Source organism: Lygodium microphyllum, chromosome 5 (assembly GCF_053477565.2).
Source record: "Lygodium microphyllum isolate KBCC chromosome 5, Lygodium_microphyllum_v1.1.10, whole genome shotgun sequence".
Taxonomy (NCBI): domain Eukaryota; kingdom Viridiplantae; phylum Streptophyta; class Polypodiopsida; order Schizaeales; family Lygodiaceae; genus Lygodium; species Lygodium microphyllum.
Genome location: NC_141139.1, coordinates 159,637,896 through 159,709,984, shown reverse-complemented (window position 1 = coordinate 159,709,984; position 72,089 = coordinate 159,637,896). Strand labels below are relative to the sequence as shown.

Here is a 72,089-nt window from a genome sequence, read left to right as displayed (position 1 = left end):
CTCCCCCTCCATTTGAACTCAAGCACTTAACTTTTAAGTATGTTTGTGTTTCAACAATAGCCTTGAAAATTTTGAAGTGCTCAAATACAACTCTCTTCCTTTATAAAATATACCCATAGTTTTCTTGGACAATTATCAATAAAAAAACAAAGTATTTGCTGCCACCAAGAGATATGTGTGTATAGACTCCCAAACATTTGTATGCACAACAGCAATTATGTTTATGCTGACATCTCTATCATGCGAAAAAGGTTTTCTTGCTTGTATGCTTATCAAATTGACATGCTTCACACACTTTATGAAGTTTTACAACTCTAAAAGCAGGCAGCCCTATAACCACTCCTTTGGATTGTATTAATGTTAGTCTTTGCACATTTTCTTGTACAATATGTTTATGCCATATTTTAATGTCTATAACCACTCCTTTTTCTTTAGAATACATAATAGTATTCATAGCAAAAATTCTAGCATCTAAAGTGAACATATAGCCAACTCTACTTCATTTTGCGACTAACCTGCACTTATAATTAAACTCTTCCACAAAATAACCTCTCGCATTAAATTAAACTTGCAACCCTTGCTCTAACATTTAGCCAATAGACTAAATTCTTTCTAATTGATGACACATGTAATACATTTGATAGACTCTTTATTTGGTGGCCATCATGCAAGAACAAGGGAACCTTTTCAATGTGTAAAATTGGGTGGCATGAATCATCACCCGTCTACACATAACATAGGTTTTATAAATCTTACATCTGTCCAAACCATTCAACATGATTGGTCATATAATTAGATGCACCCGAATCAACATGCCATACATCATCATGTGTCCAATTTCTTATAACAACATTTATCATATGCACCATAACAAACAATTGCTCATTTTTGTCTTCATTCTATCATGAAGACAATGCATAGTTTTCTTTTGTAATTTACCACTGCGGATATCATCCTTCTTAGCATAACAATGGGTTGCAATACAACCTATTTTGCTATAATAATGACCAGTAATACTAGAATTGCAAGAACCTCTCTTTTGCCATCCACCTCTTTCTCTAGAGGTCTCCTACCTCTAAAGTTTCCACAACGTCTTAAAACATGCATTTCATTGAATTGCTGATTTAACCTATTTTTCCAGTTATTACCAGCATATCCTATACCACGGCCTCACGAAGAGGATTTGTCATGTTTCCTTTTTGAACTTGAGTAAAATGCTTGGACCTATTCACCACTTCTTTCATATGATTCACCTTGCATATTGATCTCTTTGGTGATAATAAGAGAGACCAACTCATTAAAATCTAGAAATGGCTTCCGTACATATACAGAAGTGATAAATGATTTCCAAGCCTTCTCACTATTAAGGCCACCCAAAGTAGATGAAACCAAATTATCATCATTAGACATTGCATTAATTGCTACCAAAGCATCTGTAATGCTTCTCACCTTCAAAACGTACTCATTGATAGACATTTTTCCTTTCTTCAAAGTATTCAACTCTTGAGTTGAATATTTCGTACCTTTACATTTATTGAAAACACGTTCTCAAAAATTGTCCAAGCTACATGTGAAGTTTTTGCTTTCTAATATGCCCCATCATAGTATTATCAATGACTGCAGATAGCTAATACATAATCTTTTTGTCCTTTGTATTTCATTCTTTCTATGCCTTTAATTCATCTGCAGTTGCAGGATTACTTAGCTCTAGCTCATTTTCTTCACTTGAAAAGACCTCATAAAAACCTTTTTCAATAAGGAAGTTTGTCTCATGAATCTTCCATAATGAGTAGTTATTTTTGTCTAGCTTCTCAATGATGGGGTTTCCATTGTTCTCTACCATTATCACAAAAATGATACGAAACAACAAGCAAGTCTTTTACAACCTTTCATAACCAGTACAAAGCAATATACAAAGCAACATTTTTCAGTGACTGCTCAATAGTACATGTAATCTACACCAACTTGTTTTCAAATAAAACTTATGTTTACTTTTTGAAAAATACCTCAGAACTTACAGATTTGAAATTTGTAACTTGGGCATCCACTTTTAGTAAACACAATCGAAATTGTAGTATGCCTTGAAACTATTGCCCACAACCTTAGTGTCTAAAACGGAATGTAAAACGTATTAGATGGCCAAAAAAGTAGCGGCAAGCCCTATAGGGCTATCTATAGAACATACAATGCTCTATTCATATACCAAATCTCACAACAATCTGAGATGTTTACTCTACCCTACTTCCGGTGCCTCCACAGACATTATTCAAGAGAAAGAGTGGAAGAATAGGAGAGCTTCTTAGCTATTGCTTATTTGCTCGAATCCTTGCTTCTTTGCCTTTACTTTGACCTTCAAAACTAATCTCTCTCAGCGAAACTGCTCTGATACCATGTGAAGAATGGCATGATGGGGGGACTTGCTTGAGTTGCTGCATCAAATACACACTATATACATAAGAGGAAGCTCATTCAAGAGCACAAGAAGAGCAATGGAGGCCAAAACATTTTCTTATTGGTTAAATTTTTGTTCTTTTTTCTCACACAATACAATGTATACAAAGTATAGATAAGATAAAACATTAAAGAAAGTGGTCTACTAAGTCAAACAGTGCATAATTGACTATACTAATCAACTAGCACTATAACTATACTAAATGTAAGTAGATGCAACAAACTAAATATAATAAGTGATAAGTTAGTAGTCATGTGAGGATCATAATAGCCACTGACATGCTAAGTGTAGATCTAGGGACCCATCTAACTAGGTGGTCCATCATTAGTATTTGCATGTGTTGAGCTTGCTATCTCAACACTTTTCTGCATGGGGACTTATATGAGGATATCTATACACAATAACCTAAGGGATTTACGAAAAAGGGTAAGGAACACCTGATGTACAAGTTAAGAAAGAGCATTTATGGCCTTAATCAGGCACCTAGAGAATGGTACTATAAGTTTGATACTTTTATGCATTCGCAGGGATATACTCATAGTGATATGGATCTATGTCTTTACACAAAGAAGGCCGATGATGTGTCATGAATTGTGTGGTGGGGGGATTTTCTTGAGCTACTATGCAAAAAAACACACACACAACATATACACAAGAGGAAGTTTACTCAAGAATATAAGAAGAGAGATGGAGGTTAAACTTGTTTCTTGCTTGTTCCTTCTTCTTTAACACACAATACAATATGCACAAAGTATATATAAGATACAACATAAATGAAAGTGGCCTACTAAGTCAAACAATACATAATTGACTATAATGCTATAACCATGCTAGTTGTAGGTAGGTGCAATAAACTAAAAACAATAAGTGATAAGTTAGTAGCCATGTGAGGATCATAATGACCACCGACATGCTAACATGTAAATGTGCAGACCCATCTAACTAGGTGGTCCATCATTAATATCAGCATGTGTTGAGATTGCCATCTCAAGACTTCCCCTCAAGCTCAACTATATCTTTGCAACTCTAAGTAAGCTTCAAAATTTTTGAAGCTTCTCTACACCAATGCCCTTGTGAAAATGTTAGCTATGTGATCTTGTGTGCTGACATATACCAAGTCAATCTTTCTCACAACATGGTATTGCACCTCAATGTGTTTTATCTTAGCATGGACCACTGAATTCCTAGCTAACTGTATGCTGCTCATGTTGTCATAGTGAATGACAATTGAATAATCTCCTTGCACATTTAGATCACCCAATAACTTTTGTAGCCATACTACTTCACATGTTGCCATAGTAGCACCCCTGGTATTGAGCCTCTATACTCGATAAAGTAATTGTACGTTACTTTTTGCTACTCCATGTAACTATTGCACTACCAAGGAAAAGCACGAATTCATTGGTAGAACATCCTACCAGCCCAATTTGCATCTATGTATCCAAATACTTGTTTATGCTTACTTGCCACATAAAAAATTCCATAATGCAAATTGGACTTCACATATCTCAATATGCATCTAATGCATCCAAATGAGGCTATCTAGGCATATGAATAAACTCACTGACAACACAAAAAACATAATGCAAGTCTGACCTTGTGATAGCCATGTAAATTAGACTTCCTACTATCCTTGTGAACATAGTAGGGTCTTCTAAGTCATTCCCAACATCAGCACTCAACTTTGCATTTTGCTCTAATGGCACTGAAAGAGGCTTATACATTCTCATACCATACTTGGACTATGTATCCAAGCCATACTGCCTTTAGGATAGCCATATACCATCATCACATCTAATCACCTCAATACCAAGAAAGTACCTTAGCTCACCCTAATCCTTCTTCTGAAACTTCTTCTTCAAAAGGTCCTTGACTTCAACAATCCCATTGTCACTATCACATGTAATAATCAAGTCATTCATATAGATGAATATGATGACCAAATATGCATCTCTCTTTCTCACATAAAGTAAGTGATTATAATCAAAATGATAAAAGTCAATGCTGATAAGATACTCTCCGATCTTGTAAGACTCTGCTCTCTAGGTGCTTGCTTTAGCCCATAAAGCACATTCTTTAACCTGCATACATAAGTGGGATGCTCTAAATCCTCATAACCTACTAGTTGTTCCATATACACCTCTTCTTACAAATCATTATATGCAAGAAGGCATTCCTTACATCCATTTGCTGCAAACTCCAACCTTTGTTGCTATCAAAGCAAATATATATCTAACAATAGCATCCTAGCTAGACTGAACCTTCATAATCTATGCCATATATTTGAGCACGGACTTTTACAGTTAGCCTAGCCTTATACCTTCTAATAGAACCATTTGCATTATTCTTAATTTTGTAGACTCACTCAGCCAATGACTTTCTTGCCCTTAGGCAATGGTATTAGATCCCAAGTCTTATTTGCATTCATATTGCTGCATTCCAATGAACATGACCAATAGCATCCTCAAAACAAGTGGACTCAACATCCTCAACCACATTTGCCATATAAACATAATGGTGAGTTGCATAATTTTCAAAACCAAATATTTAAATAGGATATCTCACCTTGCTAGACTTGCATACCATTGGATCACTAACTGGAGCCTTTACATTATCATACATGTGCTCTTTGTACACCCAGTGTCTTGATTGAAGGAATAACAAGCTCATCTTCTAAACTCTTTGAACCATTGGAGTCTCCATCAAATGCTTATGACTAGTAGATGCACCATTACCACCTAAAACTTTCTTCTTTCCTTTATCTTTACTTGTAACCCTTGTAGATGCACTTGAAGATGTGGGATTGCTCATTAGTCTCCCAAACCAAGAGCTAACTTTAGATGTAGTATCGGATGATGTTTTTGGTCTAACAAGGCTTTGTGATTCATGATTTTTTTTTTTGCACATAATTATCATGATCATCATCACCATCCAATGCACTACTAGATGCATACTAGCTACTCATCTCATAAAAAATAACATCTCTCCTCAATTTGAACTCACATATGAGGATATTATAATAGTGATACCCTTTTTTCTCTAAAGAGTATCCAATGAAAATGCATTTTTCAACCTTTGAATCAAGTTTCCTTTGTAGCTCATCTGACACATGAACATATGCAATACAACTAAACACTTTCAAGTGTGACACATCAGGCTTCTTGCATGTAAAGCATTCTTTGAGGGTCATTTTGTGAACTGAAGTTGTGGGAGTTTTGTTCATAATATATACAATAAAATAAACAGCTTCAAACTAAAAATGTTTTGGTGAATTCTTTTCAGCCCCATTAGTGCTTGTGCAACTTATGTAATATGTCTATTTTTTCTTTATGAAACCCCATTTTGCTATATGCAATATACCTGCAAGTAAATTGTCTCTTCATCCCATGAGACCTCAAAGTCACTAAACTTATTGGAGAGCTACTTTTCCCCTTCATCTAACCTTAAGTAAACTTTCAAGCATATTTTTGTTTGAACTATAGCCTTGAAAGTTTTGAAATGCTCAAACGTATCACTCTTTTCCTTCATGAAAAACATCCATAGGTCTCTTGAACAATCATCAATAAACATGACAGAATATTTGTTGCCACCAAGAGATATATTTTGTGTAGATCCCAAACATCCATATACACAACATCAAGTATATTTCTACTCACATCTCTATCATACAAAAGAGATTGTCTTTCATGCTTACCAAATTGATATGCTTCATACACTTTATGAAATTTTGCAACCCTAAAAGTAGGAAATCGTGTAACCAATGCTTTGGATTGCATTAATTTCAGCCTTTGCACATTGGTATATCCAATATATTTGTCCCATATTTCAATGTCCGCAACCACTCCTTTGCCCTTGGTATAGATAACAATATATACATCAAGAAATCACAATATATCATGAAATTCTTGTCTACAACCTTATGGGTCCAAAATGGGGCTGAAATGGCCTCAGATGGCCAAAAAAGCAGTAGATATACCTAGATGGACTCTTACACATAATATACAATGCTTTGCTCAGACACCAAATCTCATAGCAACTTGAGATTTCTAATTTTCTTTGCTTCATGTGCCTTCACATGCACTATCTAAGAGAAAGAGTGGAAGAATGGGAGAGCTTCTTACTGAAAAGTGAGAAGGATCGAAGCTTGCTTGGAAAAGCTATGGCAGGAGAGCAAGAGCAAGAAAGAGAGAGAGACCAAATGGGAACTCCAACAGTCACAATGTGTGATTGACCGGGCCTTTCTTTATTCGAATTGTCACTAAAAGAATAAAGAATAAAATGATGGTGACGGGCGCCTGCCACCTATAGTGTGTAGTGGCGGGTACTGTCAATGTAGTAATACACTCGCGGCTAGGCAGAGGCACCTTTACCCCCAACAATCTCCCACTTCAAGGCGAATTTGCCCCAATGAGAAGTGAAAAGAAAAAGAAAAGATAATACAATGTACACATGTACAATAGGATCAGGAAAAACATCATCTCATCCAACACCCATCAATCTCTTGAGGAAGGCAAAGCGCTCAGTATTGAGGCTTTTCGTGAGCAGATATGCAAGATTTTCACTAGTGGAGATCTTGACAAGGTCAACAGACTTGTCCTCCACGACCCCACGTATGAAGTGATACCTCACATCAATGTGTTTCATCTTCACATGGAATACCAGATTCTTGGCTAGCTGAATAGCACTCATAGAATCCGAATGTAGCGTAGGTATAGAATCAATCCCAAGGTCATGAACTTATGCAAGGAGTCCATCTTAGAGTGCATAGCCCTCTTCCAGGAGTCACTGTCACCCCTGCACATAGCCTCATAATAGGTAAGAGGCTCTCCTACATTTGTAACCAAGGCATAATGCATCGAGGCCTCAAATCGATCAAGTGGATGTCTAGCTCTAGTGTACCATCTCACTGTAGGCTTTGCTGCATGTCTAGCATCCTGTCCAACTTCCTAGCCATGTGTACCAACTGTTGCCACAGGCTGTGCAAAAGCACGTGGCTCCCCTTGGAATATAACCCTGCGTATCTCTACCACCTTCTCAAGTTGCCTATGCGTCTTGTCTTCATGAAAGACGACATCATAGTTGTAGATGACTTTCCACGCTTGCGGATCCCAAAGGCGGCAACCCATCTCACATGCTTCTTTATAGCCAAGGAAAATACATTTGATACTCTTAGGATCCAACTTACTACACTTGTCCTTGGGCACATGGCAGAATGCCTCACATCCAAAGACACGTTGATGCACATAAGATGGAGGTCCATACCTCCTTTGCAACTTGGAAATCCAAACCATTGGAAGGTGATCTATTGATGACATGCACAGTTGTACTGAGTGCCTCAGCCCAAAAGCTCTATAGTAGGCCTGCATGGCTAAGCATACTGCGTACATGCTCTTGGATGGTTCGATTCATCCGCTCAGCCAAACCATTCTAGGATGGGGTATAGGGGGTGGTTAACTGACGCTTAATACCCCTCTGGTCACATAGCTGCTCACAAGCACGTGATACATATTCTCCCCCATTGTTAGTCCTAAGGCATTTCAGCCTATGCCCTATCTGGTTCTTAACCAATGCAAGCCATCTCTGAAACACAACCAAGACATTTTACTTAAGCTTAATGGGGTAAGCCCATAATTTATGCAAAAAATTATCAATGAACGTCACAAAATACTTTGCACCACCCATAGACTGATAGGGCATAGGCCCACAGACATCCGAATGTACCAATGCCAGGGGATCACTTCTTATGCATATTCCTAGTCTATCGGCCATAAAGACAATGCTCACATGAATCAAAACATGCAAGTACTGCAAAAACCAGAAAGCATTTTCATTCCCTTCAAGGACATATGGCCGAAATGGGCTTGCCAAAGAGATACATGTGGGATGAAATTGACTGACAAAACATGGTCAATAGAGGATCCATCAACTACGAGAGGATAGAGGCTACCAGCCTTGGCACCTCTAGCAAGCACAAGTCTGCCATGGGTGATCTTCCAGGAAGAATCCCCAAATGAAACATGAAATCCAACATCATCAAGTTGCCCTACAGACATAAGACTACATGTAAGTGTAGGTGCATGACGTACATCCTGTAATAGAAAAGTAGTGCCACTAGATAATTACAGCCGTACATCCCCAATGCCAATAATAGCAAGTGACCTGTCATCACCCAAGCGAATTGAACCAGAGATAGTGTGGTAGGAATGGAACCACTCACGACAGGGTGTAACATGAAATGAAGCATCAAAATTCAAAATCCAGCACTGTGCATACATAGAGTGAATCTCAATCAATGGCATAGCATCACAAGAACTAGCTGCAAGTATGCACTCCCCATTGGAGTCATCACTCTGCATTTATCTCCTCAATTTTTACACTGGATTTCGCAAGCATAATGTTGCGATCAGAGGGCTTTTCCTATACTTTGTTTTTCCCCTTCGCTTTGCGCTTCTCATTGCGAAAATCATGACACTGTGGGCATATGTGACCCTTCTTGCCACAATGATGATACACATTAGCATTTCTTCCACGAGACTTGTTGAACAACTTACCACACGACTTGGACCTAAACTTCAGCGAGTCTCTGCCATGGCCATTCCCACGGTCATTCTTTCCATTACCATCTCTGCCTCTCTAATAGTTAAAGCATTCGACACACGAGAGGCATCCAAGTTCTTACGGTTGATCTCTTCTTGCAGAAGAGCACTCTCTACATTAGTCAAGTTCAGAATAGTAGCAGGAGCACATAAGGCAATGCGGAATACATCCCATGACTCACTCAAAGTCCCAAGCAAAAAAACTAGAGTAACCTCATCATTGAAGGTAATGCCATGCGAATTCAAGTTCTTGCAAATAGCATGGAAATGGTTCAAATGAGCAGACATCGTTATATTCTCCTTTATGCGCATGTCCATAAGTTGCTTCAGCCAATACATCTGACTTGTTGGACTTTTCTTGTCATAGAGGTTCTTAATTTTATCCCAAAGTTGCCAAGCACTCTGTGCTTCCTCAATCACATTGTAATACATGTGTTCAGTGGAGAGACAAGATGAGGGTGGACTTGCATAACTCATCAAGCTCATCCCATTCATCATCAGCCAGTTTCAGGTTGCTCGCCATGCATCCTTAGTGGCTTGATATGATATTTTTGCACCAATACTACCAAACTTGGCTCTTCCAATAGGCATAATTCGTACCATCAAGCTTAGGGATGTTGAAGATAGCACTATCAGTGGAAGAAGATGCCATACTATAATCCAGAGCGGTGTAGATATTTCAAAACTACTTGCTGTTTTCTGTTGTAAACAACAAAAATACCACCAAAACCAAGGCAAAATGATCACGAGCTGATAACTAATGATACTGCCCACCAAGTACCATCAAAAGTACATAAAAGTAGGATGATTCAGCATGAAAATTCCATGTCAGTCCATGCATAACTGCTTGTTGTAATAAATTACAGCCAGGTACAATGAGAGCAAACTATAGGTAAAATGAATGCACCAAGTCAACCAACCACTGACCGTCAAAGCATAACCAGCATCAAGCGGGGATAAATCAACATGTGACAATCATACGGACATCAAGCAAACACCCAAGCATGTCAAATGAATCCATTAGTAAGCTGGCACACCCCTTGTGTAATAGGGCAAAGTGTACACAACACTGGCAATATGTGACACAAAGAGGTGTATGATCAGGGAGTGCAAAACCCAAATCAGCCCAAGTACATCTATGAGGACCACCACATATCAACCATGCAACATCCAAGTGAAGATCCCAGTCTTAAGTATTCGAATGCTCAAGTAGCATAAACCACTTGCTCAATGTCTGTCATGCATATCAAGAGGATCCCATTGGCACAAAAGCCATAAATATCAAGCAAAGAAGCTCAACAAGTGCATATGATAGCACCAGTGCCAGAAGATCCAAGATCAAGCATCAATAAGACCTCATGAGCATATAGGCCGTGTAGCATCCATACATAGCATCCGTAGACATCAAGTACATCCAAATTGTAACTCTGGCAAGTTGAGAAATAGCCAAAGTAAGCTCCGAGAAATCAAATGTCAAGCCAAAGCAAGGCTCAGTAGTATCCAACTCCAAGTAATGTAATAGGCATGTAGTAGTGGCATAGGCCAAGCATGTTAAGATCGGTCAGACATAAGCAAAGTACATGCCATAAGTACATTAGAGATGAAGATCCCAATGCCATGTGAAGCAAGCTCAAGCTCAACCAATGATTCGAGAGAAAATCCAAGCTCTATCTCGATCCTCGAGAGTCACTACATCAATGTATACATCCAAGACATAGCCCGAATCCAACATGCATATTCGAACATAAGCAAATAAGCTTTAGCCTTGAATATTCCAGTAAAAAATAAATATCCAAAACTGAGTAAACAATGGCTCAATCCAAGCTCAAAACCATAGACAAACCATAGGCATACTTTCCCATATGTATAGGCACCAAGCATGCATAATCGGGCATTAAATGACTATGTAGCATAAGCATAAAATGTAATGACAGAGGGCTGCCTTGTTTTGGGTTGCATGTGGATTTTGTAAAATAGCTAATGACTGAGTAAATTCAGCCCCAAAAGCATGTCACATCATAGGCATACTTTCCCCTAGCATTCAGGACCAACCAAGCAACCAATGCCAATGCCAACCAAGCATAAACATAAAGTGCTGATGTAACACTATTTGTGGCTACTTGTGGACTATGGAAAACAGTCCTAGACTAAGGTAAATCAGTCCACAAATCAATGCCAATGATAACCACCAATGTCGAGCATTAAGGGGGTGTTCCCAAGTGCCAAATGAAGTGTTTTCAAGCTACCAATGAGTGCCAAGGGAGGGCTGAAGTAAAAAAAGAATTTTTTGTAGGTCTTCAAGCTGGCCCAAATTGATTTAGGGCATGTGGAAGGGCTAGGCAAGGTCAAGGCAAGGTTGGGCGAGTAATCAAGGACCCCCAAGAGCTCCCTCTTGAAGGGCAAAGTCACTGGTAGAGAGTAGGCATCACAAGAAGCAAGAGGACATGGCTGCCCTGCCTCACAAAACCTGTGGATTAAAGTAAAATAACAAAAGAGAGCTCCAATACCTCTGAAGAAATGCTCTGAGGGTACCCAAATGGGCCGGGTAGGTGCTCGGGAAACTAGGGAGTGACGAGAGCTCGGGAGAGTCGGCTATGGCTGTCGGGAAGGAGACCCAATGAGTGTAGGTAATCAATAGGAAGCTGAAGGAGTCATGAACCAAGTCAGAATGCTTGAGCAACCATACTTTGATACTAGTTGAAAGGTAAGAAGGATCGAAGCTTGCTTGGAAGAGCTATGGCTGGAGATCAAGAGCAAGAAAGAGAGAGCGACCAAATGGGAACTCCAAAAATCACAATGTGTGACCGGGCCTTCCTTTATTCCAATTGTCACTAAAATAATAAAGAATAAAGTGACGGTGACGAGCGCTTACCACCTACAATGTGCAGTGGGGCAGGTACTATCAGTATATGGGCAGCCAGGCAGAGGCACCCGTTGCTTGCTTGCTCAAATCCCTGCTTCTTCTTTACTTTAACCTTAAAAATTAACCTCTCTTAGTAGTGCCACTCTGATACCATGTTACGAAAGGTGAGGTAGGGGTACTTGCTTGAGCTACTATACCAAATACACACCATACACACAAGAGGAAGTTCACTCAAGAAAATAAGAAGAGAGATGGAAGCAAAAACATTTTCTTGCTTGTTTATTCTTCTTCTTTCACACACAATACAATGTACACAAAGCATAGATAAGATATAACATAAAGGAAAGTGGCATACTAAGTCAAACAATGTATAATTGACTGTACTAATTGACCTGCGCACTATAACTACGCCAACTATAGGTAGGTGCAACAAACCAAATATAATAAGTGATAAGTTAGTGGCCATGTGAGAATCTTAATGATCATCAACGTGCTAAGCGTACTGGTGCAAAACCATCTAACTAGGTTGTCCATCATCAAGATCCGCATGTATTGAGCTTGCCATCTCAACATGATAGTAGCCTTATTATCTTGGTACTTTATATCGATGATATGTTGATCACTAGGAGAGCTCATGATGAGCTAGATTCTTTGAAGACTTAGCTCAAGAAGATATTTGATATGAAGGGTATAGGACATACCTTACATATTCTTGGTATGTGTATCATGTGCGATCGCTCTAAGGGGCTCCTTTACTTGTCACAGTAGGTATACATATAGAAGGTACTTGAGCAATTCCATTTACAGGATGTTAAGCCTATTGGCTGTCCTTTACCTTCCTATGTGAAGATCAGTCAAGCTGATTGTCCCTAGTCAGATGAACAAAAGGACAAGATAGCCAAGATTCCTTATGAATTTAGAGTGGATAGTTTGATGCATGCCATGATAGTTGCTCACCCAAACATAGCATTTGTAGTGGGAGTTGTGGCATGCTATATGGCTACACCTGGCTAGTGACATTGGGATGCCCCAAACGGTATCATGAGGTACCTACAAGGCATTGCAGAGGCTATGGTGGACATGATACTACATTCGTGAGTTTCATTGACTTCGATACTATGCAAGACATGTAGATAGTAGGAAGTCCATCTTTGGATATGTCTAGGGTGCAAGCAGAGTGTATTGCAACCACTGAGGCTTGCAAGAAGGCCCTATGGTTTTTAGGCCTTCTACTTTAGTAGATCTTGGTATTTCTATTACTTGTACACTACATTTAGATTTTATGAGCACTATTGTGTTGGCCAAGTGGCCAAGAATCTGATCTTCCATATGTGAAGATGAAGTGCATCGAGGTGCATTATCACTTCATTAGGGAGGTGGTAGAGGAAAAGTCTATTGAGCTTGTCACGACGAGAATATTGCAGATCTACTCACTAAAAGTCTCTTAGTGGAATGTTTTACCTTTCTTAGGAAGATGATGGGCATAGGATGAGATGACATTTATTTCTCATTCTGTTGTACCTTATGTACATTTATACTTTGTTACTTTTTTCTCATTCTCTCCTCACTAGTAGTACCTTCTGGAGGTTATTAGGGGTAAAGGCACGTGTGCCTATGCCACCATGTATTTACTTCACACAACATGATCGCATACCTATACACTGTAACTGGTGGGCTCCCATCACTATCACTTTATTCTTTATTGTTTCAATGATTCTTGAATAATGAAAGACCGATCACACATCGTGATTGTTCGAGTTCCCACACATGGTGTCTCTCATATATGAGCTTTCTTTCTTGTAGAATCATCTTTTGTTCTATAATTTCCCAATGGTTACAAGATTCCAACCTCATGCTTTTGCAAAATATTGTGTGCACAAAAATGTTGAGGTGGATTTGAGCACTATTCCTTGTTAACCATTTCCAATATAAACTCTATTGATCTAACCAACTTTTAGTAACAGTTTGATTGATTTTATTGAAAAATTTTTGGGTGTTGATGCATGTAGTAGGAGAAAAAAGACAAAGAAGCTATGATTCTCTTAGTAGTCTTGTGTGTCTTGTGTGGTCATCTCCTGCTTGTGAGCCTCAATCAGACGAGGACATTAGGAGATCAAACATTGTCTTTGTTTGTCATTTTATGTGTTTTATACACTTTAGATGAAGGGCACATTAGTGCAGTCCTTTTTGTGCACTTTTGGTCATCTTTTAGTGATTTGACTACATTTAGGGTTTTTCCTCTTTTTGGCCTATACATAGGAAACTTGCCTCCTACTTTCATTATCCACTATCCATCATTGATCCTTCATGATCATCCAGTCCTCTTCATCCTCTCATCCCCTTGCTAGTGTCTAGTGTCCACACCGATGTGTAGAGCCACTTGTTGGGGCTGATCATTGTAGCCTTGTACCTTTAGCCATTGTAGTCACATTGTTCCTTCTCTCTCCTATGTTCACTCTTTGTATTCAATTTTCTCTTTCCATTGCACACTCTCACATGGTATTACAACCACACGTGGGAGCTAGAAATCTTAAAGAGGAGCATGCTATCCACAATGAGAATTGCTAGGTGCCTTCTACACGTGCTGTAAATCTTGTGTTTGGAGTCAAATAGGGTAGGGTTGCCTATTTTTTGCCCTTATTGGTGGATTTAGTAGGGAAAATTTTCATTTCTAGCCTTGAGTAGCTTCTAGTAGACTCGATGAGTTCAATCTACACCTAGGTGGCTTCTACCAAGCTAGGTAACCTATTTTAAACCCATTCAAATCTGTGTTTAAGGAAAATCCTCTATTTACTATGTTTTTGGGTTTATGCAGATGCAACCCCCTTGAATTTGCATTTTATTGTTGGGTAGCCTCCTTTTTGCCAGGGGTAGCTTATTGGATAGCTTGTTTGCATGTGGACATAATTCTTTCTCTACTGTGTTTCAAAAAGGGTTGGTCTTTTTTGACTAGGGTGACTTCTTTTTGGTACTGGCTGGCCTTCATTATTGTAGGCCCATATTAGGGCATATTTGTGTTTATTGTAGGGACTCAATTTTTATGCACTCATGGTTCTTTATCAGCCCTTGGATCAACTATGTTTACATGTTGAAGACATGTTTTCCTTTGCATTCAATGCTTCCTTTCTTTGCTCGGCATTGGATACTCCTTGTCTACCTTGTCATAGTCAATTTTCTTTTGTACTGTGGCCCGACAACCCCGATTATCCCAAGGATAGCTTTTACTGGTCACCTTTATTCCAATGGCAGCATCTTTGCATCGATAAGCTAGATAGGACAAACTACCCTCTATGGTTGTGCTACATGGAGCATCTCCTTGACAATTATGACATTTGGGATTTTGTTTCAATCCCTACACCCTAACCTACCATGGATCCTCATGATGGTGTGAGTACAAATTTGACACCTTTATGGGATTAGTTGAATGGAAAAGCCCACTCTTCTCTCCTTCTGAGTTGTACAAATTTTGTGCTCGTGCATGGTAGACATATCCACACTATTGCAGGGATTTGGAGGAGATTGGAATCTCTATTTTGGATCTAGACATTTGGGCATCGATTATCTCTTGAGATGAAGCTCCAACTTTTTGTCTCGCAGATTCCCCTATGATGAGGGATCACATCCATACAATGGAGGAGATTCGGGATGAGCTTTCATTCCTTGTTGTAGACATTTATTTGAAGGACCTAGGTGTGACATGTCTCTCACATTTTCTTTCACCAACATATGATGTGTTCTACACCAATCTTCTCACTTCTCGTAGGGGCGAGAGACTCTTACTTGGGAGGAGCTAGTCCCATTGGTGCTTGAGCAAGATGCACATCATTATGAGCCAGATTCTTGTGGAGTTGTGCACATGGCCATGCTTATCCCATTTTATCTACAAGTACATGACAATCTAAGGGAAAGAAAGGGAGGAAGAGGAAAAAGTTGGAGTTATCTTTCAACTTTGATATAGCTTTTGTGGGGAAGCGTAGAAGTTATCCCACATTTCCTCTTTATGGGAAGACCTCGCACCCAAATCAGAAGTGCTAGAGGATATATCCTCACCTTTGTCCAGGAGCAATGTCCAAGAGCGAAGGGTGGATCTACATTGGAGCCTTTGTCTACCTCTACTTCGTTACCATCTAGTTCCATTGAGTCAGCGTTTTTACACATTTATCACATGGAGGAGTCTTCTTTGACTCTCTTCTTCTAAGCAACCTTGGCTCATTGCTAGTAGTGCATAGAGTCGTATGACTCCTCGAGGTGATTTATTACAGGTTCTCCATCTATCGGAGGGTATCATCACTGCTAGTGACATTTCTTCAATGCCTATTAGTGGTGTTGGTAGCCTGCCTCTATTATCCGACCATCCATTGAGCTCTGTTTTTGAGGACCTATATGTTCATGACTTGGGCTTCTCTCTCCTCTTAGTTTATGGCCTTCTTAGGCTTATGATCCACATTGACTTTACCAAGTCGGCCGTCTTTGTTGGGGATTCTTCTACACTAAAGCCACTCTTGCAAAAAGTTGGCTCTAGCGAGGGGACTATCTATGCTCCATTCCCCTTCCATTATGTAGGGCAATGTGGGGAAGCTTTCTATTGTTGCACCTATTCCTGATTATGCACCCTTTATCGCATAGGTTCCATCCCATCCCCCACCATTTCCTATGGTGGTTCCCTCGTACCGCCCATCCCTTCTAAAAGGGGACGATATTGGTGATGTGGTTGTGGATTTCCTAATCCTTTGTGTTTTAGATGGGGCTTCCAAGGATCATTTTGAATTTCTTCACAGTTTCCACTCTACCTTAGGCCTTTCTTTTATGTGGCTACCCATTTTCTTTGTCATCATTGAGCCACCATTCCCTGTCACTTGGCCCTTGGACCTTGGTCTTTTTATGCAGCTTATGGTGCCTTCGATAGTTCCTTGATATCGTCTCATAGTTTGGTTAGAGGCTTGGCTCAACCATCCCCGGCCAGAGTCTTCAAGAGTGATATGTTCATGGCCTCTCTGTTTCCTTTGCCCTTTGGTGGGCTTCTGTTTCATCAGATTTTTCTATGAAGAGGGGGTCTTACTCCTTGGCTAGCTTTGTTAGCATAGTCATGTTGAGAGCTGAAAAGATGAATGGGTTGCCTCTTACCCACCTAGCCTCCAATCCTCACTAAGAGAGCTAAAGAGGGGCACCATTTAGCCAAAGGGAGGATGGGCTAGGACATCCCTTTCTTCAAAGAGAATGGAAAGAACCAAAATCACAACTTCATGAGAGAGAATTTATAGCCCATCTTAATGGAAATGAAGATGATAGAAGGTTAAGAGAGGTGATGACTCCTAAATTCTCCCATGAACATATATATAACATGAGAAAATAAGGATTCCCCACCAATAGAGCATATGGCAAGTCTTACTTAATAAGTTTAAGTATGAATGTAGAGGGAGAATTAGAAGAGAGTACATATGATTTAGACAACATATTAGAGAGAGAGAGAGAGAGAGAGAGAGAGAGAGAGGGAGGGAGACAAGAGGAGAAGAGATAGAGGAAGCTTGCCATTATGTATTCATGGAATGAGAAGATGAGAAGAGAGGGAGACAAGAGGAGAAGAGGTAGAGGAAGCTTTCCATTATGCTACATAATAAAAGAGACTCACTCATAGCTTACCTCAAAGAGATGGACTAGCATGAGGGTATTCTAGAGTGCTCTCATGTGCTTGTCATTGTCATTGTTGTCTCTTTACATCTCCATGGGCTCCTTATATAGCCTCCATGAGGGATTAGATTAAGATAATCTTTTTTATTAATGTAATTCTAGATGATGTATGCCATCTTTGAAAATATGGAGAATAGTGGATGGGACAAGTCCCCACCTTGGTCATCATGCAAGAAGCAAAGGGTGGTGGTAGACAAGCTAGAGAAAGGGAGCTAGATTACAAGGGGTGGGTGCCCAAAGCACATTATTATAATATATTTACAAGAAGGATAAAATGGAAAGCTGATGTGGTGAAAGAAAGAAGAAAATTGCATGTAGCCAGCAGTCTGCGCCTTCGTAATTTCAAATCGATGAAGAATTTGAAAAAAGTTTCTTTTGCAACTTTGTAGACCAAGTCAAAACTGATTGGGTTTCGTGGGAATTTTCTTAAAATTCACTTTTCTTTGAGATTTATTGAAATTATAAAAAAATAGTTTCCAAAATCTGCTTTGACTTTAGTTCCTCATATATATATAAATACATATAAGCATGTGACAGAAGAGGTCCATGCTTGTAAGCTTTTGTGTAAGATCCAAATGACACCATGATGTGGATTTTGACTTGTGTACAAGGGTGAGGTGTTCTCTAATAATGGTGATAGATTCCAAATCTTGGTGATGCAAGTGGAACCCACGTGTAGTTGGAGGCCAGTCCTTTGAAAAAATCTTTGCACTCACTCAACCCCTAGGTGTAATCCATTTCCAACTTCACTAAGATAACCCATCCCTTTTACCCTTTACATTGACATTCCTCCTAAGAACTTTTTCCCCCACTTGCTAGAGTTATCATAATCGAGAAGCAATAATGTAGCATACCTAGTGCTTGAAGAGTAAACCCAAAGTGATATGGTAAGGCTCTTGATAGGGGTTTGGCAAAATTTTGTGGTAGAAATCCGGTTTGTAAAAAAACCTGAATCAATGTGTATCTTATGTGGTCATCTTCTACATGTGAGCCTTAGTTTGATGCGGACATTAGGAGATTAGACATTGTCTTTGTCTGTCATTTTATGTGTTTTAGACACTTCTGATGGAGGGCACATTAGTGCATTTCTTTTTGTGCACTTTTGGCCATTTTTTTAGTGGTTTGAGTATATTTAGGGTCTTTCATCTTTTTGGCCTATATATAGGTAGCATGCCCTCCTACTTTCATTATCCATTATCAATTATTGATCCTTCATAATTAGTGAGTCCTCCTCGTTCTCTCATCCCCTTGCTACCATTTGTTGTGCACATTGATGCATAGAGCTGCGTGTTGGGGCTGATTATTGCAGCCTTATACCTTCAACCATTGTAGCCACATTGTTCCTTCTCACTCCTATATTCACTCTTTATCTCCTTCTCTTTGTGTTCACTTTTCTCATTTGTTGTGCACTCTCATATGGTATTAGAGTCACGCATGGGAGCTAGATATCTTGAAGAGAAGCATGCTATCTATGATGAGAATTTCTAGGCATCTTCTACACGTGCTCTAAATCTTGTGTTTGGAGTCAAATAGGGTAGGGTCACTTGTTTCCAGTCCTTTAATGCTGCGTTTAGTAGGGCACATTTTCAGTTCTGGTCTCGGGTAGCTTCTAGCAGGCTAGATGACTTCAATCTATAGATGGGTGGCTTCTACCATGCCTGAAAACCTGTTTTTATCCCATTTAAGTTTGCATTTTTGAAGGCAAGTCCCCTATCTACTATGTTTTTGGGTATGTTGGAACATGCCCCTATATCACCTACGTTTTTATGTAGACAGTCCTTGACACACTTGTTATAGGAATAGGCCCTACATTGCTTGCATTTTCTACAGAGGCAACCCCCCTTGAATTTTCGTTTTGCTATTGGGTAGCCTCCTTTTTGCTAGGCAATAGCTCTTCTTAGCTAGTCGTCATTGTCCACTATTGGGGAGCTTGGTGGACATCATCCTTTCTCTACTACGTTTCAAATTAGTTGGTCTTTTTTGACTAGGTTGACTTCTTTTTTCTGTTGGGCAGCCTTCATTATAGGCCCACATTAGGGAAGATTTGCGTTTATTGCAGGGAATCAATTTTTAGACACTCTTAGTCCTTTATCAGCCCTTGGATTCGCTGTGCTTACATATTGAAGATATGTTTTTCTCTGCATTCATTGCTCCCTTTCTTTGCCTGGCATTGTGTATTCCCTTTGGTACCAAATATTCCCAGTCTACCTTGCCGTAGTTAGTAGTCTTCTTCTGTATTGTGGCCCAGTGAACCCTAATTATCCCAAGGACACCTCTTATTAGTCACCTTTATTCCACTAACAACATCTTATTTGTTTTCTTTCAAGTATTTCTTGAAGAGCATCTATGGCCGATGTTTATGCTATGGGGGATCGTGTGGTTTGGGATCATTCAGATAGACCATCATCTTATTATTTGTTTCCCATTATATTCCTTTGGGTCTTCTAGTTCCCGGTTGGCATTGATGGAATCTCTTGAGCATGTGCCAGTCCTATCCTTAATGACTGTGACCTTTGGGATTTTGTTGCATTCCCTATACCCTGGCCTATCGTGGATCCTCATGATAGTGTGACTGCATATTTGACAGATTTTGGGATTACTTGAATGCCAAAGCCCACTCTTCTCTCCTTTTGAGTTGTACAAATTATGTTTTCGTGCATGTTAGATGTATTTGCACTACTGCTTAGATTTGGAGGAGATTGGCATCTCTCTTTCGCATCCAAACGTTTGGGCATCGATTATCTCCTGAATTGAAGCTCCAACTTTATGTCTTACAAATTTTCCTATGGTGAGGGATCACATCCATAGGATGGAGGAGATTTGGGATGAACTTTCATTCCTTGATGCATACATTTCTTTAAAGGACCTAGTTGTGACACTTCTCTCACATCTTTTGTCACATTCCTTGGTACATACATTTCTTTGAAGGACCTAGCTGTGACACTTCTCTCACATCTTTCGTCACATTCCTTAGTGCAGACATTTCTTTAAAGGACCTAGTTGTGACACTTCTCTCACATCTTTCGTCATCGACATATGATGTGTTCTACACCGGTCTTCTCACTTCTCATATAGCGGGAGACTCTTACTTGGGAGGAGCTAGTCCCATTAGTACTTAAGCAGGATGCACATCATAGTGAGCCAAATTCTTATGGAGATTGTGCACATGGCCATGCTTATGCGGTTTTATCTACAAGTATACGACAAGCCAAGTAGAAGAAAGGGAAGAGTAAGAAGTTGAAGTCATCTTTCAACTCTAGTATAGCTTTTATGGGAACTGCAGAGGGTATCCCATGTGTCCTCTTTGTGGGAAGACCTCGCACCCAAAGTAAAAGTGCTGGAGGATATACTCTCACCTTTGTTTAGGAGTGATGTCCAGGAGTGAAGGGTGGATCTACATTGGAGCCTTTATCTACCTCTACTTCGTCACCATCTAGTTCCATTGAGTCGTGCGTTTCTACACATTTATCAGGTGGAGGAGTCTTCTTTGACTCTCTTCTTCTAAGCAACCTTGGCTCATTGCTAGTAGTGCATTGAGTCGTATGACTCCTCGAGGTGATTTATTATAGGTTCTCCATCTGTCAGAGGGTATCATCACTGTTGGTGACATTTCTACAATGCCTATTAGTGGTGTTGGTAGCTTGCCTCTATTATCTAACCATCCATTGAGCTCTATTTTTTGAGTCCCTATATGTTCATGACCTGGGCTTCTCTCTCCTCTCAGTTTATGGCCTTCTTAGACTTAGGATCCACATTGTCTTCACCAAGCCGGCTGTCTTTATTGGGGATTCTTTTACACTAGAGCCACTTTTGCGAAAAGTTGGCTCTAGCGAGGGGACTATCTATGCTCCATTCCCCTTCCATTATGTAGGGAATTGTGGGGCTTCTGTTTGATCATATTTTTCTATGGAGAGGGGGTCTTACTCCTTGGCTAGCTTTGTTAGCACAGTGTGTGTCTTGTGTGGTCATCTTCTGCATGTGACCCTTAGTCTGACGAGGACATTAGGAGATCAGACATTGTCTTTGTCTATCTTTTTATGTGTTTTAGACACTTGAGATGGAAGGCACATTAGTGCATTTCTTTTTGTGCACTTTTGACCATTTTTTAGTGGTTTGACTATATTTAGGTTTTTCCCACTTTTAGACCTATATATAGAGAGCTTGCCCTCTCACTTCCATTATCCATTATCCATCATTGATCCTTTGTGATGAGCCAACACTCCCACTTTTATTATCCATTATCCATCATTGATCCTTCATGATCAACCAACCCTCATCATTCTCTCATCTCCTTGCTACCATTTGGCGCCTACACTGACACGTAGGGCCACATGTTGGGTCTGACCATTGCAACCTTGTACCATTAGCCATTTCAAGTGCATTGTTCCTTCTCTCTTCTATGTTCACTCTGTCTCCTTCTCTCCATATTCACTTTCCTCTTTCTGTTAGGCACTCTCACATATCCATCAATAGATTCTTGGCACCTTGGAAGGAGAGAGTGAAGGATTTCACAATAGTGCAGGGAAAATGATGCACTCAAGGAATATCAATCCAACATATTTACATGCATATGGAGCTAATATTGGAGGAGTATCTAAAACATCTTGCACAAGATAGATCAAATTATAAGTATTTTTCATAAATATCAAGCCTCTTTTGTTTACTTCTTTAGGGTTTTTTATCTACATGTTCACTTGACTTTGTTACATATATGTACTTGCCCTTGTATAAAGAATGGCAACCAAAATAAAGTATTCTAGTACATTTGTATGTACTTGGTGCACAGATCGGACACTATATGCATGCGTATTGAGCGCCGAAAGGTCCCCAAGAACAAAAGAACTCTACTTTTGCAGAAAGAACAAGGAAGAAAGCTTGCACGACATGAAGCAAAAGACTAATTGGGTACAATTTTTCCCCATGCCTTGTGTGAGCACTCCACAAAGCATGTATTTGATATATTATTCATCTCCAAGCTCAAAAAATAGCCAAATTTACAATTAGCATGCTTTAGCTTTTGTGTTTGCTTTTGTCCCACTAGAGAATTAAAGCTACTGGGCGCCCAAGGAGTCGGGCGATACCCAAATACAATGTCCAATACAAATATTTAAATCATGCGTCCATGCACATACAAAAATAATAAATAAATGTCAAGCGCTTCAATAAATAAGCGCGTCAAAATATTGGCGCCATGCCTAAGATGTGCACCCATAAAAAATGATAATAATTTGAATACACACTATCCTCCAATGCTTCCCAATGCCACCACTCCCTGCTCTACACATCAACTGAAGCATTCACAATTGTTAGAAAATAATAAAATTAAACCGAAAAAAGTGAATACCTAGCAGTCTTCAGCTACAAAATAAATAAATTGGTTAGAACTCAATCCTAACCTTAATTACTACGAGTGCGCATTCTAAACTCATAAATGCCTATTAATTTAAATATGTATTTTGTGGAATCACCCGCTATGGAATCACCCACTTGCACATTAAATTAACAAGATACCCGAAAAGGACAGGCGTCCCCATCGACTTTTCGCACAAGGAATCCACCTTGTGTATGAGCCCCGGCAATAAATAAAATTTTACGGAATCCACTGCAAAATCTCACGGAATCCATCGTGGAATATGCTTCCTGGCATCAGTACTACATGGAAGAATTAGTTAGCTACAATACCTAGGTATAACTACTCTAAAGTTACCATAGCAAGTTTCTTCTATGATTGCCATTATGAAGTACAAGGCAATAGAAAAACATGGAATGCCACTAGGTTTACTTTAGACTAAAAAATGGATATTTTTTCTCTAGAGAGAGTGTGTGTTTAGACCAATTAGAAGAGATTGTCATAATGGACCACAACATTTCTCTAGAGAGTGTGTGTGTTTAGACCAATTAGAAGAGAGTTGTCGTAATGAACGACAATGTTTCTCTAAAGATAGTGTGTGTTTAGGCCAGTTAGAAGAGAGTTGTCGTAATGGACCACAACATTTCTTTTAGATAAAAAAGACATTTTGGCTAAAGATTTGTGAGATGATAATACATTTGATATAGAAGTATGATGGATGAAGTTAAACAAATAAAAACAAAGTAGAAGCTCAAATTTTTGAATAGGAATTTCAAAACACTATGCACTAGCGGTTTTGTGCATTACACATTCTCACACATGTGAATCTTGAGCTTTCACTGTAGTTCTCTTCCATGGTTGCTTGGAGAAAACATATGAGCTTTTGGGTAGGGGTGGACATGCAAGTTAGCAAGTAGGGTGCAAGCAATGGTTCAAGAAAAAGATAAAAGACCACCATAATAAAGAACTTACATTTCATTGTATGGAAAAAATAACAATTTTGGCTATGGTCTAGTTAATATATTCCAATGTTAATATATTCCAATCACATGAATGATGGGATCCAAGTATGATGTTTTTTAGACAAGAGGGCAATGTATACTTGTGCATCTAGGAAAATAAATTCCTACCATGCTTGCAAAAAACCACCAATATATACTATAGCAAGGCTTTGGATAGATTATAACATACCTTAGCACAACCAACACTACTTTATCCTTCACCTCCGAATGCATGTCTCACAAGATGTTAACCTTGCTGATGAAACATGGGAAGTAAAGTAGAACTCCCTTGAGTAATATGAGACAATCACATAAGCCTGAACATTCAAGGAAAGAATTGTTTGCATGCCATTTCATAGCGACTCTATTTAATGTATGTTTCCTCGACTCTCACGCCTAGCATTGGTTCGCGGGCCTATCATTAGGCATAACAACTGGAATTTAGATTATGTTGAGCTCAATCACATTTTCCACTCACCCTTCTTGTAAGTGGAGGGATGTTAGGATGTTCTTTGTTTTTCTATTTGTTAGTTACACTAGTAAAAAGGCTTTCATGGTATCAAAAGTGCAAATGTCAAAAGAGAGTTCATATACTTTGGGCATAACACTAACCTTGTGTGTATGGTATTGACTCCAAATTTGGTATTGTTTGTCCTCTAAAGAAGGAAGGGCCTTGTTGTTCGCCATGTAAACTACAAGTAGCCACACTTCCTCTTGCATCACTAGGCCAGAGGTAGCTGCTTACCCTATGACATGTGTGCCATTAGTAAACACTTTCTTATAGTCTACCTTGCATGCTCATCCTCAAAAGACATACACAAGAATCTTTATTAACAAACTGCACGAACCCAAAGTCTCAATAAATGAAACAAAATGACTCAATGTGTGCCCAAATAACACAAGGAGATATGCCATTGCACATGATAAACAAACCCCTAATGAGGTTCAAGCACATACATTAGAAATGCATCCACCCCAATGGTGCAAAGGGGCCTCATCCTAAACACAAAATGAGTTCCGTTTGTGCTATTGGGGTGCTCCTGAAATAGGCCACACTACACATAGAATGCCCTTCCTTGTGCTATTAGAAACACCTCTATCCCAATAGCATGAAGGGACTTGTTCTCAACGTAAAATGAGATGTCCTCACACTCGTGAGTGGGGTTAAAATTGTACCGAAATATTGCATGAAAAAGCCACTCTACATGACAAACAACTCCCCCTTGCACTTTCAAGGACAAACAAGTGAATAAGACACTTCTATTTAAACATCATGGGGGAATCCCTATTCTAAAGGCAAAATGAAGTCCCCGCACACTATGGCACATGTGATTGGTGTTGAAAGTGTGCCTAAACAATACAAGAAGTAATATTATGCAAGAGAGCTTCCCTTATGTTATATGACACATAAAATAAATACAAACAAAGCAAATGTGGGTGTTTCCTTGCAATGACAAACAATGCATAGTCACATTGATAATGAAATAGTGCAATAGGGGAACGTACCACAATAAATGAGTATCAATCAATTGGGACAATAGTGGAAGGATAGCCTTTATATATAGGACAACATGCAAATTAACCAATGTCATCATTGTAGCACATGGCCCTGCGGGCCATCATTTCACTACATTGCACTATGATATCATTATGATGTGATAGAAACATCTTCCCCATGCCCCCCAAATTCCTACATACCCCATACTTCACTCTCTCCAAGCAAGCTATTTGAGCATGTTTACTATCTTTGAGCAAGTTGTGTGAGCGTGTATTCATTGTCCTTAAAGCTCATTTTGGAAAAAGGTATCCCTTTAAGCTCTTATATAAGCACGTTCCAAAATGCAAGGGAAACTCCTAAATCAAAGGCATCCTTTCACATTGTTTAGGCACACTTTGTACTTTGTTTATTGGTTTATGGTTTTAATGATTATTTATGTAAAATGAAGTGTTCTTCATTGCATCAAAGATGTCCTTTCACATTGTTTAGGCACACTTTGTACTTGGTTTATTCATTTATGGTTTAATGATTATTTATGCAATGAAGTGTTCTTCACTGCATAAAATTAAAATTGAAGCATGTAGGATTATGTTCCAAACAAAGTAAGGGATATTTTTGAAGCAAGATATGCATCACCTCATGGTGTTTGAGCTCACACTTTGTGGTATAAATTTCAACAATTTGATGGTTATGTAGAATTATGGTTTTTTTAGTGCATAAAACAAAAACTAAAGCCATTTAGGGTCATGTTCTAAATAACAGGAGGGAGGCCTTTTATGTTATAGGATGGGTGCCACCTCGAAATGTTTGGTTTCGTTCTCGTGTAAATTTCAGTGTTTTGACTTTTATTTATGTTAAATGGTGCCTTTTGTGGTCTTTCTTGTAGGGCAAAGATGGACTTTTTAGACATCAAAGAGAGATTAGAATAGATGGTTGAAGAGACACCTAGTGAGTTTTGAGTTCCTTTAGGAGGTACAACAACATCACCAACAACCCAAAATCACTCGCATGTTCATGGCAAGTATAAATCTTCAAGGATACTTTCTTTACACATGCGTGGCCATGTATCAAAAGGATAGAAGGGAGATTCAATGAAGTTTCTCTTCCGAGTGTTGTGATGATTTAGAACATTCAAATTGTTTTTGTTCACATTTCAATTCTCAAGGCAACTCCCACACAGCCACAAAGGAGGTTGCTAAAGAAGGGCCATGACAAATTAACTACAAAGAATCTTTGTATCAAACTAAAGTGTGTGCATCACAATTCTCTATGTGAACTGATGCCAAGGATATGGCAAACTTTTCCAAAGATACTCAAAACACACACACATGCGCGCATGTCGCTCTAAAGAAGTCGGTGAGTGCACTGACTGGTGCCTTGAACTGGCCTCCTTGCATCCATCATAGAATGTGGTCTTGGTATGTGTGCAGTTTGATTAGAAGAGCCCAAGGCAATGTTGAACTAAGATGTCATCACTCTAGGCACTGAGCCAAAGGCATCCCAAAAGAGGCAATGGAGTGTATCCCCATGTCTCAGGCAGCGACATATATGGTTTTGCTTGGTCTCTGGCCCCAACTGACATAACTAGCAGATCTGATGCACAGGACGCAGCTCCATACCGACCAATCTTTCATCTTAGTTGGTGTAAAGGTTTATGAATCTGGCCAAAAGCACATTTGACTCCAGTGCCCATGTACCTCGGGAGAGCAACAAAACCATCAAAAGATAGTCGGAGACAATGCATATAGGAAGCCATCTTCATCCCTAGTGGCGCGATTGGTATGAACCGTGTGTGAGCCATGTGTAGCTGAATGATGTCCCTTATGATAATCTTGTTGAGCTCACTCTGGCTCAACCCTAGGAAAGAGTTGCTTATGGTGCACACTATTAGGGTCTGCAAAGTAGCACCACAACCATGGCAAGAAAATCTATGCTTGCCAAGCAAGCCTTGAAGAACAATTACAACTAGAAAAACCCATGCTTCCCTCAAGGCCTTTACCTCAGAGTTCCACAAAGGCCTAATTCACTTCAAACATATTGACCAAGAAGTGTTGCTCGGCCACTCAAAACAGCTGCCACCAAAAGCACATTCGACATGGTGCAACTTAACTCTCTTGGCTGTAACATATAACACATTTGTTATTTTCAAACCAGAAAGATTTTTTAAACAATGTTCATATACCTGGCCGGATTCAATTTTCTGGCCATGTACTGCATGTAAAGCAAAATGGTTGATACAGTAAGTATGGACATACATTTGGTACAGCTGGGCAAATGCCTACTTGTGAAGAAATTATGAAGGTACAGAAGTTGTTCTGAGACCATAGCCTTTGTCAACCACAAACAAAAGCATTTGAGGAAGTCCTCTTTCACAGAACCGCCCAAGCAATAATTATAGATTTGTCTCTATTTGGGCTTACGCCTGTATACCTGTGTACAAAGGTCACTGTCCATTCTTTGAGATTAAAAAATCCTGCCTGAACAATACAATATTTTTAATCCGTACTGAGCAGTCTTACTGCAAATAAACTAAGTGACTGTCATTGATATTCACAAGCATGCATCTCCATACCCACACCATTCATATTTATGTTGAGGCTCAGTGGTCCTTTTCACAGCTCTTTCAACAGCCTCAACAGGAATCACAGGTATGTATGCTGAAAAGGGAAAGCGACTCTCCTTCAAGGCATTGGAGAGACTGTTAAATAGTTCAATGCTGTACAAAGCATGGGGTGCTACCATCATCATAAGACGTGTAGATAAAGGCACTGTAACAAAACGTAGAAAAGAATCACCAATCTGCTGTGCTCTGGAAGTTTCTGTCTGTGCAGTTGAGCATGTCTCTGTTGTTTGTGTTGGTAGAAATATTTTTAGGACCTCACTTGCCATTGGCCGCACGAAGTCAGGCATACTTTCTTCAACCAATTTCAGTTTTTCATCAACCTACAAGATATGAAACAGTTTCAGTCAAACTCTAAAGAGAATTGAAATTTTATTATCAGTCAGCTTTACTGCAGAATAACAAATTGACACAAGCACCTACCATAAGATATCAGAAACAAATATATTCCACACCTCTTACCTTCTTATCCACAAAATCAAGCAATTTGGTTGAGTTGTTTCCTGCTATCTTGATAAGTGGTCCCATAACAACCTTTATCATGTCTTCAACATCCTCCACCCCTGGCTTCAAGGGCCCAGCTTGATCCTTCATAGCCTCATAAACAGATGACAGGTACAGGCATGCCGAAGTCAATGCCAGGGGGAAGAAACCCAGATATTTGAGGCCAGGCTCGTGATGATGATGTATATACAGTACTTGCTGTACGTAGCCAAGGCACAATGATAGTATTCAAATTGCAAGTTGAGTAATAAGAATCAAGGAAAATAAATTTGATTTATGCTTGACTGTGCAGGATGTAGAAAAACAAAGTGACTAATCGTTCAAATACAAAGAGAAGCCTGAACAATGAGACGCATTTCATCCTACATGAAACAGCCCAGATAATTAGGAGCCTTCTTCAGTTGACTATCTATATTACCAAGTCTTAGTTCAGTAGTAGAAAAAGAATCAGATACATAAACTGTTTCTGGAAAAAAAAACATTACACCCTTCAACACAAACTGCTCTTGTTTCCTGGCACAGAAATGTATCAGGCATGATGGAAAAAGCTTGGTTTTTGCCCCTATCTGTGTTAGACTGTGACCACCAGGATTCCAATGCTTGATCAACAGCGTTATGCAGGTAGTGCTCTTGCAATGTGAAACTTACTAAACCTATCCACTATCATAAGATGGTGTTGAGAAACCGCTTCAGTTTACACACTTCATTTAGGGTTTTGCGCTGACAGCCCCAAAAAGGACTAGTGTCCACATTTTGGCCATTTCTTCACTGGGCTCCCACACAATGGTGCACCACCCTAGACAGCTTATGCCTATAAATAGGCAGTCACTTCATTCATTCTTCACCACCTCTCTCTTCAGCCATTCTTGACCACCTCTCTCTTCAGTCATTCTTCACCATCACTTCCCTTCTCTTTCACCAGCCCCTTCCATTGCCCTCGCACCCCTTCAGGAGGACATTGTGGTTCGTGGCTTGTGGCTACCTTCACCCTTCCTCTTCTGCTTAAGGCACCCTATTCTAGAATCAGGCCTTGCATTTGGAGCATCTTCCACCTGGCGTCCCCATCCTTTGCTTGTAGGCATCAGCACCCTTCTCCTTTAGGCTCCACCTTCTCCTGTGTTTTTCAGTGAGGAGACCTTCTCCTTGCCTGAAGTCATCATCTCCAGCTTGGTGTTAGCATCCTAGCCTTTGGCGACAGTCTACATCACCAAGCATCAGTGATTTCATCACTCATTTATCACAAGGGCTGCTAGGACTTGCGTTTTTGCAGCCTGGCTTCTCCTCCATCACTTGTGTTACTCATTTGTCATAGAGGCTGTTGGGACCTGCGGTTTTGCAGCCCGGTTCATCTTCCATCATCCGATGTCATCATTATCCACCTGGTGTCAGCATCAAGGCTGCTCTCCCTACTTTTGATAGCCACGGCACTCTGGGATTTGCATTTTTCTGCCCAGGTTACTCCCCCGCATCAGAGGACTATGGTTTGCTGCCTCAACATCTAGTGATCATCTTCCACATCTTCAACGGCATCATAGGACTGCGGTTCACTCCCTTGATAGCTGTCCTTCACCTTTGAGTGATTACTTCAATAGCACACTACCCAGAAGACTGCATTTCACTCCCTTCAATGTGTAGATTTCCCATAGGTGCTACCACCTGATTCAGAAAGGACAGTGCAGTTATCTTTTGAGCTTCGGCTCCGTTGTATCAGCTTTTCTTCTTATAGCATGATTTAGTGCATCATCACCATGTTCTTCTTATGTTTTTGAGTTTCTCTTCTCTCTCAGTGTTTTCCATACACACTCCGTGTTACTCCTCGCAAACCCTATTGTCGCTTATTTTGACATGGTATCAGAGCATCCCACTTATTTTTGACATGGTATCAATGCGTAGGAGCTCAGAGAGCTAAAGACCCTGCTCATCAAAGAAGGCAAAGACAGGTTGCGAGTTCGGCATTATCTATTGATTTCTCCCCTCATTTGTGTTGTATCACCAAGAGACAAAGATACCCTTCTCTTCCTCTCCCACCCACCCACCCTTTTACAGGTTGACACTCCAATGCTATGACTTCTCCCCAGGCCGACATGGACCTTTGCTCTCTACCCCGCCGGAGTATATGCGTGTACCCTCCCAGCACTCACTATGCCACTTCTCCCTTTTGGGCCACAAAGTTTATTTTGCACCAATTTTCAAAATTTTATGCTTAAGGCCATAAGATGCATCTGATGCACACTAAGCCTTTTCGAGCCATAAGAGGATTGACTAGTATCACGGCCTCCTCGCGACCGCCACAATGTGCTATGAAGGTTGCTTCTATTTCTTCTAGGGTTTCAGGAATGCAACCTTGACAACTTGTGGTTCTGCAGTCCGCTCCTCGGAGAGACAGTGATTGTTGGATACCGTCCCCTTGACCATCCACTCCGAGAGAGTGTGATTGTTCAACCCCTTCTATTACTTTGGCTCCACAGTCCGCTTCACAAAGAGACAGTTGATTGTTGCCCACCCTTAGCTCAGCCTAAGTCTCACCTTTCCCCATCCTCAACTATTCAGGTTCGAAAGACCACCTCTGGGAGTTCGACCCCCAAATACCTTCTTCGGTACGACCAACAGCACTTCCTTCGTCATCAAATGATTCAAAGTCCATGATCCATGAGTTTTTAGATTCCCTCTCTCTTGCCGAGAGGGATTCAAAGGGAAATGTACTTTTTTTGCCCTCCAAGGAGACTTCTACTTCTTCTTTGGCTTCAGAGGGGACCCCTCCCCCACCACCCTTGAGGGGGCATCTCCTCATCATGAAGTTCATCACCCACAATTTACTCTTTTGGGATGGCTATCCTCAAGCAATCATTTCTTCTACTCATAACCCTGATCTTTAGAGTCCGCCTAGATCAAGCCGTGGAGGTTCAGCTGGGAGTAGCGACTTTGTGACGAGACCTTCAAATTCCTTTTAGCATGGAGTTATAGAGCTAGTAGCTTCTCTCCCAAGGTGGAGTTAGGTTTTATAGTTTGTCCCGTCTATTATTTCTTACTACAGGTTACCTGAAAGGTGGAAATCTTGGATCTCTAGGATCCTCTACCTCTTCGTATCTCTCTTCGCTTCTCTTTCTTGATCTCCTTTTGGGCCTAAGAGGGGGTGTTGAGAAACCATTTCTTCAATTTACACACTTCATTTAGGGATTCACTCTAACAGCCCCAAAAAGGACTAGTGTCCACATTTTGGCCATTTCTTCAATGGGCTCCCACACACAATGGTGCGCCACCCTAGACAGCTTATGCCAATAAATAGGCAGTCACTTCATTCATTCATCACCACCTCTCTCTTCAATCATTCTTCACCATCACTTCCCATCTCTCTCACCAGTCCCTTCCACTGCCCTCACACCCCTTCAGAAGGACATTGTGGTTCATGACTTCTGGTTGCCTTTACCCTTCCTCTTCTGCTTAAGGCGCCCTATTCCAAAATTAGGCCTTGTGTTTGGAGCATCTTCCACCTGGCGTCACCATCCTTTGCTTGTAGGCATCAACACCCTTCTCCTTTAGGCTCCACCTTCTCTTGCATTTTTTAGTGTGGAGATCTTTTCCTTGCCTGGCATTATCATCTCTAGCTTGGCGTTAGCATCCTAGCCTCTGGTGACAGTCTAGATCACCAAGCGTCAGTGATTTCATCACTCGTTTATCACAGGGGCTATTGGGACCTGCGTTTTTGTAGCCTAACTCCTCCTCCATCACTTGGCATCACTCGTCTTTGTCACATAGAGACTGCTCCGACCTATGTTTTTGTAGCCTAGCTCATCTTCCATCATTTGGCGTCATCATTATCCACTTGGTATCAGCATCTCGGTTGCTCTCCCTACGTTTGACAGCTTCAACACTCTAGGATTTGCGTTTTGCTACCCACGTCACTCCCCGGCATTAGAGGATTGCGGTTTGCTCACTTGACAGCTGGCGATCATCTTCCACATCTTTGACGGCATCAGAAGACTGCAGTTCGCTCCCTCGACAGTTGTCCTTTACCTTGAAGTGATTACTTCGATAGCCCACTACTTAGAGGACTACGTTTTGTTGGAGCGCGCGGGTAGCGGAAGCGTGAAGATTTGCAGCAGAGGAAGTGAACAGGTGAGTGAGAGTGAGAGTAAGAGTGACGAACAGATTTTGGGTGTACCAACAATGTGTTGGTACACAAAGAATAAAATGTATTTATACTTAGGGCCCGTAAGGGTGCATTCACATGTACAACATAACAATACACGTGTAAAATACACGGAGGTGAATAAAGGACCTTTACATCCCAACAAACTCCCACTTAAAGGTCCGGAGTGAACCTTAACCAACTCCCACTAATCATATGCAATGCTCATGCTGAGCCTTGCCTAGACTTTTAGTGAGAATATCTGCAGGGTTGTCCTGTGTTTTGATCTTGGTCAATGTGATTAGACCATCCTCCAGAATCTGTATGATAAAGTGATATCGCACATCAATATGCTTTATGCGTGAATGATACATGGCATTTTTAGCCAGATACACAGCACTCTGGCTATCACATCCCAACACTGGAGTACTCATAGACATGCCGAGATCCTCTGCGAGTCTGCTCAACCATATAGCTTCCTTAGAAGCTTCAGTAGCTGATATGTATTCAGCTTCAGTAGTACTCAGTGCGACAATGTTCTGCAACCTGGAACACCAAGAGACAGCCCCTCCAGCAACTGTAAAGACATACCCGCTAGTGGACCTGCGAGTGTCTAAGTCACCTGCCATGTCTGCATCACAATAACCCTGCAAATTAAGTGCACCCTGCCCATAGCAAATACACTTTCTTTGTGTACCCTTCAGATATCTAAGAATACTCTTGACAGCCTCCCAATGTGGTTTGCCAGGATTTGACATAAACTTGCTGACAACTCCCACTGCATGAGCAATGTCTTGACGAGTAGCCACCATAGCATACATAAGAGAGCCACAAGCTGATGCATAAGGGACTCCCTTCATAGCATTGGCTTCCATGTCATCTTTTGGGCTGTTGGCTTTACTAAGCTTAAGGTATGGAGATAAGGGTACTCCAAGAGGCTTAGCTTCAGCCATGTTAAATCTGTCCAGTACCTTTTCAATGTACTTTTCTTGAGATAAGAACAGCAATTTTTGCGTTCTATCCCTACGAATCCTCATGCCCAATATATGCTCTGCATTCCCCAAATCTTTCATGGAAAAAGCTGATTTCTGATCTTTGAGAGCATCCAAGCTAGTCTTTCTCTTCCCAGCTAGCAACATATCATCCACATACAAAACAAGTATGACAGGGCTGCCATCTGTATCCTTTTTCATATACAAACAATGATCTGCATGGCTGCGCGTAAACCCATGAGAGAGCATAAAAGTGTCAAACTTTTTGTACCACTGCCGTGGTGCTTGTTTCAGCCCATATAAGCTGCGTTTTAGTTTACACACCAATTGCTCTTTTCCAGGAACTACAAAACCCTCAGGCTGTTTCATGTAGATCTCCTCATCAATGTCACCATGCAGAAAAGCTGTTTTCACATCCATTTGGTACAGCTCTAAATTCAATACAGCAGTGAGAGCAAAAAGCACACGTAGTGTGGTCATCTTCACGACAGGTGAGAAGACCTCCTGGAAGTCAATCCCTTCCTTCTGTGCATACCCTTTGGCAACCAATCTTGCCTTGTACTTGGGTTTTCCATCAACTGTCTTTACTTTGTAAACCCATTTGTTTGGAAGAGGCTTTCTTCCTTTGGGCAACGACACAAGATCCCAAGTATCATTAGCATACAGAGATTTAATCTCTTCCTGCATAGCTAGCTCCCACTTATTGCTGAATTTGCATGACTTAGCCTCTTTATATGTCAGAGGCTCACCCTCATCAGGAAGCATCACATAATGCAAAGAGGGGTCATACCTATGTCGCTGCCTTCTTGGGCGTGTAGACCTGCGTACCCAATGATCTACATTCTCAGGAATCGGATCTACATCTGGAGGCATGTTATTTTCAGCATTTATTGGCTGCTGTAAGCCATTTTCAGCATGCTGTTCATGCTGTACAGCACCTTCATTTTCATTTCCAGCACCTGCATTTTCATAATCAGCAAGTCTATCTTGCTGTCCATGACCTCCCTGTGCTTCTATTTGCTGTCCATCATCATCTGGCTCAAAGATAACCGGCTGATCATCAGTTTCAGCCTGTGGTACAGCACCATGAGGCTCATCATTTGAAGTAATAGGTGGCTGCGAATTCTGAAATTTGACCTTTTTCATGTCTTCATCAGAAGCTAAAGTACTTTTCAGCAACTTTGCCTCATTAAACACAACATTACGGCTGCGAACAATCTTCTTGGACTGAGGTAGCCACACTCTATAGCCAAATTCACCCTCATCACCATAGCCCATGAAAATGCCTTTGGTGGATTTCGGGTCAAGTTTATTCCTCAACTCATCTCTAACATGCACAAAAGCATCACAGCCAAATATTCGTAAATGGTCATATGAGGCTGATTTGCCAGACCAAACCTCCTCAGGGATGCCATTATTTAAGGACCTGTTTGGAGAGCGGTTGCAAATGTGAACTGCAGTTTTAAGTTCCTCTCCCCAAAATTCATGAGGGAGATTAGCAGTGGACAGCATGCACCGCACTCTCTCACATAGAGTCCTATTGTATCTTTCAGCCACACCATTTGAAGAAGGGCTGTAAGGGGCTGTAAGCTCCCTCTTGATTCCATGCAAGTCACAAAAGGACTTAAATTCATTAGACATGAACTCACCCCCATTATCAGTTCTCAAGCATTTCAACTTTCTACCTGTCTGAGTGGTCACGAATGCATGAAAAGTTTTAAAAACAGCAAACACTTCACTTTTTTTTTTCAACAAATAAACCCAAATCTTCCTGGAACAATCATCAATAAAAGAGGCAAAGTATGCAGCACCACCCAACGATTTCAAAGGCATGCTACATACATCAGAATGCACTAAGTCCAAGACATTTGACTTACGGGAGACACCAGAGTAAAATGAATTTTTCATTTGCTTTCCAAACTGACAGTCATTACAAAAATCAAGTTTAGAGCCTTTTCCATCAACCCTCTTCAAAGAGGTAAGAATATCAAGTCCTTTCTGGCTCATATGGCCTAATCTCTTATGCCATAACTCCAAATGACAGCCAATTTCAGCAACTGCAAGAAACTTGCCATTCAAGGCTTTACAGTGCAGACAATACAAAGTGCCCTTCTTGGTTCCTTTAGCAATCAGCATGGAATCCCTTTTTAATTTCCACAAACCACCACCAAACAGTGTGGTGTAACCATGCAAGTCAAGCTGTCCAACAGATAGTAAACTCTTCTTGATGGCAGGCACATATCTGACATCTTTCAACACAAGTTCTTGCCCATTGTCCAAAGACAAGTGTATGGTGCCAATCCCATCAATGCTGCAAGCATGATTATTTCCAAGGTAAACCTTGCCATAACAGCCTGCATCAAAAGTAGCAAAACACTCCAAGCATGGAGTCACATGGAAAGAGGCACCAGAGTCTACAATCCAAGTCTGAGTGACACCATCATCAACTGACAAAAGTACATCAATCACATCAGCCTTAGTGATCTGCATATCCTACATGTGACATACAAGGGCATCATAATCCACTGCACATAATACATCAGCCTCTGCATCTGAGAGCTCCTCTATGACAACACTAGAGGCCACATTGGCCTTTTCCTTGCCTTTACCTGCCTCAGATGCATCTGTCTTTTCCTCTTTTTTCTTTTTGTCTCCTGCATTCTTCTTTCTCTCTTGTTCCTTCTTGTAATACTTGCAATCAGGCTTCTTGTGGCCCTTCCGGCCACACTGATTGCATGTAATATCACTCTTTTCTTTTCCTTTGCTCTTGCTCCTGTTTCTCTGTCCAGCATTTGCATTTTTCTTTTCAGCCCTGCCTCTAACATTATAAGCTGAGTTGCTGCCTTCTCCACTAGACTTACGTCTAATTTCTTCATTTAAGATCGAACCCCTCACACCATCATATGTGAGATTGGGGTTATTGCTGAGAGAAACAACCAAAGTCTCCCAAGAGTCAGGCAATGTCATGATAAAAAAGATCGCCCTCAACTTATCATCAAAATCCAAACTTGCATCCTTGAGCTGATTTAAAATGCCAGTAAATGCACTCAAGTGCTCAGCTGCAAGCTTGGACTCATCTAGCCGCATATTCACCAACTTGCGCATTAAATGCACCTGATTAACAGGTGTGGTGATCTCATAGGTAGTCTTCAACTTCTCCCATATTGCATGACCAGTGTCTAGACCTTTAATGTCTGTCAAAATGTCATCAGTGACACCCATCTTTATATAAGCCACAGCCCTTTTATTGACTTTGGCCCAATCCGCCTCAGACATTTGTGCGGGTTTATCCATTTGCAAAGCATCCTCACAATCCTTTAAGAACAGTATGCCCTGCATACGATCTTTCCAAAGATTAAAGCCCTGACCATCAAATCGCTTGATTTCCATCAAACTTTTAATGTCAGAACTGGAAGAAGTTGCAGCCATTTTATCACAAGTACAAGTATAAAAGCACTGAACTGCAAGAGCACAAGCTAAATCAGCAAATACACTGCTGTTCTTGCATAACCAGCAATAATCCTCTGCTGTTTTGACATAGACCAGCCACTGCACAGGCAAATAATGCAGAAATTTATCAAATTTTGCACAAAATCCCAAATTTCCAGGTCCAAATGTGCGCAAATGTCAGCCAACCTGACTCAGCTGAGCAAAATTACATCAATACATGAAAAGCCCAAATTTTTCTTGGTCCAATGCCAAGAAATTTTACTCGGATGAGCAAAATTCCAACAAATTTGAAAAATCCCCAAATTAATTGAGGTCAATGCGCACAATGTCTGCAATTTCTGACACAGATGTCATTGTCAAGCATAAACAGCATCAAATCTGGGAAAAGCCCCAAATTTCCAGGTTCAAATTTGACCAAATCTGAGAACTGTGCTTGTGCGCGCGAACTCCCCTCAGTGGCAAAGGGGTTGCTTGCAGTAAACCTTAGAAAATTTTAAAAAATTTCTGGAAGAAAAATGTGTCGAATCTGCAGCCGTTGACCTGCGTTGCCCGTCAGATGCCACGCAGCCTTGTGTGAGCTGTCGCCTGCTCAAAAACATGACGAAACTGCATCGTGTGACCTGTGCAGCCTGTGCCTGACGCCACGCAGCCTGCCGCTGCAGTTTCGTGACCTGCGTTGACCTGTGCAGCCTGCGCTTGGCTGCTCGTGACCTGTTCGTGACTGCCTGCCTGGTCAAAAATTGACCTGTCGCCTGTCTATCAGGCTGTCGCTTGCACAAAACGTGACTTGCAACACTGTCGCCTAACTGTCCAGCACATACACGTGCCTGGAAACAATGACGACCTGACCTATATGAGTGACGACTTACTGATTTCTAGCGAGCGAAGAGCTGGTGATGTCTCACGCGGACTTCGAGGAGCGCGAGCATCTTAACCTCAACTCTGATACCAGTGTTGGAGCGCGCGGGTAGCGGAAGCGTGAAGATTTGCAGCAAAGGAAGTGAACAGGTGAGTGAGAGTGAGAGTAAGAGTGACGAACAGATTTTGGGTGTACCAACAATGTGTTGGTACACAAAGAATAAAATGTATTTATACTTAGGGCCCGTAAGGGTGCATTCACATGTACAACATAACAATACACGTGTAAAATACACGGAGGTGAATAAAGGACCTTTACATCCCAACACGTTTTGCTCCCTTCACTATGAAGATTTCCCACAGGTGGTGTCCCCTAATTCAAACAAGACAGTGCAGTTATCTTTTGAGCTTTGGCTCCACTATATCTGCTTTTCTTCTCATACCATGATTCAGTGCATCATCACTATGTTCTTCTTGTATTTTTGAGTTTCTCTTCTCTCTCAGTGTTTGCCGTGCACACTCTATGTTACTCCGCGCAAAACCTACTCTCTCTCTGCACTGTTGCTTATTTTGACATTGTATTAGAGCATACTTGTTATTTTTTACAGATGGGTATTTACACTTTTGGAAAGGTTCATGACTATACTAATGCCTTTGAAAGTGGCATCAGATTTGGGTAAAGGCTATCCTGCTTGCTTCTCCTGGGGAAGCTTAACCTCTTGGCAAACTGGACATCCTGCCTAGTTTGAGACCAATAAATGTGCCTTTTTAACATCCAACAATAAGCACCAATTACTGAGTCATGCCAATCATGTCACAAGGTATTCCATTGGTCCTTTTACATATTATAAAGCTAATTCTTGTAGATTAACCACCATCATATATGGAGCAGAGCCTTGTACTCCACAACTCAATTCAAAGGTACTTGTCAACCAATTTGAAGCAAACATTTGCTTGAACTGGACCCAAGTGGTAGGTGACTTCCCTTGAATAAGAAGTGTAGTCCACCACTGCAATGCATTTCCCTTAAAAAATGTGGTTGCCTTGCATATCTTAGATGCCTCTTTGAAGTTGCCTCCAGAATAGGCTGCATCAAACTGTTGAATAAAAACAATTGCGTTCAACCTATCTTGTGCACCACTGAAAGGCTCAAACTTCACGCTTTTGCCACCTTCATCATAGTCCTTCAACGGACCTATGGGAGTCAAGTTATCATAAATGGGTTGCTATAAAAAGGGTGCATTGGCTGTATTTGCATAACAACCAGCACTATCTGAAGCACCTACATGACCAACACCCAATCCTTTGCTTCAACAATCCCTGGGGGTGCCGATACATATCCATATGGCCTGCTTTGTGCCCAGGCATCATGCCTATGATGCCATACATGGGATCAAGTATTCCACTTGCATCACCCGGATACATTGGGTGTTGTGAGCCATGCATTGGCTGCTGCATACCATAGGGATTTGTGCCATACATTCCCGTATGCGGTGCCTATCCAACCATAGCATGAAAAATGGTACCACCACCAAAGTATCCTTGCTGTCCCATGCTTGCATGTGCATAATTGCCTTCTTGCCCATGTTCCCATGGATTGGCACTACCAAGTTGGCCATGCATTTGCACTTGCTACCCCATGAATACCAATTGTTTGTGCTCATCAAGCATATTGGGCTCTTCTAAAGAAAGCTTAGGCATTTCCTTCGGTTCTTGTGGCTGTCCCGAAGCTGTAGAAGGTGTCTTCTTCTCTTTGCCTTTGCTATCCTTCTCTAGGGCATTCAAAAAATCGAGTAAACTTGGGATCCTTTGCCAATTCAGCAAAAAGATTTGCTGTTGTACGCATTTGATCCTTGAAGCTATCATAAAATTCTTCAGCCCCTTGTTGGTCATCACTCTCTTTATGCATTGAAGTGCCAACATTTGGGTCATTTCCCACATTTTCAGCATGCTGTCAATGCTGAGAACCATGCCCAACAACAATCATTGCATTTCCCCCTTCACCACGTGATTGACCAAGGAGTGATGCATCCTCTCCAACAATTGATTCCATATCACCATGTGAAGACATGCTGGCTGTAATTCACTGCTGAGAACAATTTCAGCAATAATGCAATAGTCCCAAGTTGCAATCAAGTACCACGGGCCCACGAATTCAAAGGATTTGATGATATCCCAGCAATGGAACCATAAAACCAACCTTCCTTTTGTGGATGGGTGGTAAATCCATGATTACAACTTAATTACAGCAGCAAACAATTAAAGCAAATCTGAAAAAAATAAATTATCTACTGATCTTGGACAATGCACACCCGATTGGCCCCAAAATTGGCGTCTCTTTCAGTATTTCTTTAGCTTTATTGAAGAAGAAGTTGATTTACAATGGGATTCTCCAAATCCCCTTCGCAATCCAAACTCCCCTTGCTGTCCAAAGTGACCAACAAGTCTTCAATCTGATTTGCCCCTTGATTCGGGCACTTAATTGGCCATCACCCACTTCATAGATGATGGAAATGACCTAAATTCAATTATTTGCTAGTCTCTCTACTTGAATAGGCTAAAAAATCACCTTTAGCCCTAACAAATCCAAGTCTTGGAGCTTCCAATTTTTGGCACACTTTTCGAGGCTGTTGCTAAACCCTAATTTCTGCTGTAAATTAGGGTTTATAGTAGAGAAATTTGCAATTTCTCAACCTCTAAGGGTCCAAATGCTGAGATCTTCGAAGCAAGACTATGAAATGGCTAGGAGATGAGAGAGAAAGTTGTAGAGAGAGACAATTCAGAGTTTTATCGTGAAGAATGATTGAAAATCAGTCAAATGCAATTGCTGCTCTATCACAACAGCTTGTAGAAGCAAAGAACTGAAGAAAATCAGCCATTTACTGCTGCTACCCCATCTCAAAAGCCTATAGATGCTGTCACTTGCTATTGATTTGTCTTCTCCTGCCTTTGGCTGCCTCAGAAGGTCCTCCAATGGCTGCAAATCAAACCAGCAGTATCTCTTCCCTCTCTCTTGCAAGCTGAATACACTAAAAATGCCTCTCTCCAGTCTCTAAAGACGTTTTTCAATCTTGCATGGGCATTTTTGACAAGTGACAACCTTTCCAAATGGTTTTTTCAGCCTTATCTATAATTAAATATTAATTTTCAATCTTTAAATTCTGAAAATTAATCTAATAATTATTTGGGTGTCCTGAAAAATAATCTGACTAGCCAATAATTAAATTGGCTAGGCAACTTCCATTCCCGAGTGTCTTTGCGCCATCTTTGACCGTCAGATTGGAATTAGGTACCATTAGACGCCACTTCTCTAGTGTCACCAACTGACACTTATGACCAAATGAATGACCTAGGCCAACAACTGACACTAGATACCACCAAGACTTGTGCGGCATAACTTATAGTAACTTTTGCCTTTGACATCCTGTGATTTCCTCAGGTTTCGGGCTCGTAAATTTACTTTAAACCTAGTTGCATCTCACATGTGTAACATTTACTTAATCATGTGATTAAAAATTAATTCACATGTTAAATGAGGTTTCAAAAACACATGTCCTTATGACATTGTACCTTCTTAGGGTCAGGCTGTATGCCATTTTTACTAACAATGTATCCCTAGTACTCCATAAATGTCTCATGAAGATACATTTACTTTTCTTAGCAAAGAGTCAATGCTCTCTCAATATATCAAACACCCTTTTGACATGTGCCAAGTGCTCCTCTTGTGAATTGTTGTAAATGAGGATGTCGTCAAAGAAAACAAGCACAAACTTGAATAGGAAGGACTGAAGGATTTTATTCATGAGGCTTTGAAATGTTGTGGGGATGTTAGTCAACCCAAAAGGCATCACTAGAAAATGATCAAGCCCATGATCAATCTTGAAAGCCATTTTGATCTCATCACTGTTCCTCATACGGATTTGATGGTAGCCAAAGCGTAGATCAATCTTAGCGAAAAAGCATGCCCCTTTCAACTCATCAAGCAAGTTATCAATCCATGGGATGGGGTAGTGGTTCTTCACTGTGATTTTGTTAAAGTCTTTGTAGTTGAGGCACATGTGGAAAGAGCCATCTTTTCTTTTGACTAACAGGATAGGGGATGCATAAGGGAAAGAATTCGGTTCAATGAAACCCATCTCCAACAATTCCTTGACTTGCTTTGCAACCTCTTCACGTTCACACTTGGAGAGTCTATAAGGTGGCTTGTTCACTAGCTTGAAATGGGGCTCTAAATCAAATGAGTGGTCCACTTGCCTCTCAGAGGAAAGGGTTGTGAGCATATGAAATAAATCACTATACTCCTCAAGTAGGGTCTGCAAGGCTGAATCCTTAGATATTTCAGAGGGCTGACTTGAAGCCCATACATATCATGTTGTGCATTTATCCCATGTTGGCCATTAATCACATACTGCCCATGATTGCCATGCTAGCCATTAATACCATATTGTCCATGATGGGGCTGATTCATATAAGTTCCATTGGGGCTCTGAGGGAAAGTGGGAGTTTCTACTAATGGTGGGAGAGGGCCTTAGTGGAGGGTTGGCTATATGGTTGATAGGGAAGCTCAACAGAGGCTTGTCATGAGCATGAGAGGGTTCACGAACCTCATAGGTAGAAGAGGGAATATCCGTGGATCTAAGAATGCCCTGTGGCCTATGCAATGGCTCCAGTGGTGGAGGGAGTCAAGATTCATGCTTGGATTCATTTGCCTTCTCTTGGGATGAGGTTGTAGCTAGTTGAGCTACAAGAGTGGTGAGTTGTTCCAAGGTTTGCTTAGTTCTAGAGTTCGAGAGAGCCATTTGCTCAATTGCTTCATCAAACTTGGACATCATTTGGCAGTGGTTGGTGACCATGTCATTATACCTCTCCATGTGATGAAGCTCATGTTGACATAAGGTGTGGTTGAGCAAGTTGTAGAGATCCATATTGGGCACTTTCTCATCTATATCACCATGGCAATCTTGTGCAACTAGGTTCATCATTCATGGAGGTCCTAGAATCTCTAATCTCCCTCTGGAGTTCTTCATGGGCCTTACTTTTGCCTTTCATGCCAACCATCTGGATGCAATCCATATGACCCACTGTCAATAAATGTGATGTAACTTTTGGTGGGAAACTCCAATTAGTGAGTTTTTTTTATAAAAAAAATTCAAATCAGAGGGAAGAAAGCCCTCTTTGAGATGAGCTATTAAACTTTAGTGCACAAAAATGGCCATAACTTTCAAGAAATATTTGTCTTCCTCATTACTCATAAACCAGAAATTGTTTTGCATATATCGTTCATCATGAAAATCATCCATACCAATAGCAGAAGGGAAATCACCATTAACAAAATCTGAAATGGTAGACATACCCGGCGTTTGAGAGAATAAGTATGAAGGCAATGGAGTGTACTCTATGCCAGTTTTCACTTGCGGATGGCTAGTCTTAAGTGGAGATTCTGCCCTTCTTGCATGGTCAGTAGATCGACGCACTGAATCTAAAGAGTGAAATTTAGATTTGCCTTTTATCTATTGTTGGGCTCTATGTATCAAATTGAGATCGTACTCAGTTGCAGTGATCTCGTAAGGTCGTGGTACTCCATGGTAGTTCAATGTTTGTCCGGCCATATCAGGAGCTTGTGAAGCAAGCTGTGAGGCCCACTCCAACTCATTCCTCGATGGATTTAGCTTGGATGTGAGAAGTGGTGCGGAAATAGTATTCAAAGTCATTTGCCCTTTTGTTGTTCCTGCTTCTTGTGTAGAGCTTTCATATTAAGACCTAAGTTTCTCTCGAAGAACTCGGCTTTAATACCATGTGAAGAACACCATACTACAAAGCATTGACTGCTAGAAGAACATAGGGTTAGGATAACTCAAAGACAATGAAGACAGAGAATGAATGAAATGATATGATTATTGAATATACAATGCTCATGCAGCAAACACACTATGTAGTGAATGAATATTGTACCTCGAACTTCTATATCTCAAGGATCAGGGCAAGGTTAATGAGCTAGAGAGTGTGTCGTATTCCGAGCAGATCAAGAATCGCAGTAAGACAGCCTCCAAATATCAAACACTGGCAAATGCAGTCAAAGAAGGCTGAATTTGATGCAGACGGCAGTGCAGAAGAGAGAAAGGCTCAAAATGCTGGCTGCAAGAGAGAGAAAACAGCAAACGTTGACTGTAGGAGAGAGAGAGAGACTAAAAACGCAGAAAAAACCAACAACAGTAGTCAACATGCTGAGATTAACTCCAAACACTGCGTGGTAGGTTGGAAATGGGCACCAGACTATTGTAGACAGCAATGGCTAGCTTGGACAGTGATATCCTCTGCTTCCAGTGTGGGCAGTAAGCTAAAATACCTGAAATTTGCAAAAATGAGATTAAGGCTGAATGGAGGGTAGCATACCTATTTATAGAAAGTTTGAGCCCTCCCAAGTGGGTTTGTGCTTATGGGATACAAACACTCTCTAGGAACACATTTCTTTTTAAATAAACAAGGTTTCTTCCTTAATTAAGTATGTTTTGGGACTATTTAAGTGAAGCTAATGCATTTTAGCTCAAAAGGGACTCCCTCTATATGTGATCTTGTAGGATCAAGTCCCTTGTGGATAGCGCAAAACGTGCAGTTTGGCTCTCTAGTAAGCCTCCAATGGAGTCTTCATAAAAGAAGATAGTAGAACCACCACATAAGAGATATTCAACCTTGTATGAATAAGATAGATGAGGGAGCTGACATGGCACCTGTAACGAGTGGCATCTGATAGAGGATCAACTCCAATAGACAACTTTGACTCATGGTCCATGGGGTATGAAATGGGCTTACGTGAAGCCATGCCAAACTCCAAGGGAAGCTCGAAGATATACCTATGCTGAGAAACAAAGATACCTTGCAAAAGATGATAGATCTCTAATCCAGGGAAGAAATGGAGGATGCCTATATATTATTTGGATCCTCCATACCAAAAGGAAAAACAAGGAGAGTTTTGATTCAAATAACTTAAAAGGATTAGATGAGCATCACACTGGGCTTGGTTGTGACGAAAAATATGGATTGCCATTCGTCCAAAATACCGTATGTTCTCCCTGATCAAAGAGATGACCAGCCTAAGTTGATTCAAATGTATTAGAAGCAAGGTTTTCAGTTGAAGAGCGATAGTTGTGACCATGCCAGAGTAGATAAGGATAGCTGTCATCTAGCTATTATTCATGGGCGGTGTACCAACTGCGTCTGCAACTGACAAGTCGGTGACATAAATGCACAACGGTCACCCTGGCATATCACGAGTGGAGCTCAATATCTCAACACTCCTCCTCGAGATCAATCCCAATTCCTGCACACCAAGCAGGTCTCTGAACTTGCGCAGCTTCTCTGCGCCCAATGCCTTCGTAAATATGTCAGCTACCTGATCCTCTGTGCTGACATAAACTAGATCAATAAGACCTAGTAAAACCCTCTCCCGCACATAGTGATAATGCACCTCAATGTGCTTTGTTCTAGCATGATAGACTGGGTTATTTGCCAAGTGTATACTACTCATGTTGTCACAATAAATGACAACTGGCCCATCTGTAGACTGATGCATATCATAAAGTAGCTTATGCAACCAAGCTACCTCACATGCAGCCATTGTTGCACCCCTGTACTCAGCCTCTGTGCTCGATAAGGCAACTGTAGGTTGTTTCTTGCTGCTCCAAGTGACTGCAGCACTCCCAAAAGAGAACACATATCCACTGGTAGATGGTCTATCAGAAATACTACTAGCCCAATCAGCATCAGTGTATCCATGCAACTGTATCTAAACCCCAGTCTCATAAAATAGTCCATACTGCAATGTGGACTTCACGTACCTGAGTATGCATCTAGCCGCATCCAAATGTGGTTTTCTTAGAGCCTGCATAAACTGACTTACCAATCCAACAGCATAGCTCAAATCTGGCCTGGTAATAGTCATATAAATCAAACTTCCTACTATGCGTCTGTACATAGTAGGGTCTTCGAGAAGCTCACCTGCATCTGCGCTCAACTTCACATTCTGCTCCAAAGGAACTGAAATAGGCTTACAGCCTGTCATCCCATATTTGGACAGCATGTCCAATCCATACTGCCTCTGCAAGAGCCACATCCCACTTGGTGATCTAATCACCTCAATGCCCAAGAAATAACGTAGCTCTCCCAAATCCTTCATCTCAAACTTCTGCTTCAATAGCATTTTCACATGAAGGATATCTTCATCACTGTCACCTGTCATAATCAAATCATCAACATAAATGACGAGTAGCATAATACCTTTCTCTGTTTTTCTCACATAAAGTGAAAAATCTGCCTTGGAAATCTGAAAGCCAATAGTGACAAGATACTGTCCTATCTTGTCAGACCATGCTCTAGGTACTTGCTTCAAGCCATACAAGGCTTTCTTCAACCTGCAAACAAACTCAGGATGAATAGCATGCACATAACCTGGTGGCTGCTCCATATAGACCTCTTCTTGCAAATCACCATGCAAGAATGCATTCTTTACATCCATCTGATGTAAAGACTATTCCTTTGATGCAGCCATAGCAATGACTGCTCTTACGGTTGCCATCCTTGCAACCGGACTGAATGTTTCTTCATAATCAATGCCATATGTTTGTGCATACCCCTTGACTACTAATCTTGCCTTGTATCTATTCACAGAACCATCTGCATTATGTTTCACCTTATAAACCCACTTACAACCAATTGCATTCTTATCTTTAGGCAAAGGTACCAATTCCCATGTAGCATTTGCTTCCAAGGCATCCATTTCTTCATCCATGGCTTTCTCCCATTTTTCTTTTCCCATGGCTTGCTCAAAAGAAGTGGGTTTTGGTTCCTGTATCACTTTGACCATATATGCATAGTGAATGGCTGTAAATCCATCATATTTCAGTCTATCCACAGGATACCTAGCTCTGGTAGACCTGCGCAAAGTAGATTCACTCCCAGGTGCTCTCAAATCATCCCTGGTCTTCCTTACTCCAGGTGTGACAATAGAAGGAATACCCAACTCATCATCAATACTCTGTTCTGAGCCACTGGATTCACCATCCACATAAGAGTGACTTGCATTCACATCAAACATGGACTGATCTACCTTCTCTTTTCCTTTTCGTGATACCTGCATATCACTATCTGCATTGCTTTCAGAAGATTCTCCTGATCTCAATCTGTCTGTCCATGGTGAAGAATGTGAACCACTGCTAGAGGACGCTCCAGGTCCACTAATATCTTGTGACTGCGGCTGTGAATTCTGTGCAGCATTACCATTTTGTGCATCTACATTATCAATCACATTTACTGGTTTATACCAGCTACTCATCTCATAAAAAACATCTCTGCTCACTGTAAACTTACGAGTAGAAGGGTTATAGCATCTATACCCTTTTTGTTGCAGAGAGTAACCAATAAAGATGCACTTCTCAGCTTTTGGATCCAACTTGGATCTCAACTCATCTGGCACATGAACATAGGCAATGCAACAAAAAATTTTCAAATGAGAAATATCTGATTTCCTACCAGTATATCTCTCCTCTGGAGTCATGCCATGTATTACTGCAGTGGGAGTCCTGTTCATTATGTAGACTGCTGTAGCAACTACCTCAGCCCAGTAAAAATCTGGCAAGTCTTTTTCATTGAGCATGGCACGAGATACCTCTCCAATATGCCTGTTTTTCCTTTCTGCAATTCCATTTTATTGTGGGGTATGATTGCATGAATATTGCTGCTTTATGCCATGCTCCTGCAGGAACCTTACAAACTCATTTGAGAGGTACTCTCCCCCTCCATCTGACCTTAGGCATTTTATTTACAGGTCTGTTTCTTTTTCAACCATAGCTTTAAGAGTTTTGAAATGTCCAAAAACTTCAATTTTCTTTTTCATAAAGTACACCCAAACTTTTCTGCTATAGTCGTCAATAAAAGTGACAAAATAATGACAGCCTCCAAGAGATGCAGCTTTAGTAGTCCACACATCAGAGTGGATTAATTCCAATGGCTTCTTACTCTCTTGAACATGTCTAGGAAATGGTTTCCTTGCCTGTTTTCCAAACTGACAGGCTTCACATACCTTATGCATTTCTGCAACCTTGAATTTAGGCAATCCTGCAACAATATTTTAGGCTTGCATTGATTTAAGTCGCTGTACATTAACATGACCAATGCGTTTATGCCAGATATCAATATCTGCAACTACACCGGTCCCATGTGCAAACATTGCTGCACTCAATTCAGGCATGTCTGCATCCAACGTAAACATTTTGCCATTCTTCTTTCCTTTTGCTATCAAGCGACCTTTATTTTTCATATCCTCAACAAAGCATCCATGAGAATTAAATCTGACCTGCAAGCCCTGCTTAACCATTTGACCAACAGAATCCAGGTTCTTGGTGATATTCGGGACATGAAATACATCCGATAGGTATTTCTTTTTCCCATCCTGCATAGACAAAGGAATTTTTCCAATCTGCACAATAGGATGTGCAGTATCATCACCAGTCTCCACAAATCCTGATTTTTCCATTTTCCTTGCATCCTGCATCCATTCTGCATGACCTGTCATGTGGTTTGATGCACCTGAGTCAACATATCACACATCGTTACTTTCTTCTACACTTGTCACAGAATTGGTCATGTGCTGCACCATAAACAAATGCTCATTTTTGTCATCACCCTGTCTACTAGAAGATGCATAATTTCCTTGTTGCAGTTTTCCATTCATGATGTCATTCTACTTTTTATAGCAGTCTTTAGCTATATGACCCATTTTACCACAGTAGTAGCATTCAACATTGTTGTTTGCATTTTGCCCTCTTTGCCATTCACCACGACCTCTTTGGCTCCCCCTGCCTCTAGAGTTACCACGCCCTCCTCCATAGGACTGGTTTTCTTGAGTTTACTGCATATTCTGATTTCTACCACGGCCTCCAGATCGGCCTCCTCTACCTCTGCCTCTACCTCTTCCAGCATTTGAGTAGAAGACAGCTTCTTTTGAAGTTCCTCCTGAAGAAGATGCACCACCATTTCTCTGCTCCTCAGAAATTAGAAGAGCAATCAACTCCTCAAAATCAGGAAATCTTTCACGGACGGAAATGGATGTTCGGAACTGTGCATAATCTTTTCCTAGACCATTCAAGGTCACAGAAACCAAATCATCATCTTCCACTAGCAACCCAATGGAAGCAAGTGCATCTGCAATCTTCTTCACCTTCATGTGGTAGTCATTGATACTCATACTGTCTCTTTGCACATTGTGCAACTCTTGCTTGAGCTGCATTTTCCTGGCTTGCGTATTTGTGCTATACATTTTTGACAAAGTATCCCATGCCTCCTTTGGCGTACTTGCATCCTGAATATGCACAATCATAGAGTCTGAAATACTAATAGACAGCCAGTACATAACTTTTCTGGCTCTCTCATGCCATGCTTTAAATGCCTGCATTTGCTGTTGATTGGGAACATCAGGAAGAACTGGTTCTTCTTCATTTCCTGCAACAAATTCCCAATATCCTTTTCCCATAAGGAAATTCGTCATTCTGAACTTCCATGCTTGAAAGTTGTTTTTGTCAAGCTTTTTAGTGACAATCTGTGAAAGAGAATCAGACGCCATTACAGAACACTGCAAAAAATTCTGTCACTGTAAAAAGCACAGCTTCAGCCTCACAAGGGCAAATCTGCAAAACTGTCGAAAGTGGTATTTGACCACACAGTCACTTCCTAGTGACGATTTTGCATCAACAGGCAACAAGGATGATTCTGTAACTCCCAACGTCTCTGCGCACAAGCATACGATGCAATTTCTACAGTAACTTTTTACCGATCTGTAGAACAGTGGTCGCACAGCATAAAACAGGGTCTTTTCCTGAGTGCGTGCAAAAAACTTCCGCCTCCAAAACAGGCCCCGAAATGGCCTCAAATAAAAAAAACAAGCAACCAAGGGCTAAAGCCTTCTCCCGCAGTATATACTGCCCTCTTGCTACACCGCGAAGGGCGTCTCAATCTGAGACAATGCACTCTTGCACTTTTCGACTGTGCTACCTGCAGAGACTTGCTCCCAAAACAGAAAAATGAAAGCAACACTGGTCCTCTTACCAGAACACCGCGAACTTGGTTTGCTTTCTTGAGCTCCTTACCATGAACAAGGCTCTGATACCATGTCAAGAATGTGGGAGAGAAGGAAGGAGTCTCACTTGTAGCTTTCTTGCTTGCACAATGAGGGAATACACACAAAGGTGGAGGCTGAAAACAGTTTTCCTCTTCTTAGTTGTGTAAGCCAAAAAGAACTCAAATACATAGAAATAGAAGAACCTTATATATAGGTCTCAAACCAAACTCAACTAACTAAGGTGGCATACTAACTGAGCCACGAACTAGAGTAGATAAGGATAGCTGTCATCTAGCTATTATTCATGGGCGGTGTACCAACTGCATCTGCAACTGACAAGTCGGTGACATAAATGCACAACGGTCACCCTGGCATATCACGAGTGGAGCTCAATATCTCAACACTGAATACAATAGTGAGTCACCAACTGAGTGGGCAATGGAATCAGCTCCTTCTCTCCAACAAGACCAATTGAGTGGGCAATGGCACCGGCTCCCTTTCTCCAACAAGACTTACAAGTAACAGAGTATGTTGACAAATACAACTGAGGAGGAGGAAGCCCAACTAAAAATAGCCAACAAACAAGATCAACTCGGCTGGTCAAAATGTCCATTTGCCCATAAAACAACATAAATTAACTAGCACTCACTAATCCACACCAAAAAAGAAATACACAATCCAGTAAAATACAACTAGATTTACACATGTATGGACTAATGTACTAAAACCCTCTCTCAGATGATTGGAGATTGGGTATGATACAAGATACAATGATAAGGACTCATTATAGTACCTACCACAATGATAGTTCGAATGGACCATGGATGCCCAAGCAGTAGATGATTAAGCCACCACCAAGGTGACTTGCAGAGAACCTAATGTCGATGTCAATCATTACCAGCTTTGAAAAATAGAAAGTAGTCATAGAAGCTCTCTATGCTTGTGAACGATGCCTCTCCAGTAGCATACATGCCCATCTTGTCAATAATGCCTTTGAGCATATATGAGCATGGATTCCCCGTCTTTGGCTACACTGCCAAAGTGTCCCCTCATGTGAGCTCTAATCCTCCTTTCTGTCTAGAACAACTCATCATGAACCTAACGTCAACTTTGGCTCTAGGATTTTAAAACCTACCAGAATTTACTCAATGCATCTGGGAATATCCTTCTCTAGATCTTGTGCACTTGTATACCTGTACAGATGAGGCTCAACTCCCCTACCTCTAGCCTCACACTCTCCCTCTGACATTGAAGAGTCGTGAGGGACGATTGCATCACTAGTACTAGAAAGCACAAGAGGAACAACCATGCCCTTCCCCTTCTCAATAGAAGATGACCCCTTCCAGGCCTTGGCCAAAAGATCTGAACTGAAGTTAAGAGCCAGAGAAGGATGACAACTCATCAAGCGAGTCTGTATGCTACTACTTCTACTTCTCCTTTTCCCTAATGCAACTAACTCCTTGCAATCCTTGACTCAGTACCCCCTTCTTCCCACAATGATAGCATTGGGCCATTGTCTTCTTCTTCTTCTTGCCACTCCTCTCTAAAGCTCCAAATGCCTCATCATGGCCACCATGTCAAGATGGAAGCTTCCCCTATAACCTCAAGGATCCCTCATGCTAAAGTAGCATAGAGGACATAAGAGTCAAGCTTAAGGGCATTTAGAATGTCTAGGCCCATAAAGCAATGGCGACTCCATCAAATTTGAAAGGGAGCTTATAAAGTACAATTCGTATAATATGAGTCTCTAGAAGGGCAGATTGCATGTGTCAAAGTCAATCCTATACATGTGTAACATGGAGTAAGGATGATTGGATAGTATCTTAAGCTTGAAGTTCATCCGCACAACAACAGCAGTTGGCAGGCCTACAACTGCAGAAAATAGCACTCTAGAACCTAATACAAACATCTAATACCATGTTAGAAGTGGGTGTAGAGATGGAAGTGTGTGAAACTGCTATAATAGACTGCACAACACAAGAAAGAAGAGAGACTACAAAGATAGAGCAAGACACTACAAAGAGAACTCAAAAGAATGTTTGGAAAATGTAATCCATATACCAAGACATGAGACAATCAAATACAACAATGAGTCGATTCCATACACCAAGACATGAGATAGTCAAATACAATTGTGAATCATCGACTGCGTGGGGACTAGCACTAGCTCCCTCTCTCCAACATGACCTGCAAGTAATAGAGTACGTTGACAAATACAATTGAGAAGAAGGGAGCCTAGCTATAAATAGCCAGCTCATAGGATTAGGTCAGCCAGCACTTGGACCCAAAATAAGGTCGGCCGATCAGAATGTACAATTGCTCATAAAATAGGGCAAAACAATTGGCATCCATTGGTCCAAACTAAAAAGAAATGCTCAGCCCAGCAAAACACAACCAAACTCGCACATGGGCTAAATAATTTGCTAACAGAATGATGATGTACTCATATTATGCTATATAGACTCAAAAATGAGAGCAAATTTCAATGCGATAAATAAATACATCATCCAAATGCCAATGATCCACGAAATGAATCGTGATGAACTACAAGTACAATGTAGTATGTCTTGCCAGAATGATCATTCACCAGTGTGGGCAACAGGAGCTTTAAAATTGTAGGTTTGAGAGAAGCTTTTTGATGATGCAGTAAACGCGTTCTCCTGATAATCAAGTTTCATATTTCTCAGAGGTGTGATTCGACTCAATCAATCGATGTCATAATCCTTAGAGGCGTCATCCAACTCAATCAATCCATCTCAATTACCAATCAAGCTCCATATTTCTCAGAGGCGCGATTCAACTCGATCCCATTCATCGCAGTGTCATCAACGTACCTGACATGGACCGACTACTTTTGTCTCGAGGGCATCTTGGAGACGTCGCAGCAGAGAGGTATGTTTATCAGTTTCAACAAACGCAACAGTCACATTAATCCATGATCGAAATTGATACTGTCGATTCTTGCAGGCGCCTAATCAGTTATACTAGGGTCTGGTCTTTTGAGAGTTCAAATCAGAAAGCGAAAGAAAGATGAATGGAGATGACAGGATTCGAGAAATTACACAGATTGACAGACCACACAATCTAGAGCAGTTGATAGGCGGAGACAAACCTGCCGGGATTCATCGTCAGCAGAGCCCAACATCGTGATTGGATAAGAGAGAGGGATATCCAAAGTCAGTTTTACCTGTTGAAAAGGATATCCAAGTCACTGGGCGCATGATTATTGATTGGGCTTAGGGTAAGGGGGCCAATACATGCCATTAGAAATGGCCCGGTGTAAATCACTCCTACTTGCCTCACTCCTCCCCTTTAAGTGGCCAAACTGATTTTGAGTGCCCCCTGCTTAGCATGCTCAACCTCACTACCCTCCACATACATAAATCAGCGGCCTTTGTGGAGTGGGTTGACTACCCCACCAAGACTCATGAAGTGGCACTGTCGCACTAGTCCTCCAGTGACATGTTGTTATGAATATTCATTTATTTGATTGATTGTTGGTTTCAAGTGATTGGCAAAGTGCTGGATTTTTATTTTCTATCGATTTGCTACATAACCATGACTTGTTGCATGTGAGTGCGTGTAGCACAGAGCACATGAGAGCCCGAGTCTTGCTGCCCTATCTCTCTTGTCCTCCTCCCCCCTCAAATTTTTTAGCACCAACAGTAGTCCAACCCCTCCTAAAATCGTATTGTCTTGACATCAATAGTCTAGTCCCTCAAAAATGTGTTGGATCTCATGCAACACCTTCAAAAAAAAAGGGCCGAGGGAGGGGGGGAGGAAAACAATGGTAATACAATACTCTCTTTAGCACACATGTTTTACTAAGGCTTTATCAAGCCCCATAAGGCTTATTTTTCCATTATCTTAAGGTCCTTGCAAAATCACATTTGGTCACTACTTTCCCATTATTCTAAGGGTCTTACAATACCCTTCATGGTCATTCTTCAAGGCTTCTATCTTGCCTTCTTGATGCTCCTCACATTTCCTAAACAACTTATCTTCAATGGTGTCTTATTGCTCATGTACAAGTACATTCAAAAGTTCATGTGTATGCAAAGTGGGTTCTAACTTCTACTTATAACCACACAACCTTTTAGTCAACACTCACAATATCTCACTACCATGGTCCTAATCCTACCAATGGTGACAAGAGGAGTTCTTAAATAAGAATTTCCTTTCATAATTCCAAGTTATGGACCCAAAAGTTGTTGAAGACTATGCACCTTTGACCAAGATTACCCTCCAACAACAAGTGGGATTTCTTCAACACAATACAATGGAGGTCAAATGTGTTATACAAGAGTATGAACAACAATGAGCCCAAGCATCTCAAGCTGAAGATGATCTCATCATATGCATTCTTCATGGTCTTTTTGATACAGAGCAAGTACAGAAGGAGAAAAGAATTAGTTGTAAGTGTTTCCAATTTACAAATATGATTGTCACTAAGATAGTAAAGTTATTTTGTCTTGGCTTAGTCTGTTTGACAATTATTTTGCTAAAGAATCCTTCACCAAAAATGACAAAATTAAATTTGCCACTACTTACTTGTCCGATAAAGCTTGAGTTTGATGGAATGTGCTTCGCCATAATGCCAATAAGTTAACTACTGGGATAACTTCTAGTCTAAGGTAAAATAATCATTCTTGCCTCCACAATTCCATCTCCAAGCTAGATGCAATTGTGCCAATCTCTCATGGCAAGCTATAGAATTATTGCCACATACACTTAGAGAATTTGGCAGTGTCTCTTTTTTCTATGCATGTTAGAAGATGTTGCTAAAATTATGCTACAACAAAAGTATGAACATGGTTTGCAGCAAGAAATTCAAGCAAAGGTAAACACCCTTCAATCTTTTTTGCTTTATGAAGCTATCTCCTACATTCACAAAAGAGAGAAAGAATTCTAGACCACAACTCACCTTGTCTACAACAATCAAGGAAATAAATCATCAGTTTGTAAGCAACAATCAATCTTTCAAAAGGTCTTATCACTCTTTTCATAATTGCATGAACACCACTCCATGTGCACCTAATGTTCAACTTAAGAATGGAGATGAAATGAAATCTTCTAAAGCTAAAGATAAGCCCCAAAGTACTAATTTAAATGCTAACTACAAATGGCCTCACATTGTTTGCTATCAATATGGGAAACCTCGACATGTTCATGCTAATTGTCATGTCAAGATGTCTTCCAAAGAGACTACTACTATAGATCTTTACAACATAGATGACATTCTAGATTACACACTCGATTGTATGACCAATTCACCTCAACAAGAGGTAGACAATGAAGAAGATCCATCATCAAGTAATTCCATTTCAATACATGCATTGCTTCATATGAAAGATTTTGCTAATGATTCTAATGTTAAATTTTTACATGGTGATGGTAGCTCACATGATTTTATTTCTGAGAAATCATTCAAAGGTTTACATTTAGAAACCACTCCATCTTTGTAAGATTAATAAGCTTTTCAAGAAATTCACTATATACCCTTAGTAAATTGAATGTAGATGAGCTTCGTATTATTGTAGTAACAAGACAAGTCATGCTTGCAAAATACCTTAAAGAGAGGAGTACAACTAGATCTCCACCATTGAGCTATAAGGCATCTAAGTCTAGCACTAAAGTTGCTTCAGCTAACCAAAACTCCTTCATATCTTGACCATGCACATCATTAATAGTATACCTCTATCACTCAAGTGTCTTTCATCTTTTTTGGGGGCCTTGCTTGGGAGAATTTTCATTAAATTTAGTGGTTTGGATTGTATAAATTTTGACTTTGAAAGATGGCCAAATTGTTTCCTCAGTTTCATGGAACAAATGGTGACACATAAGAACTAAAAGAATAAGAAACACCATGGATTTCTACAAAGAAAGTGTGATTTCTTGGTCGCTCCTTTACAATATTTTGATCTTATTTTAGGCATGCCATTACATCACCAATATAACCTTGATATTGACTATCGCTCTCATAAAATTTGTTTTCAATTTCAAGGGCAAACTATAACTTTGCAAAGTAATTAAGAGCTTGAGATGTTTCCTTTAATTGTTCATACACAAGCTAAATGTGCACTTAGAAAACATAGTAAAGATTGTATAATTTATGTGACCAAGATTGAGAAAATTCAATCTTTTACTCTTAGTTCCACACATAAACATTGTTTTGTAGGAGATTTAGATCACAAGATATAAATATTTCTTACAATTTCTCCTCCTCACATGGCACCTTATAGGCATAGCCCATTGCACCAAGAGGAAATACATAAACAAGTCATGAACATTTTGGACAAGGGCTCATTAGGCCTAGTTCTTTGCCCTTTAGATCACCTATACTTTTGGTTGATAAGAAAAACAAAACACGTAGAATGTGTAACGACTATCAAGCACTTAATAAAGTCACACTCAAAACTAGATACCCTATCTTGCATGTTGATGATTTACTAGATAAACTAAAAGAATCCAAAATTTTTAGTAAAATGGATGTAAAACATAGATATCTTCAAACTAAAATGGATTCAACTAACATAATTCAAATTTCTTTTTGTAGACAATTTGGTCACTAAGAGTTTGCTATGATGCCTTTTGGATTAGCAAATGTATATGCAACTTTTGCTAGGCTCATGAACAAATTTTTTATTGATAATCAACATTTCATCATTGTGTTTTTCAATGATATCTTGGTGTTTAGTAGATCAACATTTCATCAATGATATCTTGGTGTTTAGTAGATTTAAAAGTGAACACAAATAGCATCTAATAATCATTTCTATTTATTGTATTCATAAGCATCTTTATGCTTACAATGCTAATAGTACTTTCAGTCAAACCCAACTAGATGAGGGGGGTGGAGAATGTGGACCAAGCTAGGAAGTATATGATATAATTTGTGAAGGTAAGTAAGTGAGCAACATGATGTGATGATTTAAAACATTAGATGCTTGATAAGATCCAAATTCATTGGTAATTCTCCAAAGCCCTTGCATTAGAATATCTAATGGTTTTTATAGCATTAGAGTTGGGGAAATTACTTTGGACACATTGGACTTTGCTAACATTAGAGTTGGGAAAATTAATAGAGGTGAGCATCGACTCACTCAAGAAATGGTATTTGTGTCTAGTTTTCTACCTTAGATTACAAATGCACAACATAGCAAAGCAAGCAACAATACCAATTGTATCTAATATATTGTGGGGAATAATTATAAACCATATTGGGACAATACATTTCTATGCTAGGAGTACGTGTGAGGATCACCATAGGCAAGACATGGGGAGATTAACAGGCAAAGAGGCTCTCTTAATTGGCAAAACAAGTCCCTAAAGAGTGGACTAGAGCATATATGAAACCTCCTTGTGAATAGAGGCTCCCCGAATTGGTGAAGCATGCCCAAGAGTGGACTAAAGCACAAACAAAACATCTTTGTAAATAGAGGCTCTCCCAATAAGCAAAACAAGTCCCCAAAGGGTGGATTGAAGTAGGTACAAAACATCCATGTAAGTAGTGGGGCCAAACATGGCTACATATACACAACACGTATTCATCATCCATGTCTCTTCTCCCACATGACATGCAATCGTATTGCCCTTCTCGATAAAGATGCCTCACTAGGATTATGCAAGGTTGGTAAATAACCATCCTCCATTGCTAGGCCGCCCCCCCCCCCCCCCCCAAAGGACAGCTCTCGTGTGTTGCTTAGCCTCTACTTTTAGCATATTTAATGAGTATGTATGGGAACTAGGTCTAAGAGAATGGACATATATGTGGATGGGTAAGGATGGATGAGTTGGCACTCAAAAGAGGCTACCTACAATGTGTGAAATGTATCCCATAGGCAAAGAGGAGGGAGAGTGTCCAAGTTGAAAAGCTATAAATTCATGTACTTGTTCAGCCATTAAAAAATTATATTTCTACATTCTTCATATGAATGGCTCTCCTTCATACCCTCCATAATTTCATCAATTTTGGTATCAGAGCCGATGGTAGGTCAATCAAGAGAAGTCGCTCTTTTCCTCCTTTTTGGAGATTTTTATTTTGAAAAAAGTCTACAATCTCATCCTTATCACACTCTTCTTCTTCTTCCTCCACATTATCAATTACACTAGATTGAACATGCCTCTCGCTTGTCCTTTGTTGCTACATCTCAATCCCCTCTCCTACTACCAAACTCTCTCTTTGATCAAATAGTCATGTGCTATAAAACCTATCTTCTCATTCATGTCTTGTAGTTCCTTCCACTATTTTCCAACTCTAATCTCGGTTGATTCATTGGATGTTGTTTTAGTCCACAAAGCTAACTTCTCAAGTTTGGCCCTTATACTTACAATCCCACCACATATCTCATCACTATCATCAAACTATTCACTAATCATAGCCAAAATCGTGTAAAGACAAATTGTTTCTGCACTATTCTAACCCCTAGGAACATTAATACACCAATTTACACCATGAGCACATTTAGGATCGTCCCATTTTGGTTCAATCTTAGCTTTGAAAATAGTGCAGATCCAAGTCTGACAATTGGCATGGCAATTGGCAGATAGTGTAGATCTAAGTCTAACAATTGGGTTGAAATATATTGTTGTAAATGCACCAAAAGTCTTCAATGGTGGAGAAGATATAGACATGGTAGAGAGCTACCCCCACACACAAGTTGAAGAAGAAATCACAGCAAAAGAAGATGAAGCAATTGCCTTGTCAATGAAAGAGTTATCCACCTATTGTTGTTCGATGTCGTTAAAAATGCCTTGAAGGCTTGTGTCAACCTGTGTCTAGAAAATCGCCACCTTGTTCACAATCAATTTTCTTTCATTATCTTACCTCCTTCCCTTCATACTTTATACATCAAGATTTTTTTAAAAAGTTCATTTTCACACTATTTTCATCATTCAAATTGGCTTCTTGGGAATCCTTGTTCACACTTAAACTTGTTATTCACATTGCTTGCTTTCCTACATCGACTTGAATGAGGAAAATTGCATTCATATGAAACAGATTTTTAAACCCGTGTAATCTATCCAACCTCATTGAAATCCTCATATTGTAATTGGAGTTATACACTCTTGGGCATTTGTTTATAAGCCCAATAAGACCTCTACATCATGTCAACTCAAGACAGGATTTGGGTTCCACACTTAACAATAAAAAATGATGTATCTTCTTATGCGAAAGAGCTTAAGGGGCATTATCATTGGGAGTGGCACAACAAGCTTGGGAGAGAAACATGAAGAAGGCAACAAGAAATCATTGGGATATATAACACTAGGCTTAGGTGATGAATGCATACACCACATTGATGGTATTCTAAGTGCAAATACAGTAATGGGAGGAGCTAATTAAAGTCTTTGCCACAAAATCCAAGCATCTCAATGTGAACCTACCAATGAAACTTTATAATTTGAAGTTCAACCCAAAAGAAGATATCACAACTCACTTGAATAAGTACAAATGCATTAAACAATAATTGGCTATTCTAAAAAGAACACTAGATGAAGATGAAGCCAAACCTATTTTATTAGCAAGCTATGATGTAGATGGTCTTCAAAATTTAGTCGAAACATTATCTAATATGGAAGATTTTAAGCTGCATGACATTGAGACATCCTTGAGAGAGAGAGAGAGAGAGAGAGAGAGAGAGAGAGAGAGAGAGAGAGAGAGAGAGAGAGAGAGAGAGAGAGAGAGACAAAATTAAATCCAATCCACTAGGAGCACTACACCCACTACTTGAGACAATGTACTCATTACTCAAGAAACTCAAGGCTCAAATATAATCATTGTGGATTAACTAATCAAAGAAAAGAACAGTAGAAATAAAGGTAAATATCAATGTACAACTTGTAGATGCTTTGGTCATTTTGAGAGAGAGTGCTATTCTAACCAAGAAAACTATGCAAACAAGCTACTTCAAAATCATGATGTATCTACATCAAATGAATCCAATGATGTATCTCCATCTAGTGGATACCTATTTAAAATCCCACAGTCATAAAATCCATTGTTGGCACTAGTGATGTACCCAAAGGGACAAATCTTCTATTCAATTGAATGTCATTTGCTTACATATTGCTTTAGTCACACCACATACTTATGAGTATATAGGGTACTCAAGGGGGGCAATTTTATTTTGTAATCACATCCTTGATGACAATGGCAATTGGCAATGGCCAACTACACATCAAAGAGGGGGGGAGGGGGGAGGAGGGGATATTAGCATATTTGATGCATATATATGGGAACTAGGTCGAAGAGAATGGATAGATATGTGGATAGATAAGGATGGATGAGTTGGCACTCAAAAGAGGTTACCTACAATGTATGAAATATGTCCCATAGGCAAAGAGAAGGGAGAGTGTCCAAGCTAAAAAGTTATAAATTCATGTACTTGCTCAACCATTAAAAAATCATATTTCTTGCATAGATTCTTATTATGAATGGCTCTTTTTCATACCCTCCTTAAATTTTCCATCCACAAGTTGTGTCTCCTAGTGTTTTCTCTCTTCCATTGCTTTCTTTTCCTCCTCTTGGTACCTCTTCTTAGCTTTGATGGTAGCCACCTTAGCTTTCTTGATTTGTAACCTCTCATTTCTTCTCTCCTCCTATTAGTGCTTCAACTCTAGCTTCTCTACATTTTTTGCCCTCATGGACTACATGTATTGAACGGATGTGAGAATAAGTGAATGAGAATAGTTAACAAATGCTTATCCATTATTCTTATTGATGACAACATCCTTTCTTGGTACAAGTAAAGATCAAGCAAATTAGAGTTGATTCTTGTGTTGAATTGTTGCATTGTGCTTGGGTCCAAAGCGGGCTAAGGTGATTGGCTATTCACAGCCATACTTGATAAGAGTTCAACCACATTTCCTTCAAACTCCTCATGCATGGGGATATTGTGCAAGTCTTGGGTACAATCAAGCAAGTCTTGGATAGTTGACCTATCATCCACACTTAAAACCACCTCGTGAATATCCACATTGCTACATGGTATATTATTGTAGCCCAATACATCATGATTGAAGGGCCATATTCTAGTAGCATAGAATCTAGGATTTATGTTTGATCCAAAGCATACAATTTCTAGCACCCTTGAGGCAACACCAACAAGATCCCCCTTTGATGCTTGACTGGAGTGTGTTCACGACTGCCATAAATTTCTCTCCTTTGTAAAATAGGATTTTAAAGGCTTAAATATAAAGAAATCTAGAGGTTGAAGCTTGTGTGAGGTATGGGCCAGAAGAGTGATAATATCTATGTCGAGTCTTGTGTAGCTACCATGCCTATCCACACCTTGAGAAGAAGGAGGGGGGGGGGGGGGGGGGGGTTTTGGGACAACCACTATGAATTGCTCCAACTATGCTTCAAAAAAAAAGTTGCTTGATCATCCACACCTTGAAAGGTAGAGGCCGAGTGGAACCACACAAGTGGAAGCAAGACTGAATCAAGAGCTATGTCGGATGGGGAGAGAGAGAGAGAGAAAAGACAGAAAGAAAGAAAGAAAGTTATATTAACGTCTTCTAAAGACCAAAACTGGCCTATGAGACAAACTGTGATACAACTGATGAGGTCTAGCTATCCAAAATAAAAGTGCTGAATGAAAAGCTAAAAACTGGAAACTGAAAATACGGTGCTGTGAGTGTGATAAGTGTCGTGTATGTGTATGGAGAGAGAGAGAGAGAGAGAGTGTGTGTGTGTGTGTGTATGTGCATGTGTGTGGGGAAACTCCAATAGTCATGGTGTGACTTGCCTTTCCTAATTCTATTTGTCACTAAAAGAATAAAGTGACAATGATGGGTGTTGGGGGTAAAGGTGCCTCCACCTAGCCGCCCGTGTATTACTACATTGACAGTACTCGCACCTGCACATTGCAAGTGGTGGGCGCCCATCATTGTCACTTTATTCTTTATTCTTTTAGTGACAGATGAATATAGGAAAGGTTGGTCACACATTGTGATTGTTGGAGTTCCCACATTATGGGTCTCTCTCTCTCTTGCTCTTGCTCTCCTGCCATAGCTCTCCCGTGCAAGCTTCAATCCTTCTCACCTTTCAATTGGTATCAGAGCATCGTTGCTTGAGCATTTGAGCTTGGCCTGTGAATCCTTCGGCATTCATTGGAATCCCTACACCATTGGTTCTCACTCTTGGCAGTCATATCTAACTCCTTCGAGTTCCGATCACTCCCCGACTTCCCGAGCACATACCTAGCCCATTTGGGCACCCTCAGGGCATTCATTCAGAGGTAACCATAGCTCCTAACCATTGGAACTCCCCCATTTCATATCTTGGCTCTTGCTTGATTAGGCTTGACAAGGCTTTGTGTATGCCTTCTTTAGGCCCTACTTGAGCTCCCCTTCCACCCCATTAATGCCACATGGGCTAGCAACACCTGCAAAATTTCTTTTTTTACTTCAACCCTCCCTTGGCACTCATTGGTAGCTTGAAAACACTTCATTTGGCACGGAACACCCCCTTGATGCTCAACATTAGTGGTTATCATTGGTATTGATTTGTGGACTGATTTACCTCAGTCCAAGATTGTTTTCCACAGTCCACAGGCAGCCACAAACAATTTACATCAGCACTTTATGTTTATGCTTGGTTGGCATTGACATTTGATGCCCCATTGGTCCCAAATGGTCCCCAAATGTTAGGGGAATGTATGCCTATTGATTGGCCATCATTTGGAGCTGATTTAGTGGCCTAAAATACTCAGTTTTACACAATAAATCACTAATGTATACTCCAGGACTGAAGCTTATTTAGTCACTTTACGCTTTGCCTATTGGTCAAACGGGTGTTTCCCGGGTGCTTCATATGACTATAAGGATGCAAATGAAGGTTGAAAAATGCTTTGGATGGTTCTGAAGTGTATTTTGAGCCTTGTTTGAGCTCTGTATTGGTTGGCATTAACTTGATATTGGTCTACACTAGCATGCTTTGTGACAGAGGTTATATCTATGGTCTATGTATGACCCGTTGGTACATGCTTGATGCTTATGTTACTACACATGCTCGTTACATTGTTTGGACTTGAATGCTACTAGAGTTTCATTTTGGCTTGACTCTGGATATTCTAGAGCTTATTTTGGTCTTGCTTTGGCTCGTTAGAGATTGATTGGGATTGTCTTCATGACATTGGATGCTATCATTGGATACTTGACCGCTCATATGCTCTGGATGTCTTACTGATGTATGATCTTGGATACTCCATCATTGGTGCTCTTACATGCTTTGTTTGAGCTTATTTGCTTGACACTTACGGCTTTTGTGCCAGTGGGAGTGTCTTTGTACACTTATCAGACATTGAGTAGTGCCGATTATGCATATTGAGCTTTCGGATCTTTGAGACCGGGATCTCCTCCTGGATGATGTATCATTGATATACCATTTTGGTCCGTGTAGATGTACTTGGGCTGATTCGGCTTTGTATTCACTACGGAGACACCACCTTGTGTCAGGTCTTGGCAGTGGTATGTACATTTTGCCCTGTTGATTGGGGGGTCTATCGACTTTATTGATAGACTTTGTTTGACATGCTTGGGTGTTGGCTCATGTTAGTTTGATTGTTACATTCTTGTTTATGCTCAATTGATGCAGGTTTTGCATTGACAATCAGTGATTGACTTTGAATATTGGGTTTTGACCACTATCAACTCTCATTCTACACTGCTGTCATAAAAAATAGCAAGCATATATCTCCGGACTGTCATGTATTTTTCATGTTGAATTATCCTAATTTGATGTATTTTTGATGGCACCACAAGAATTTGGAATCCTCCGTGGTAATGTCCGTGGATGGGATTCGTAGAAATCTCGATCCAAGTTGCGTGGCAAGTCACGCAGTAAGTCTCGTGGGAGAAATGCAAATCTGACTTGTCATCATTGTGGGAAGAAAGGCCACATAAGGCCACATTGTCACGAATTGTGCCATGAAAGGCACAAATACAAGGGGAAAGAGAAAGTGCAGGAAAAGTCTTCTGATCGCAGCATGGTACGTGCTAAGTCAAGTGTTAAAATTGAAGAGATCAATGTTATGTAGCTCGAGGATAGTGATGGGGATTATATCCTTGTAGCAACTTCATCTAGTGCTTTGCATATGTCAGAGATACACTCTATGTATGTACAATGTTGGGTCTTGGACGACTTAGGTGCATTTTTTCATGTGACACCTTGCCGAGAGTGGTTCCATTCATACCATTGTGTTTCGCATTCTATGCGCTTGGGTGATGACATGTCTCTTGAGATTGTTAGCATTGATGATGTTAGGATGCAATTTCCTTCTGACAGCGGTTTTGTTATGCACAATGTACATCATGCACCTGCATTGACATACAGTCTCATGTCCGTTGGACAGCTTGATGATGTAGGATATCATGTATCTTTTGGAGATTTTGCATGGAAGATTACTTGTGGCATACTTGTGCTTATGTGAGGTGCCAAGGCTAGCAACCTCTACCCTTTAGTTGTTTCTGGATCTACAGTTGATCATGTTTTGTCTGTGGGGTCTTTACCTCATGTATCTCTTTGGCATGCTTATTTGGGGCACATGTCCATTAAGGGAATGAAAATGCTTTCTAGTTTGTAGTACTTACCACCCCTTGACTATTCTCATTTTGATTCTTGTGATCATTGTCTTTATGGTAAGCAAACTAGGTCTACACATAAGAAGTTTGGTATGTCACGCATGAGTGAGCCCTTGGCTTTGGTACATTTTGATGTTTGTGTGCCCATGCCTTGTCAACCTTTGGGTGGTGCAAAGTATTTTTGTTACCTTCATAGATGATTTTTCTCGTAAGATATGGGCTTTTCCCATAAAGTAGAAGTCCGATATATTGGCAATTTTTCAGAGATGGCTTGCTTTGGCAGAAAACCAGTCTGGGCATAGGCTGAAATGCCTTAGGACAGATAATGGGGGTGAATATGTATCATGTGCTTTTGAGCAGTTATGTGATGAGAGGGGTATTAAGCGTCAGTTGACCGCCCCTTACACCCCTCCCCAGAATGGTATGGTTGAGCGGATGAATAGGACCATCAAGGAAAGGGTTCATAGTATGCTTAGCCATGTAGGCCTATCCTAGCACTTTTGGGATGAGGCAGTTATGACTATTGTGCATATCATTAATAGATTGCCTTGTAGCATTGATTTTCAGGTTGCAGAGGAGGTATGGAGGACAGGAAAGCCTCCCTCTTATGTGCATTTACATGTCTTTAGATGTGAGGCATTTTGCCATGTGCCCAAGGACAAGCGTAACAAGCTGGATCCTAAGAGTGTTAAATGCATATTCCTTAGTTATGGAGATGTAAGAGAGATGGGTTACCATCTATAGGATTTGTAGGTGCGAAAAGTTATCCGCAGACATGATGTAGTCTTCCATGAAGACAAGATGCATAGGCAGCCTGAGAGAGTCATGGAGATATGTAGGGTTATATTTTAGGAGGAGCCACATGCTCTCGTACAACCATCTAGATAGCCTGCAGCAGCAGCAATAGCAGATGCTCATGGCCAAGGTGTTGGATAGAATGTTGGGCATGCAACAGAGCCTACAGTGCGGCATTCTACTAGAGATAGACACCCACCTGACACATTTGAGCCCTCCATGCACTATGTCTTGGTTACAGATGCAGGAGAGCCTCTCACCTATGATGAGGCTATGCGCAGGGGTGACAGTCACTCTTGGGAGAGGGCTATGCAGTCTGAGATAGACTCCTTGCATAAGAATATGACTTGGGATTTGGTTTCCTTGCCTGGTGGCAAGAAGGATTTGCCATGCAAGTGGGTATACAAGCTCAAAAGTACCCTTAGACACCCCAAGTCGGCATACAAGGCTAGATTGGTAGCAAAGGGTTTTAAGCAGGACCATGGTGTTGATTTTGATGAGATATTCTCTCTTGTGGTTAAGATGACCACCCTCCACTTAGTCTCGGCTTTGGTTGCACACCTTGACTCGAACTTATACCAAATAAATGTCAAGACAGCTTTCTTACATGGGGACTTGCATGATGAGATTTACATGGAGCAACCTAAGGGATTTGCAGAGCTTGGCAGGGAGCACCTAGTGTGCAAGTTGAAGAAAAGTCTTTATGTCTTGAAGTAGGCAGCTAGGGAATGATATCATAAGTTCGATGCCTTTATACAATCACAGGGTTATAGTCATAGTGCTATGGATCTGTGCTTGTACATAAAGAAAGCCTGTGATGGATCTTTGCTTATTTTGATACTGTTAGAGTGGCCCCCAACAACCTTCCACTCAAAGGCAAATGTGCCTTAGTGAGGAGTAAAAGAAAAATAAAAAAGTACAACATATACATAGAGTACAATAGGATGAGGAAAGACATAATCTCATCCTACACCCATCAACCTCTTAAGGAATGCATTTTGCTCCATTGGGAGACTTCTAGTGAGAACATCTTCATGATTTGTATCTATGGTAGGGATCCTTGAAAATCTCAATGATCTGCAACCAAATGACCTAACCATAGGGCCTCCTTACAACTCTCAATGGGCCTAATATAATTAGTCTTGGTGTAGTGGATAACACCTCTAGCAGAGGTAAAGACATACCCAAAGATGGACTTCCTACTGTTTGCATATCCTACATAATTGAAGTCAGTATAACCTACGACTCCTATATCCTGGCTACCATAGCAAATGTACATATTTGATGTGCATTTCAAGTACCTTATGATAGCCTTCTTGGTGTCCCAATGTTACATGCTATGGGAGCTTTCACTCGACTTCCAAGACCCACAGACCACTTATTGCTCAAGCATTTTGAGTTGAATGCTCATGGCTATCTCTCACATAGCCGTATGTGCTCTCAAGCCTACACGTGTAGTGAGCTTACCTCAATGCTCGATCGAGTACCCTCCTCTCTCAAGCACGCCAGTAGATCCACAATCTAAGATGCAAGCTCAATCCTCCACCTTCAAGCTTCAAGCGCGCAAGAGAAGAGAAGAGAAGAGAAGAGAAGAGAAGAGAAGAGAAGAGAAGAGAAGAGAAGAGAAGAGAAGAGATGAGATGAGAAGAGAAGAAGAGAGGAGAAGATGGAGAGCTTCTCCACCACGGTTCCTTACCCTCACACATTCACTTCCTCACACTCTCACACTCTCTTCCTCAAGCACAAGCACAAGCAAGAAAGAAGAAGAACAAGAAGAAGAAGGAGAAGAGGTGGAAGAAGAAGAAGAGCCACTTTTGTCACACGCTAAGAATAAGCTTCTCTATTCACTTTTTTGGCTTTTATACATGCCCTCATCCCTTTGGGCACCCATCCCCTTTCCTTCTTTTCTTGACCTCTACTTTTCTTTCTGTAGTTGCATCCTATGATGGCACTCCTGCTGAGCTTCTGGTCTTGGAGAGGGTGGTTGGGGGACTTGTCCCTCGTCTTGTTGCCTCACCTCAAAATCCCGCCCCATTTTAGGGAGTGGTATAATTGTTCTCTTTCTATCACTGGCTCTTGTGGTCCTTGCTCCTCTGTATGCCCTAGCCATTCCACCTTTTGAACTATTAGCCTCTGTCGCCCTGCTCTCTGCTAACACTTTGTTGCCTTCAGCATGGGCTAGATGACCTGCTAGTTCTTTCACTCTTCCCTCACTTTTGGCCATCCATTACTTTGCCTTTCACTTCATTTTCTCTAGGCTTTCATTTTGCCTTTGTGCTAGGGCCACCATTCTCGGCTCTAGCTCTTTCCACCTCTGCATTGCTTCTTCTTTCTCCTTCTCCAAGTCCTCAATTTTCCTTTGTAGCTTTCCTTGCTCTTCTAGCTCCATTAGCTGCCTATGATCCATTACCTCCATGTCTCTTTGATGCTCTTCCTCTTTTTGAGCTTTTTCTGTGTTTGTTGTCTCAAGTTTATCCATTGCCTCTTCTATTCTCTTCAATTGCTCTCTCAATTCTTCATGTTGCATGAGGATGAGCTTGTACACCCTTTGCAAGTCTATCAGTTCCTGTCGTTCTTCTTCAAGACTTCCTTGCCAATTATCTTCTTCCTTCTCCTTAGCCTTAGCTCTTTCTTCAGCTCGTAGATTTATTTTTGGTATCATGCTACCTGGCGAGTCCTTTCCAACCAGAAGATTGCCAATGCTTCTCTTTCGGCTTCCAATTCAGCTATTGGTATCTTCTTCTCCACCTTTTCTTTGTCTAGTTGTGCAAGAAGCTCTTTGACGTACTCATCATAGCCCATGGACGGTGGCGGTGCTGTAGGTATGGTCATTGTCGATGTTTCTATTCTTTGCTTCTTGGGGTCTTGTCTGAATTTAGTATCTGCAGCTGCTAGGCTCTTCATTCTAGCTGTTAGATATCCTCCACTCGAATCCGGGGTTATTTCTTGCACCTTATTCACTAGGTATGGCACCCAGGCCATGACATTGTTCGCATCCATTGTGCTAGTGAGGTCATGGGAGTTATAGGTTGGGGCACAAAAGTAGGCGGGATTGGATACAACATGCCCTTGCCTTTGCCTTTTGCCATCGGTGGTGGTTCAATTTCTAGCACTTTGGTGCTAATGATTGGGTCTTCTTCCCTTGGTGGACTCATCGCAACTAACTCCTCCTCCCTTGAGGGATGTTCCAATGACATACAGATGGCTTGAGCCAAATCTTCCTCTTCCTTCTTGTGTAGCTCTTCTGCCTCTACTTCTGCTTTCCTCCTCCTCTCTTCTTCAAACCTCCTTGACTCCTACACTCTCTGCAACTTGGCCTTTTCTTCCTTGGTTATTCTCTCCTTGGTCTCTTGCCGCTGCTTTTGAGGAGTTGTCTTCTTTGGCCTCCTAGGCCCTCCTTGGCGAGATGGTATCTCTGGTTCTCTACCCTTGCTCACTGTCCTTTCACCCAATTGCTCCTGATCCTAGGGTGGTGACCTTTTAGGTGTCTCCCCCACTTCCTCTTCACCTTGTGCCTCTCCCACAACTTCTTTGATGATGACTTCTTCCTTGCCATCCCCGTTGTGGAAGCTAGAGACTCCCCGCCCCCTATTGGTCTTGTCCCCATGTGGCTAGTACCTTTGCCGAAGCTTTAATGGTTTTTCGCATGTAGCCATTCCAATTCACTTCATCCATCAAGGGACTTGGCTGCAAGGCTCTCTAGTAGGGGCACTCCAATTTCTCTCATTAAGGTGTTGTACCTTTGGCTAGAGAACTGAGCATGGATCATCTTCACTTGCAACTTGACTTCAGGATCTGGGGTATCGGCTAGTAGGCTGATGCCATCATTGACGTGGACTAGGGCCTTGTCCATCCCTAACATGCCATAGTAGACGTCTATCTTAGGTCGCCTCTCGACCTTATTGACTGGGCCTAACGCTTTTTCCACCATTTCTAGGCTCAATTCCACCTCTACCCTATGGGATTCTTCTCCTTGTCTCTCATTGTTATAGTGCCGTGGTTCCTACTAGCATTGGTCCATAGAAACTCCATGCACTTGCTGTAGTCAACAACTTATTGGACCTTCTTCTCATAATTTCCTAGGTTACATTGGTCGACGAGCTACTTCATGATTAGTTCTTCCATGACCACGTTGGTGGATGAAAATGAGTGACCGAGGACATGATATTGTGTGGATTCAAGTGGGGTAACACATGTAAATATCATTTTTTTGTCTTTCTAACACCCACCCATAACAGGAGTTGGGTTGATAAATAGAAATCCCAAGTGGTACCATGCATGTGCGACATGTGGTTGTGATATTTCAATTTTGAGACACACGCCTCATGCAGGAAGAGAAGAAAACGTGTTCTCGCATCCAGTTTTGAGTCCTCGAGTGGAATTTTACGTGGAAAGGGGCATGTTTGCCATCTACCAACTAAGGGAAAGCAAGGGGTAGGTTGATAAAATAGGGAAAAAAGCAAAAACGTGAGGAGAGAGAGAGAGAGAGAGAGAGAGAGAGAGAGAGAGAGAGAGAGAGAGAGAGAGAGAGAGAGAGAGAAGAATCTTGAAGCCCGAAGAGAAGGGAGAAATCTAATTCTCAGAAGAAGAAGAACAAATTTTTAGAAGAAAGAGGCCATGAAGCTAAAGTTATCGAAGCCGTGGAGCATGATGGTAGAGCTGTTGAAGTTAATGGGCAGATGCAAATTCTCAGTTTTTAGATGATGGTAATAAGAGTCTTCCTTTTGTCTTGATTTCTTCTACTACTGCGTGGGGCACATAGTATGTAGATCTATTCTGAGGTATGGTTATGAGTGAAAGATAGCAAAGGGCTGTTCTTCATTGTGTTGAGAGTGATGTGCATTAATTGTTTGTGTGAGGCTTCCCGTACAAGAGAGAAGGAAGTAAAGGGTCTCTACATCTAAAACTGGGTATGTGGTAGAGAATATGAATTATGGGCAGATGTTGAATACGTGGACTCGAGTTAGTGGAAATTCGGAAGGATTTGTTGCTAGAAAAATGATGAATCAGAGTTCATAAAGTTCAAAGCTCCTATAACTCTTCATTAATGAAATATATGCTAAGATGTATCTGTTGGTATGCTGAAATGACAGTTTACTGGACGGCTTCTTAGGGTACAACCAGGTACAATTGCATCCTGTGGATAGGCATAAGACTGCCTTCGCCACTGAGTGGGGCGTCTTTGCTTACATAGTCATGCCCTTCGGGTTGACTAATGCCCCTGCCACTTTCCAATGCCTCATGTGCACCATCTTTAAGGACATGCTTCGTAAGGAGTTAGAAGTTTTTGTCGACGACCTCTGTGTCCACTCGACCTGGATCGAACACTTAGACAAACTCCGAGCAGTCTTTAAGCGGTGTCGTTTATACCATCTCTCCTTAAACCCCTTAAAGTGCCAGTTTTGGGTGAAGCATGGATGCATTCTAGGGCATGTGGTGTCAAAGAACGGCATTGCCACTGACTTCTCGAAGGTCAGGGTCATTGTTGACCTTCCATCCCCAAGCAACTACAAAGGAGTTCAATGCTTCCTAGGCCATACCGGGTACTATCGACGGTTTGTACTCAATTATGCGTTGATCGTCACAGACCATTGTACAAGCTGCTTATAGTCTTCGAATGGACTGAAGCATGCCAACGGGCATACGAAGAGTTGAAGAAGGCTCTAACCATAGCACCAATCCTATGAGCCCCAGATTGGACCATCACCTTCCATGTGCATATCGATGCTTCTAAGTTTGCTGTGGGGGCAGTGTTGTGCCAGCCTGGCGAACACAATCTAGACTATCTAGTGAGCTTTGCTAGTAGACAACTCATCGATGACGGAAAGACAGGGATTTAGCCATGGTATTCGCAGTGAAGAAATTCCGGCATTACCTTTTGGCCACGCCCTTCACCTTCTTTGTGGACCATCAAGCCTTGCTTTATCTAGTAAACAAACCTTGTGCTACAAGACGCATAGATCGCTGGCTCCTTCTGCTTTTAGAGTTCAACTTCTCCGTAGTGGTACGGAAAGGAAAACAACATTACATGGTTGATCACATGTCGCGAATTCCCACGAGAGAAGCCACTGGACAAGGCATTATTGATGAGCTGCCCCGACGCCCATATGTTTAACCTCTCCAGCGAGAGAGACCTATTTAAAGCTGATCTAATGCTGTATTGGGCAGATGACATAGTCCAAGTGCTTGAGCACGGACTGCTTGACCGACCAATAGAAAAAGCCCGGCTTAGGCGATTAATCCTTAAGATCTAGCCCTATCAGCTGATTGCAGGCCAACTCTATAAGTTGGGGCAAGACGGATTGTTGCGCAGATGTGTGTGCGAATATGAGATGCATGATGTGCTCTCAGAAGCGCATGGTGGCATTGCCGGAGGGCACTTTAGCGGAGACACGATAGCACGAAAAGTGCTGCAGTCTCAACTGTGGTGGCCCACTCTTTTTTGCGACGTAGAACGGTTCGTCAGGCACTGTGACGAGTGCTAGCGGATGAAGGTCCCAATTCGCAAAGATCGAATGGAATTAACCCCGGTTATTGCTCGCGACAACCCTTTGAAAAATGGGGAATTGATTTCATTGGGCCCATCAGTCCTGCGGCA

The 72,089-nt window shown here is 40.9% G+C and overlaps 1 protein-coding gene across 2 annotated transcripts; it reads right to left on the bottom strand.

Annotated features, from left to right (window-relative positions):
- Nucleotides 1-27,562: 27,562 nt before the first annotated feature.
- On the bottom strand, nt 27,563-53,374 carry LOC148036597 (stress-related protein-like). 2 transcript variants are annotated; one of them, XM_087678590.1, is made up of 4 exons: nt 53,223-53,374; nt 28,531-28,770; nt 28,021-28,391; nt 27,563-27,925 (listed from the first exon to the last, which is right to left on the bottom strand). In XM_087678590.1, exons 1-4 carry the CDS (start codon nt 53,253-53,255, stop codon nt 27,892-27,894), a joined length of 678 nt encoding a protein of 225 aa, XP_087534716.1. In that variant the 5' UTR covers nt 53,256-53,374; the 3' UTR covers nt 27,563-27,891. The 2 variants fall into 2 exon arrangements, with proteins under 2 accessions (XP_087534716.1, XP_087534717.1); XM_087678591.1 differs by lacking the exon at nt 53,223-53,374 and adding an exon at nt 52,682-52,830.
- Between the last annotated feature and the right edge of the window lie 18,715 nt (nt 53,375-72,089).

Coding starts and splice junctions, on each gene's coding strand:
- LOC148036597 (XM_087678590.1), bottom strand. CDS start 53,255: ATGTTGGGCTCTGCTGACGATGAATCCCGGCAG. Junction 28,771..53,222: donor CTGACGATGAATCCCGGCAG/GTTTGTCTCCGC, acceptor GGCTACGTACAG/CAAGTACTGTATATACATCA. Junction 28,392..28,530: donor TTGATTTTGTGGATAAGAAG/GTAAGAGGTGTG, acceptor CATATCTTGTAG/GTTGATGAAAAACTGAAATT.